Genomic DNA, 70,432 nt, shown 5'->3' with positions numbered 1-70,432 from the left:
CACAGCCTCAAGTTCACAACTTGAGCCTTGAACTACGACCTTCCATGCCGGGACTTTTCCCTGTAGTTTGATATGTCGCAGCATATGCCCAGCTAAATATAGCAGATCTGCCCTCTGTGTGGCAGATTGCTCAGCCTCTCACATGGTCAAACAAAACTCATCCTTTCATGAAGCAACATAAAGTGGCCTAAAGGTGGGAGGGAATAAAGGGATGATTCAGACAGGTTTAAGCGGGAGAGTCATGATCCTGTACGTCCATTTCAGTCTCAACTCATGACTCATAACTGTTTTCTTGTTGCTACTGAAAAACAAGCCTTTCAGACTGTTTTCATATATTGCACAGCTATCTGCAGGGTAATGATGCTTTCCCTGGTCCCCAGGGAGAGACGTATTACACATACATGCTCCACATATAGAGAAACTAAAATCTGCAGTTTGCAATTTGGTTTGCAGTTATGCAGTGTTTTTTCTTCTTCTTCTTTCAAACCTATCTCCTACTTGCAGGTGCAATTCATAGCAGTCCCTCTGATGTAACAGGCCCGCTGCCAAGTTTCAGCAGTTATTCTAATGCACTTAACAAATCACTTTTGGCAGTAATCTTGTTCTATTATCTCCCTTTACTTGAAAGAGAAATGCAGCGTGATTGTAGTGCAACCTCTTTGATGTCACACCAAAGCAAAACGCGAAAGGACGGGATGGAAAAAAAAAAGATAAAATGAGCGCGGGGATAAGGCGACTTGAAAAGCACTTTGTAAGATTATCAAGGATCAAGACAGACTTTGTGACAGGAAAATGACGACCATAATATGTGCCGAAGAAAATTTCACACATGCACAATTAATTAAAATAGTTTCCATTTATATGTTTCATGTTGCCTCAAAAAGAGATTATGACTTCCATCTTCGTGAGCGCGCTGCTTTTATTCTTCTGCACAAGAATAGTGAATCATATTATTTTTCAGCTTGCATTCACATCAATAATTCATCATGAAGCTGTACTGTTGTGTTGTTGGCCGCATTACAGCCGGTAAATTTGGAGAGCACTCCATGACTCATGCGAGGTGCGCATAAATAGGCCACTCAAACAAGTCGCTTCCATTAGCACTGCATAGACCCTTCATGTGTACATATCGCATGACACATTCCTCCTATCCGGCAGCGGTTTGATCTAGTTGGAATAAATGAAATAGGATCACTGTGGGAACGATGCTGTGCAAGCAGAGAAAGAGCGATATGCATTTAGATACCTGATATTCAAAAACGAAAAGGTCCTTTCTTCTTTTTTCATACTAAGACTAGAATTTCTACCATGCATCTGCCAGCCAGTCAGGTTGAATTCATGTCCGCTTAGTCACATATAGTTTAATGATGACTGGAATTTAATATCGTCTGACTATTTCAGAAAGTGCTGATCTGCTGGGATCAGCACAAAAGTAAAGAATCAGAAGAGCGTCTCTGAATGTACAACATGTTGAACCTCGAAGCAGATCAGCTACAGCAGCAGAAGAGCACACTGTGTGCCACTCCTGTCAGCTAAGAACAGGAAACTGAAGCTACAGTTCACACAGGCTCACCAGAACTGAATAACAGAAGACTGGAAAAATGTTTCCTAGCTTGATGAGTCTCAATTTCTGCCACAATATGTGGATGGCAGGCTCACAATTAGGGTAAAACAACATGAGACAATGGATCCATCATGGCTTGTATCAACAGTTCAGGCTGGTACTGTCATGTAATTGTGTGGGGGTTACTTTCTGGGGCACCTGAATGCCAATTACCATTGTTTAAACACCACAGCTGACCTAAATATTACTGCTTACCACATGCATCTATAGGATAGGTAAAATGGGAGATTTCCATCTGTTTTCTGGGTTACAGAGTTTTTACAAACATTATGATGGAACTGATGGCCTTTTCAATATGAAATGTCACCATGTTTATCCTATCGGACATTTGTGATATTAATTAATTCTTGTGTTATTACCAAGAAAGTGTTTTGTTGACCCTTGACAACCAAAACCAAATCAGTTCTTCCTTTTAGTGACGGTGAATGACTGTCAAATCTGATTAATTATGATTATAATTAATTATTTCTATTGTGTTCCAAAGAATGGGACTGATGGATGGGTGAAAAAATGGGTACTGTTGTTAATTTTCAAAATGTATATTGTTTCTCAGAATTAAAGACTTTTGCCTCAATTTTTAAAAAAATTCCATTAGGTCACATGCTTTGGGGTAAATGGCATAAGCTAGATAGATAACAAATAGACACAGTAGCCTATTTCAGATACATTTGGATCATGAACTTTAATATCCATTTCTCTCGCAGCTCTATTTTTGCTGTGATGCTTTCACTGTGAAACCCTCCACTGGTTTGACCAGACAGCTTAGACTGCCTGTTAGCTGTGCTCTATTTAAGGTCCAGTGGGTTTTTATAGCTATAGTTTTACCTTCTGGAAATGTTGTCGGGGACAGTGTGTGAGCATCAAACACAAGAGTAAAGTTGGGGGCCTGACCTCATCTTTACCCTGAATACAATCCATAATATCTGAAGAGTGCTACCTTGAACGCCATCGTCGTTACATTTAATGCTAACTGACTAACAATGAAATTGAATTTGTTGACGCTGAAGGTCAGCACATTTGATAAAATACATTTGCAGTCGTTTGAGAAAATGTCAGCCTGTATTTGTAGAAGTCTGCTGTGTTAATAGGGGAGCTCAAAGACACCCACGTCAACAATGATGCTGCTTATGCCGACAATGACTTTGGCCTCGTGAAGCACTCCCAAGTCCTGATCATTACAGATGCTAATGGTAGTTTAGGTGGATGGTTGTTGAGAGAGATGATTACCCTGTTATGTAAGAATTTAATAATGTAATGCGCTCAGGCTTATGAAATGGTGCTGAAAAAAATGTTTGGGTCAACATTTTTTTATACTATTGTCATTTTTTTGTTCATTTTTTATGGGCCTGCAATTTTTTTTCCAACTGAGACTAATTAAAAAAAAAATTATACTTTAAGCACAAACCAAAAACTTTTTTTCTGACGTGCTGCAATTTGTCCTGTGCATGAAAACTGTGATCACACAGAACACAAACAATGGCTGTTGACATTTACCATATGTGACGTACGTGCAGTTAGATGCTAAATTCCACCACACGGAAAACTTTTTATGGCAACCGTACAACCTAATGGTCAAGTAATAGATTTAAACTGTGTTTATTACCTGGGCAAGCAGTTAAGATGAAACAACTTTGTGGTCTTTAGCACATTAACTCCCCTGTACAAAAGTTCAGATTTCCTTGAACTGTATCCTTTGACTGAACCAGTGTTTACATTTGATCCGCTCACCACAGGCTTGTTCAAGTAAATCAACATGCAGCCATTGTTCACCTGTTATAAGGATATTGTGCACATAGCCCATTTTTAGACACAAACTCCCTCCAATTAGTCTGTCATCCTCATGTCTGTATGATCACCCACAGCAATCTAACGAGAACAAATTCATTCATTTATATATATTACTTTCACAGCTGGACGTATGAATTGCATGCAGCTATACAGGCAAGGTCACGATTAATCTTGAGAACTAAACACCATTATAAAGTAGAAAAGCACAACATTGCACCTCATTGGCAACATTTCTAGTTTAAGTTTTTATTTTCAAAATCACCATCACTACTGTAAATGTGATATTGATGAAGCAGCCAGTGTTATATGTCTCCATCGTAAAACAGAATCACAACCAAGTGTGAGTGTGAGAAGTCAAATTGCTACTCAAAGCAAAGATTTATAATGTACTATTGTACAGTACTACTGGGTAAGCATAATTTTTTTAACATTCAGGGTTAAAGTTGTGAAGGGGCATATTTGAACCTAACTAGGTGGAATTTAGTAAAACGGGCTCTAAGGGAAACCCTGCAATGTTAAAAAGGCTGATAGGTTTGTAGCTTGAACCCATCCGCTGGAACGTTGAAGGCAATATAATTACACTGCAAAGCAAGACACAAGTAGGCAAGCTTCTTCATGTTTCTCGTGCACGGGAGAGAACCGGACAGGCACCGTTCCTTCGCTTGACCCCAGTTGCTCTCGTCCGTTCTCCCGTACCACTGTTCTTTTATTGAGGTTACATGAATATGCATAAGTTCATTAACATATGACGTCTACATACACACAAAGAGTACCTTGCCTGTGTGTGTGTGTGTGTGTGTGTGTGTGTGTGTGTGTGTGTGTGTGTGTGGACTGCTGATCGAAGGGTCAAACATCCTTGGTCAGGAAGAGGGTAGCCTCCCCCTCCCCCTAGATGGTTTATCCTAGATAACACGGTGAGGAAGTCCTGCAGTTCATCTAAACAAAGAGCACTTAGACTAGAACAGACGCAACTACGTTAATCCTACCATAAAACAATAAGACACGGTATGACCTCTCATGCTCCCAAAGTGCTGTCTAATACACACAAAGTTTGCAGACTATCAAGGATCAAAACCTCTACCAATCTACAACTAATTACAAAACTCTAAGCATATATAAGTAAATATTTCTAAGCATAAATGACAATCAACAATACAAATCTAACAAAGGCCAAAGCACACACAACACTACAATCACCACAGTTAAATATAAGTGGAATCGCTGCATGTGATGACATAAATGTATGTATTAATCACAGCGCTACCTGGGAACAAACTGTGCCAGCACAACACCACCTCAACCTTTTCCTATTCCTAAACCTATATGTTTTGCGTTCATGAAACAAAATAGAACCGTTTCCATATTAAGTAATTTGAGCTCTTGAAATGTTTTAATTCTCTTAATTCTGCCTGTTTATTTCAACACTTATTCAATGACTTTTATTCAACTGCTACTTGGTCACTCAAATCTTAGCTGTTCAAATTGCCTAGAGTTCAACAAAGTCTAGATCCCAGTTATCATGAAACTTGAACGGGTGTACGATGATTTACTTACAGTAATTTAGAATCATCACTCAACCTAGCTCTACTACTGGCACTGCGTGACTTTTCTCACACTGGAAACCAGAATTTAGTACAGAACTTTAATACCTCAGGCAATCGTGTTCAAGGGCTGCCCCCCCTTTCTCTTCTTCTTTGTCCGTGTGTTCCTCCTTTTATTAAATCTCCATCCCAATGATGTGGCGCTCTGAAATAAAACTCACACTGTTAATTCATCGTTTTCACTCTGCACCACTGCTCAGACTGTTTTCTTTTCTTTTTAGTGTACAGTAAACAATTGAGTCGAGGCCTTAAGCCCCAGATATCTCGCACAGGCATCGTTTTCATAACCAAACCGCTCTGGACTCTGCTCCCCAGACCACACAAATGCCCTCTGGGCTTATTATTGTAACAGATTCTGTATTTGAATTTGTTGTGTGCAGCATTGAGCCTTTGTCAGTGAAGCATTCTTCATTGCAGCAGCTTGGAGCATTGTGTGTCACTTCTTAGTGAATTAAATCAACATTTTGATTTTGGTGCATGGGTATGTATCAGTTTTCACTCCCTCAACGAGTGCATAAGTGTTCATGTGTGTGTTTGTGTGTTGGTGTATGTTTGTGTTCATCACCTTCCTATTCTGTCGTTTAGGTAAACCAGCGGCCTGAAGCATGCCCTGGGGTCCTGCCCTCCTCTTTGGGTCTGTTTGCATCCGTTGTTGCAGCTGCCTGCATCTTCTCCTTGTAACTTGACCCTTTTGCTTCTGTAGCTCCTTCAGGGCTTGCTCCTGCTGTTGGAGCTTTGCGTCAAGTCTGACGACCTCCTGCTCCAGCAAGCTTCCGCCTGATTTCAAGTCCTGTATGTGGGACTCCAAGTCTGACTGATGAGTTCAATTAGCAGCCAGCTCCTCCGGAGCCATGCTCAATTTCTGGCAAAAACCTCAGAGTCTTTTCCTTCCACGTCAGATCGGAGTCTATTTATGTTGTCTTTACTTTGCTCCATGGCCTTCTGCAGCTCTGCTGTTCGGCTCTTCTCAGAGGTCAGCATTCTTTTGCTCACCCTCCCTTTTCCTCCGGGCTTAATGCGCGTCTCGTCACAGCTCTGTCAGCTGACGCAGTCTGGGAATTTCCCCCGTGTAGTGAAACGGGCTTTAGGTTTAGTGCTCTCCGTCTCTGCTGCATGAGATCGCTTTTTTGCAGCACTGTTGACATCCTCAAGTTGTTGTTGTGAGTCCAGCTGCTGTGGCCTTCAGGGGTCAAAGGGTCAAAGATGGTCGCGGAGAGGGCAACGATGGTAGAGGGGAGGGTAGGAGTCCAGGTCAGCTTCGGCTTTCAGAAAAAACAAAAACAAAACAAAACAGGCGAACAGGAAAATGATGTTGTGTTGGCTGTGTTGTGTTGGCTGTGTTATCCAGAGAGGGGAGAAACAACGGGGTCTCCTCTCCCCCCTTTTTTGTTTTTTCTCACCATATAATCAACTCATAACCCCTCAAGTTGACAGGACAACAAAGGTACGTGTTAAAGTTCTTAAGATCCTGTTTAGAAACCTAAAAAGGAATTTTCTACCATTCAGTAGTCCTTTGTCTTAAACAATCAACAAAACATGTCCCAATTCGACCCTTTTAACCACTAAATTTGTCGTGTCCTCACTTAATCATCAGACCAGTATCTTTTCTTTTGAAGTTAAGTTGTTGTCCTGCAACCCAGAGAGTTTATTTGTCAGTAATGTATAAACTATATCATTTAAAAACAGGTGTATGTTAAGTGTCGCTACTTTAACCTTGCATGTACGTGCACATGTATGTAAGCTGTTTCTTCATTGCATGTATGGGTGCGTCTGTTACGTCTGTATATAGAATAGAATAGAATTCAACTTTATTGTCATTGCACATGCACAGGTACAGGGCAACGAAATGCAGTGTATGGGTTAATTTAACTTTTTTCAAATGAGGCATTTCTCTAACACGCACATGTGTCTGTTCCTCACACTTCTCATACCTTTCTCTGGTTGTGTGTGGTTTTATTTGTTTCAGTCATTTACCAGGAACATCTTTTCCTTTTCTCCATGTCTTCCGCCAGAGGTTAACACTGGTGAGATTCAGGGACACAGCACCCAGAGCAGTTCTGCGAGAAAAACCTGCCTAAAACTTCATTCTCTCTTTTTCCGGGAGGGGTGGGGACAACTCTGGTGTCCAGCCGTGAATTTTTAGCCAAAGCTTGGCCTGTCTTCTGCTGCCGTACTCAGGTTTCCAGGTTAAGAAAAAACACCTGTATGAGGACACTAAACATACATTTAATATTCGTATAAACATAACTGCCTAAATTATTGAACTCTTGAGGAGGGTTGATTTAACTCTTTACTAACTTTAAACCCCACCATAACAATTTCTCACTCACAAACTTCTATGCATCCATTTAAACATGTGAAGCCAGCACAAATTCACACTCATACCCCTACAGCAAAGCTTTAACATAACCACAATCCAACTCCTCCCTTAAACGGGAGAAATCACCCTGAATCAACCAACTCTATATAAAACGTCAAACAAAGATAAACCACAAACATTTCTACACTTCTGTGTCTTCCACGCAGCACAATAGGCAGAAAAACACCGATTACTCACAGTCTATTGAATTTATACTTAACATCACAACAAAAGAAAAACCTGCTCTTTTCACAACTCTCACAGCTAAAGTCACCAACTCCAAAACCACAGAATTAAATCAATATAGTCAAAACTCTTACCCAGAGCCTCTGAAATAATAAAAAAATCACCAAACACTCGGTTACTCTTTTCACTCGCTCCTTCTCACTCCCTTCTTCCTCATTCTCCTCTATACAGCATACACGCTCGCTCCCGCGGACCCGCTCGGCCCCGCGGGCTCCCTCGGCCCCCACCTTTTTTCTCTCACAGAGACAGAGAGAGAGAGACCCTTTTCCTTTTTTTTTTTTTTCTTTTTTCTCCAGCACACATACACACACAGAATCCCAACTGAGAGAAAGAGGGAGAGAAGAGAAAAGAGTTTTTCTAGAGATGAAGTTTTTAGCCGGAGTTTCAGATCTAACAGATTTATACAACTTATTTACACACACAGGTAATTTATAATCTATTTACACACGGGCCCGCATAGACGTCCTATGCCAGAAGAGGTTACACCTAACTTTTTGACTAATTTAAAAGCACCTATAGCCCAGGCCTAGCCTTGCTGATCAATTACACGTTTCAAGTACGCCGCCTTGAAAACGGTCACATTACTAAATCCTACTTAATTTATAACCGTTTCCCGCAGCTGGAAAGGAGCTCCACCTCTGGCGCTAGTATCAAACCCACGCCTTCAGCTATACTTAAAACTCACAAGGCAGCCACGTTAAAAGGTCACGGCCGGGTCCGCGACCCTGTCGATCAAAAAATGCAGTATAAGACAATCACCCATTGATTGTCTAGCCTTTTTTGACGGGAGTCCGAATCCCCGCGGAAGGCCAACTCCGGGCTAAAACCTAACCACGCGTCCGCGATTAGGGGTCAGTGCCACCTGCTGGACGAACTACATTCCTAGGAGACCGCGTCTCCAGTCCTAAATAAATTTACTTGTTTTAAAAGCCTCACGGTGAGCTCTCAGCCCCCCCGTTTAATTACCTGACGCCCGAGACCGCGTCTCTGCTAATCGATTAAACCAAATACCCTACACTAACCAGGTGACTGCTGGCATCCAGCCACCCACATCGGTTTCCACACACCTTAAACCGTATTATTTTAACCTCATATAACCTCTTAAACCTCTTAAAATTCGCTCCCACAATGAACAGCAATAAATTTTATCAGTCAAATGTTCCCCAAACTTTAAACACAAATTACCCAAAACAAATCACTATGGACAAACACCAGAAACCCAGACTGAGTGAATATTATTTAATTAAATTTAGTTTTAACTTCCAATATAGCGCCTTTGGATAAAAATCAACAGGTGGCACTCACCTTTCTTATGTCGCCTAGCGTCACTCAGATAGGCTGCTGGCCTTCGCCCCTGTTTGTCACCCACACGATAGCTGCAAGCTCCCCTCTCCCCCAACCGGAGTTTCGGCACCAAGTTGTTACGTCTGGTTCAGTTTGGGTAAGAAGGAAAAACAGCCGAGTCCGTGTAGGTGACAAGAATAGTGATTTTATTACACACTTCTAAAAGAGAAGCATGGGAAGACAAGCGTACAGCCACAGATCTCCAAAGAGTGGACCGTTTCCCATCCTTATATAACCCATGATGACATCACACAGTTAGACCTTACTGGAAATGATAACAGTCTCCCCATAGTCCAAAGTTCTCCTTATACAAACATCAGATGATACTTTAGAGAAAAACAAGTGTGTGACATGTCATGTTGTGCAGTTCTGTGAGCCTGTGTGTCCAACTAGAGAATGTCCTGACATGACCTCCCTGTGTAAATAAGGGTGAACGTGCGTGTTTACATAACTCTCTATGTGCATGTTCTGATGTAGGCCTGCAAATGAATTAGAACAAGGTCCTGCTGGACCCTCCAGTTATGGACGGTGAATACAATGCTGTGGATACCATTTGAGACTTGATTACAATGATGATAACCTGCATACATTAATCTTTACTCAGATTACCATAGATATAAACCAAAGATTATACTGTCATCAGATTCCACAATGGTAAATGATTAATGATTGATACTTCTAATTATAACTGTGATCATAAGAATACAAAATAAAATATCTCCTGGTCACAGTGTGCTTGGCTGTCCTGTATCTCTGCTACGTCATCACACTCTACACAAAGGCAAATGCAGGCTTAGACTAGCACGACTTCACTGAATTAAAAAGTGCAGCCAGTTTGAAAACAGATTGTTTGTGTGAACTGCACGTCCTGCAGCCTTACAGTTCCATTCTGATAAGTTATGTTAATCAACTCTACGTGTGGGCGTGTTTCGGCTCGGTGCGCTGCTACAGCGGCCCCCAAGTATCTGTGCTCCAGGAAATTACAAAAATTAGCATGCAAAGGCAACCATAAAGACTGTAACTTCTATTCAGAGACAAACACGACGATGTATTGCATACATTACACATAAAAAGTGGCACACCAAAGTGATAGAAGTACATTTTAAAATACTTAAATCTTACACTGCTTGACTGCTGAAAAAAATGAGACACACCACAGACAAAGTCAAACTTTCAGTACATTCAGGAAGCGGCATACGACTGAAACATTGACTTCATGAACACCTTATTTAAGGATAACTGTGCTTTTTTGGGTATTTCGTTAAATTAAATGAAAACTTAAAATAGAACGGTAACCCCACTGAACCATGAAATACAAATGCGCATTAAACAGAGGTGGAAAAGCCACACTGCAGGTCAGCGTGAAAGACACAGAGAACGTTATACAACCTTATCTCTCCTAAACAGTTCTCAAGATTGTGCAGCACAGCGCACTGCTATCTGGACAACAGTCAGCAGAAATTGAAAGCCTTACGAACTACATGTCGTGATGTTTAAAAGCGCAACAGCAAGACTAAAATTAGATCTGTAAATTACAAGGCACAAATATTTAATCTGACAATATGCGGCATGTTGTTTGAAAGAGAAGCCAATAATAGGACAAGTGCGTATTGTCCACACACTGAAAACAACACCTTGTAGACTGAAAAGCCATAACATTTTCAACATACTGGGTCCTAATCAGGTGAATCACCAACAGTATACAGAAAAGCAAACAGAAAATAGATACGAAATCAGTTACTGCACAATGCAGATGCTTTTGTAAGCATGGTAAAATCTGACAATGACTCCACAATTCCTTTTGCAACACAGGTCCAAAGCAGCACCCTAAAGCCAGCAGTAATCACATTTGTTTGCCCTGTCATTATTCTTTTGTCCTGCAGAGGGGCCTCAAGCTAAATGCTCTAGTGTCTCTAGCTTCTGACAGTGAGCCATGAAAACAGAGGACGGATTCTTTTATATTAGTCTGACTGAAATGTGTTAACGTTAACGTGCGCTTAGTCATCCACAGCAAACTGTAACATTACGATTCTATCGACCAGAATTGGCTGTAATCAGACAAGTTTAATCAAGTAAACCCATCATACATTGCTATAAATACTTCTTAATACACCACACTGACCTCAAACGTGTCAAACTTGGAGTAACCTGAACAATAAAAGATCACGGGACAGAACAATTTGACCGAATCTGCAGCAGAAACCTGTTTTTGCAACAGAACACGATCTCCTCGTTTGGTGTCTTGTTACATGAGGGTATGCTGTGTGCGCCACAAATGCTGCATTACTGATTGTCTCACTCTGCTTATTCAGATATTTAGTAGTCTTGACTACATCTCTGTGTTAATGCAGCTCATATGATACTGTTACTTACAGGAACTTTCAACCGCAGTGATATGTTGACACTTTGATTGTAGTATTGAGATAAGCTGCAAAAGAAGAGAACATATGTTCTGACTTAAAAGTTTATTTTTTTTCCACTTGGAGTAAATCATATTAAAAAAACATAAATGGATCACTATTACACTCCACGGGGTCAGGGACACTTGTAGGATCAAAGTGGACAAGGTGCTGCTGGACACTTTGGTAAATGGCCTGCATTTGTATAGCGCTTTTCTAGTCCATAGGACCCCAAAGCGCTTTACACTACATTCAGTCATTCATCCATTCACACACACATTCACACACTGGCGATAGCAAGCTACATTGTAGCCACAGCTGCCCTGGGGCACACTGACAGAGGCGAGGCTGCCAGACACAGGCGCCACCGGGCCCTCAATTAGAAGATTAGTTATGAGCATTGTGCTCGGAGTTCCACAAACCATGTCTATGATTGAGTCTTAATTTAGCTTCTCCTTGTTTGATTCCCAGTTTCCTGCTTTTGACAGCTGAAATTATTTGTTTGGCCATACTGTGAACTGCGATGCAAGGCAGAAGTCATTGTTTTGTCTGACAGGCAGCTTTGCTTGTTCCCCGTAACAACCTTCACACCCCCTCCTCCTGTCTGCAGCAGGAGGCCTGTGTAATTACATCCAAACCATTCCCCTCTCCCTACGCTTGATATCACTGCTGACATCCACTTGCACGGCCCCTCCTCTCGCGCTCTCGCTCTCTCTCTCCCTCTCGCCCCTCTGAATCTCTGCTGTTGGAGAGCTCTCTGGCAGACAGTGCGCAGTCCTGCCTCGTCTTCAGTTGTCTGTAGTGCAGCGGAGCAGGTGGAGAAGGAAAAGAAACGGGGGAGACAGAGGGGAGAGCAGAGTATGGCAGACAGCTGGAGAAGGAACTGTTATCCATGTGAATAATGGAAGATGGCTGACTTATACGCTGGGATATTTATTCAAAGAACAGTAGAAAAACTGATGCCTCAGTGTGTCGGGTAAGTGTGCAACTACTGTGAATGTAAGACTTTGCTCCATAGCAACACATAGCGTGATAAAAACAAATGGGAAAGTCTTAACATTCTTAGTGTTTTGAAGTTAAGATTGTTATTAGAATTATGTTTTCCATAGGACTGGGGCCAGCTGGTGCTATTTAAGTACGCAGCGAGTTATGAGATCAGGGGGAGATCACCAGTTGTGACTGAGGTATCCTCCTTAATCACTAAAGAGTGAAAAAAATGGAGCTTCCTTTCCACCTGAGGATTGAAGGCTGCACCAAATCCAGATCAAATGTTCTGTGACTTTATCAGATCCACCTGTCACACTCTGCAGGCAGCCAGGTCTCCAACTGCACATGTGGGGGTATGAAATCAACTGACGCAGGGGACTCTGATTAACATGAGACTGATAAGAGGTGATAGCGAGTCTAGGTGTGACAGCGCTGTCACTTCCATGCAGATATTGGAATTAGAAGGGCTTCTCAATAGTTAGGTGAGACAAGCAGATTTAAGACTGACTGATAGAAATCATGCTAGATTCAACTGAGTCACGTGAATAACACATAGAGGGTTATATCCATGTGATTCACTGGGTTTGAAGAGGCGTTTTTTTCCTCACGGGAAGTGGCTGTACTCATGCTATTCAGCACTAACTTGAGAATGCAGAGCAAAGATCAGGACAGGCCTCAAATCCCAAGATCAGTGATGAGCAACGATTGTAGTGCCTTAAACTCTAGATGCCTCTGTGCTTTTACATGGCAATGATGATAGCAATGAGTAAAATGAAGTGACGTGTTTCATTTACAATAAAATATTCACAAATAAAATGAATTTTCATGTTTTTAGAAAGTAACAAGATTCAAAAAGCGATCTTCGGGACAACACTATTCACGCGCAACATAAGTTCACTGTTCACTGGTAAGTGCTTTTGCAGTGTAAACATATTGACATGCTAATCCTCCAAATGGGAAAATAATGGGAGTGAATTTCTGTCTGGTTAATGTGCATCTACATTAGCAACTGGTCCACCTTTATTAAAGATATTCAGTTGTCAAGAAAGATGAGCACAGCAACCATGTATGCATGTATGTGTGAGAAAGAGAGAGAGAGAGGGGGAGAGAGTAGGTTACCACAACTTTATTTTGGTGAATCAAAGTGCACAGTGTGCAGCGAGCTTGTAGCATGTGAGTTATGCAGGGAAACAGGATGCGATTAGTAGGAATGCACAGTCCATTGGTTGATTTGGATTAGTAACAATCACAAACTGATATTATTGCTTCAAAAGCAGCGCTAACTCTATTAGCTGTGGTTGTGGAGCCAGATGAAATCGAATTCTCGTGTGCAAGCAGAGCTGGTGCATGTGAAGCTACAGTGGCCTGTGATCAATTTGCATCAACCTAGCGGCGGCTGTATAAAATTTAAGCTTAACACAGTAGATATGGTGTGCATAATTGTGTACAAATGGGGCATATGCTCCCTTTCGCTGCCTGCGTAGCCACTCAGCTGGAAGGGAAGGCTTTCATATAGCTCCAAACAGATGTTCCATTCATACCAGGGGTGGCTAACCATCATGACCGATTTAATGCTATTTCGGTAATTTTGAGTTTAGACCTTGTAGATGTGTTGTTTTTAGTGTTTGCATGATTGAAAACAGTGGTGAGGTTTACCTAGCTACCTTGCCCAAGAATCCTCTGGCCAGTAATGATTTAGTGTTTACCAGTAGCATTTATGAGCTAGTGTTGAGGTTCAGCATTTGTTTTGAAAGTAAGTTCAATATACCACTACAGTACCATTGTTCTGCATGGTTAACTGAGAAAATCCTTGGTAATAGTACTTTATATATAATATATTAATACTCACAATAAAGAAGATATCTGGAATCCACCTTCTAAGTTTAGTTGACTGTTCTCGGGGAAACAAGGTGACTTATTATATGATACAGTAAAATTTACTCTGGTGATTTTTTAATCTTTTTTTTTAAGTCAACAGTCTTACTGAACACTCTTTCTCACTTCTTCCTCAAAGTAGGGGATTTCTGTCTGTTCAGGCAATACAGTGTGCTTTTCTGTTTACTAAAAATGATAATTAATTTGGTTAATAAGTGTGTAAAGAGTAGAAACAAACCATATTGTGTAGTAGTAAAAAATTAGCATGCTGGATTACAGTTTGAATGGCTTTTTTTTTTTTTTTTTTTTTTTTTTTTTTTTAAATCAAAGTCAAATCAAAATTGCCATCAGTTCAGTCATGAAGCATTTTTTGGAGTCAGTATTCTTGCAAAGGCTTTCCTCAAGTTTTCTTTCTCAAATGGCTCAAAAGGATCATTGATCATCAAGTAAAAAGTCATGAACCTGATCTTCGAATCCACATTACCTATCCTGACACAGATCACAAGATCCAGCCTTTGAGATATATGAGTTTTATTTTAAAATACACTCTCTAGGACTATATTTTACTGAAAATAATAATTCAAGTTTAGTGAAGAAATAAAAAACTGAGGTACAGATATGAGCTAATTATCTTTTTACAAAGTTTTTGTGTCATTTTAAATGAGACATCTAAGGAAATGAGCTGATGCATTATCACAATAACGGTCCACAAAATGGAAGGACACTGAGTCTGACCTGAATTCATTACACTGTGAGGAGGAGGAGTGATGTCATCGTTTTGTCTTCAGACTTTGTTTTTTTCCCTCTTTATTTAATTGTTGGTGCCTCCCATGTTAGCTTAACCTGTATTCAATTAGTTCCCTGTTTGTTTCTAATCCTGTCCCTATCACTGTTGTTTATCAGGTTGCCTGCACAGCCTGTGTTTACGCCTGCTTCCTCCTATCTGCTTCCTCTGTTCTCGTGTTCCTGTGTTCAGTTCTTCGTGTGTTTTTGAGCGTGTTCGTGGTTATTTGGGTTTACAGCAAGTCAAACTGAAATTAATCTTTTGTTTATACATCCTGCCTATGTGTCCAGTGTTTTGATCCTCATCCCTGTGTTCTTCTGTGCCTGTGTGTGCTCTCAAATGCTGACTTCTATTATAAAAGACATTAATTAGACGGAGATGGCATTAAAAAATAGTACAAATGTTACACATATATTAGTATATAGTATAAAACTGATATAAAACAATGAACAGCAAGGAGAAGGAGACTGATTGAAAAGATTGATGAGTTAACTGAGACATACTGTGCTCCACTTTCCATTTCATGCTCCACAGGTGTTCAATTATTCCTAATTGTTCTATTTGTTTCTCTCTTACAGACAGTTGCAGGCGTTTACTGGAATCATAAGCAGTGTTTTGACAATACAGACTATTGTGAAATCATCACTGGGAGAAAGTGCTGCGAGCCTCCTCTGTATGTCGGAGCACTGGTGTGTCACCCTAAAGAAGCTATCAGGAAAAACAGAACCTTGAGGAGCAAACATTCATATCTTAAGTGACACATGCAAGCCAACTTTCCTGTGCTTGTCTTCTCTAAAAATTCTGCACAATACAGTGTGCGCTTTGTGGAAGGGAACACTCCACTTTGATGTTCATATTACATATTAATTTTATCCCACAATAATTACCATAATTAACTATATGATGGAGATATATGTTAAGTTCTTCTGTGGACATCACCTCCTATAGATTCATGCTTTCTAAATAAATATGCTGCTGCTTGGTCTTACTAATGAACTAAGGACATCAAGGAGCCAACTTAAAAGCTCAAATTTAGGTTAAACGTCACTGGGAACTGCTGTCCAGTCTTAAATATGGAATCAGAAGGAAGCACAGGACTGTCCACAGCTGCACTGGTGGCCATCGCCTGCAACACCTTTGTTGCCATCCTCCTTCTCCTCCTCTGTCTAATCCTCTACCGAGCCTGCAGGGTTCCTTCTAGCCCAGAAAGGCAGCCTGTGCTGGCTCCAAGTGAAGCAGAAACCCAGCAGATGAACGAGCACAAGTACCTGTTAACCTCCTGACTGATGAAGAATGACTCAAATGTAGCAACAAGCTATGACCTCAGCGTACTCCTCCACAGGAGAGGGAAGTGAAGGAGCACTGAGCCTGACTGCAAGCAATAACGAAGCTTGTCCTCTCCTAGTGTCAAAAAATAAATAAATAAAAGAAAAAATAAAGAAATCAGCTGTCGCTCTAAAATCAGAAATGCCTCACAAAAACAGAAAGGATGAGTTGTTGTGGAGTGAGAGAACTATTTTTAAACAGCGATCACTTGTCAAATCTGGTAACTGGTTTGACAAAACACACGGGGGAGTGCCGGTGCGAATCTGTGTTTAACGCACACACAAAAAGCCTCGAGAGGAACACATGGTCACAAGGATGTCTGCAGGTTACGTACAGACTGAGAGAAAGGGGGGTTCAGTACATGAAGAATGACTAGTACTTGTTGGAGGTTTCTAAATATATATCCTCTTATTTCATATGTTGGCCTGAAAAAAAAGAGAAACAGTATGTTACTCAGAACAGGGACTTGAGCCCGTGTGGAGTCTGTGTGTGTCACTGTCACTCATAAATATCAGTGGACTGTGAGGCACAGTGCTTTTGCTATGGGTGTTGTATAAGAACTAGCGATGCTTAGTTGAAATAGCAGCCCTCATAGTGACATCTGCCTGCAGCCATGTGTGACAGGCAGCTCGCTTTGGACAGAATCACACGCTGATCACGTAAAGATCTTCAGTTTTACCAACATCCCATTGCAAATTATTAAGACTCAACCACTTCTCCACTATTACAGCTGAGATCACACGTACATCAAAAAGGAGTAAGAAAGAAAAGGTTCTCAAAATATATTCCTACTCCATGCGTGAAAATATACCTACTGCTAATATACTCCTTTTCATCATTTTCTTTTTCATATGAAACACAATATGAGTAAATGGATTAAGTTCAGAGAAAGTCAGAAAACAAAGAAGTTCATATCTTTAAACATATATTAGATATTATATAAATACATAAATATATTGAGGTTGAATGAATCACTGATTAACTGATCAACAATTAATTACCACATATTCCAGAAACTTGCTGAATATCACGTAATAATGATGCTTAAAAGTCAGTGCCCTAAGGGTGAAATCATTTTCTGGACATGCTAGCGAAGATTCAGTGAATTTATGACCTTTGTAGTAGAAGTGCTTCCACCCTTTATGCTTCCTATAACAACATAACTGTATAACTGCAGCCACATTCTCATTACTACAACACGGGCACTCTCATTTATTACACATCTGCAAACATGAGATGATCAGGCAGCGTTCTCCAACCACACTTGGAGAAATTGTAATGTAATGAATTACTCATAAGGGAGAAATTGCTGGATGTGATCACATCTAGACCCAAAGGATAAAGGAACTCTCTATGGCAGAAAGACAGAAAGAAAAAGAGCTTGGGAGACAAAGAGCAAAATGTTATTCCAGGTGAGCATTAGAGCACTGGGCGGCGCTTTACTGCAGATCATTAAGAATGAGAGGAATGAAAACAAAAAATAAAGGCAGAAACCATTCAGTAGATGGAACATTAAAAGGCTACCATCCCTGGAATGGTGCCCAGGACTATGTGTGCCAGTTGTTTGGATGTGGTCCACAAGTGCCCAGTCTAGTAGGGTAATTTATCTCCCTGTCCAATGCTGTGACTTTCCCCCTTGCTATTTAGCTTAATTAACTTGTACCATACATATGAAATGAGCTTTATACATGCCTGCAGAGGAGGTCAGACAAATCACAATGCCTGGTTAATGTGCACCAAGAACAGCAATTTCAACAACAAATATGATGTGATTATGAATAAATGATGGACATCTTAACTTAAGCTGGAAGAACACATTTTAATAAACATATACATATCGGTTTGTTGTCATGTGATGTTTACTGAATAGAGTGAACAAAATAAGTGTTTTTCATGAACGGCAATGAAACACTCTATTTGTGTTTGGCTTAGAAACCAAGGTGACCACCTTAACCTGAGTTTTGGTCTGGTTCTCTTAGCAGGCTGAGGAGCTTCTCCATTTTCGCTACCTCCACTTCTGGTCCCTTAGGCAGCTCATGACCTTTCTTGGCCTATAGACATTATACACACACACACACACACACACACACACACACACACACACACACACACACACACACACACACACACACACACACACACACACACACACACACACACACACGCGTACAGATGAGAAATTACTTGACCTTATACTTACCAAGCACTGTGGGAAACCACAAACCCAGCAGGGAGTTAAAAAGGAGGGCAAGATAATAAAAGCAGACAAAAATTGAAATGGATGCAGGGTCAAAAGTAGCAGAGATTTTATGTTAGTCTATTGAATATAGTGAAATCTGCTATGGAGACACAGAGCTACTGCCTAAAGGGCAAATTCAAAGCCATCTTCCAAAGTTATGGTGAGATGACATTAAATCCTCCTGGGTGTAGTAAAGCACAGCCTCTTAAGAGCGATATAATATGGCACAGCTTTAGTTCTATTTTGCTGCAGGAGTTAATTTCACTTCTGTGAGAGGATATTTATTAGAACTTATCAAAGCTCCTCTACAATTGTTACAGGCTTTACTCATACTTAATACGGCTTTGATTTAAGAGGCCCAACAGAATAAACCTCAAAAAGCCACAGGTAAAAATAGAATGGCATGTGGGCACATTAATGAGCAGATGCAACAGTATGTATTAACCAATGATATACGTGTATCCATCTGTTACACTGTAACTACCAATCCACATTAGATATTACTTCATCCAAATCATTATATTCAATAAAAAAGGACATTTGTTGATTAGGCCATCCCCTGCAGGTATTGACTACACCCTGTTGCAAACCTCTGTGTTGCGATGAAGTTCAAGCCTTCTAAAGTGCTGTGGTATTTTAAATAAAAAAAGAGTATGAAATGATGAAAATGGAGGACTTTGTATTAAATTTATATAAAAATTATATTTAAAAAGTGTCATTTTTCAAAAACCTATGGAAATAACTATGTAATCAATTCTGAAGCGAAGCATCTCGTGTGAACTTTTCATCTTACTAAAAGAAAACAGTCAGACGTTTGACAATTTGTTTACCAACTCAAACACTGTTAATATTAAAAGCAAAAAAATGTATGTGCTGTACTATTTAACGTATCTGTATGTAGGTGGGATGCAGTGAATATTTCTAGAACTAGTCATAACTGAACATAGTGAAAAATGACAGCTGAGCAGCTAACGCCTCAATTTAACCCTGGAAAAAATATATTTGCTGTATATTTCGGTGTGGCTATTTTGACATTTGAAATAGTCAAAGGTGTTCCTCTGAAGAAAGACCATCATATCTCAAGATAATATATCTGGGCAGTGATGAGTTTTCACAGAGCAGAGTGAAAGGCTAAACTCAAAGTGAATAAAGCTTCAAAACTGATCTCAGTCATAAAGGTTTTGTCTCAAATTGAATATATCCGGATTTATTTTTCTAAATACTTATTTTTCTGGTTATTTTCCAAAAACATAAAACGGCAGACTTGTCTGTGTATAATATGAATGTGTACTAATTTTCTCCATTTACTGTAAGGCCTTCAATTTGATGTCTTCTCATTTTTTGGCAATGCTACACAAATTATGTAGAAAACTAAATTTTAATATGGAAGTTTTATTTAAGAGGCAATAACGATAAGTCATAAAATACTTCATAATGCGACTTTTATGATCGACCCATCACTGATTTGTGGGCATGAAAGTAGGAGGCTGAGATGAGATGAACACATTCATGTTGAAAACAGCTAAACAGTGTGTTGTACTGAACATACACAGGGTCATTTGATGTTAATGGACTCACTGAGTAACACGGCAGAATCTACTGGACAGTACAACAATTGTATGTAATGCTGTCTAGTTAGTGACTGTTTATTGCTGAGATGTGCATTGCATATCGAATTTCCCAGAGGAACCCACCCGAGGGATTAATAAAGTTCTATCTTCTTATATTTTCTATTTTGGACACTAAAAGCTGCAGTTCATTCTGGAATGTCCAAACAATGACTTAGAAACTGGGGAGAAGAGAAGAGCACTAAAAGATAACAGAAGGGTTGGACTGGTTTATAGTACTAGCGCCAAGACTATGATCTACTTTATAGAAACCCTTACAATTGGTAAGTACAACACATTGGCTAGTTTGGCTAGACCACTTTTGGGTATATTTATAGTTTTGGTAGGCTAAGATATGAATTTTACAAGATATATTATTGATAATATTAACTGTGGGTGTTACTGTCTTATACTTATTTGCTTCAGTAGCTTCCAAATTGCTCTGAGCCCTGTCACTGGTGCTGAACTGAGCAATTATTCCCCAATTGTATGCTTTAGGGCTACGGTCCTAGGTCGCTAATGAGGCAGTGTTGTGAGTGTGTGTATGTGTGTACATGCCTTATTATGCTGTACTTTTATAAACCGTGTTTATGCGGGCAGGTGAAAGGGACCTGTTTGTGTTTTGGCAATACCATGTATAATGCAGCATGCATATTACACTGGTCATTAGAATTTATTCTATTTTACATGCACCATTGTGAACAATGCACAGGAAGAATAGAGAGGCTGTAGGGCTGACTTTAAATGTGTCCTGATTAAAGTGTTGTGACTCAGCGTGCCACCCGGTTTCTTTTATGTTCAGACAGAGTGATGTGATTACTCCACAGCCCATTAACCATTAGCATAAGTGGCAACAGCGTCTTCAGGGACTTATAAATTGTGAGTTGACCAAAGTAAATTTTTGATTTATTTCATAGCTACAAGTTTAAAAATACGAAAATGAAGAGCAAAAAATACTTTTTTACTCTTCATTTTCTCCGTAATGTTTTAGCACTCTATGCCCTCACCATTTTAAAATCCCAAACTCAGAGCACAGAAAAAAAATGCTGTAAGCTTTCTTTTATATTGTAGCTTTTCATACACTCATTCATTTACTAAGAACACTACACAATGAGGCTAATTGTTAACTGGGATAAATATAAAGGGAAAAAAGCAACAAAGGCAATTAGTAATGCTAATGGAGGGTGGGGGTGGGAGAGACTTGCTATTTAGTAAAATTAGCTCGGGGTCAGGACACTAGACTGAATGAATCATTTGATTTGCTTTAATTGATGTGGAACAAGTGGAAGTCGCGAATGGTGCGGTAAGCTTGTTAAGACTCTAACCTTCGGCTTCTTGCGGAGGTTGGGAGAGAGTTTGAAGCTGGTGACATAGCCTCGGTCATCACCCACTATGATGACAGGATGGATGGGATTAAACTCGACGTGGGTCAGCTTGGTCTTCTTTTTGTCCACCACCAGCTGCTGGCAGATCGCCTCGTATTTGTTGACGCTCAGGTCAAAAACATGAACCTGAAAAAGAGGAGCGATCATACCAGTGGTACAGATTTATCAATCTTTTAATAGTTGTGACCCTCTGATTAATTGACTTACATTTCAGTGGTAGACCAAAACAACAATGTTTGTATGTGCAACAAACCCACATCTCATAAACTGAGAACAACAATAGGAAGTATTCAGATATTTCAAGTAAGTAAGGCCTGCATGTGTTTCTTCTTTGTGGTGGTGCACAGTTCTCTGCAGGGAGGCAAGACTGACCATCTGGTGAAAGGAAGGGTGTTCCTAGTAATTCAGTGAGTGTGCATTGCTGTCCACATGAGCATGTGTGTTTTGTGCACTGTGTTGGCAGGTCCAACATACCAATGAGTTTACAGCCATTGTTATCCAGAAGAAACCAGATCACAGATTTCTTTCTGAGTGCATTTTAGACGATTCCACTGCAAAGCGCAGCCCACTCCTTTTATCAGAAAGATGACTGTGCGTGGATCACTTGGATTCACACTGTCTGTGTGCATCAGTTACACACAAAGTGTCATAGTCATAATTTGTAACCAATCATCATACTCCACCAGGGCATGGTGACTTTCTGCAACCTCTTGTCACTGCAGCCATTAACTACGGTGTTTTTGCTGTTCACATTTAAGCACTAATGTAACATTAGTCATGCCTGATTGCAGGGCACAGACTACATCTGTAATTCATGCAAGAACTTGAAGCAGAGAGACATTTTACTGTGATGAATTTATACTTCTAAAGTGCCAAACCTATACTGGAGAGAACAAAGCTTTATGTAATAAGGATTTTTAATAGTTTAATAGTTTAACCACTGTAATCATTTCATTGCAGACTCGGTGGTAATGAAATCAAATGTGCAAAGGACTAAAATGCCTCAGAGCAAACTTCACTTAAGTTGCATTGACAATTACATCAATTTTTTTTTTCACTTGACCTTAACATTTGGCAATCCAATCCAACATTTTTGATGGCAATCCAAAAGTTCCACAAAAGTTATGCTAAATAAAAAGATGCAGCAGTCTGTGTGCAAAAGGTTAACAGCAAATGCACGGGAAGCAAATATGGCCTTGAAGGCTAATAATGTGCAGATGAGTCTGGACTTTTTATTATTTCATGCTGACACTTTATTTCCCTGACAGTCGGCTCAGATGGAGAGGCAGGGACAGATAGAGCGAAGAGATATTTGTTTGCACCACACAAGTCTGTGTCATTCTTACACCTCAGCCCGCCAGGCAAGTCATTATCCTTATGAACCCATGCACACAAGCAAGTACGCATACATGCTCTCTCTCTCTCTCTCTCACACACACACACACACACACACACACACACACACACACACACACACACACACACACACACACACACACACACACACACACACACACACACACACACACACACACACACAGTGCCTGACATTTTATAGTGTGGAGACAACAGCAGCAGGTCAGGTTGTCATCAACAGTATATACACGTCAGGGAGGACACAACTCATGCTGAGTCACTCAAGGCTAATCAGACACTTGTCACAGAAAATTGCAAATGTACTGCAAGGAGACTGGTATCCTAGGGAAGATTATGCCGATTAACATCACGCGCTGAGAACCCAACAGTGAATGTGATTCTGCTGTCATTTTGTCATTCTTTAAAGTTTGAACTATTAGTGCCTGCATACTCAGTAATCATCAAATATGTAGAGCTGTTTATGCCAAAGCATCCCTAAAACCAGTCTAACCAGATCCATTCAATTTTGAGCTCAGCACACTGGGAAAAAATGGTAAATTACAATCTTGGCACTTCTGGTTTCTAAAGAACAAATATTATGTGAAATATATGCCAACTCATGAACTTAAAATGAGTTTTTTAAATGGTTAAAAATAGCCTTTGATCCAGTTTTAAAGGCTAAAATAACCAAGAATCACAAACGTTCTAGATATCTTCGTTCATAGAAGATATTTATAATTAAACAATTAAAGTGTTGATATATGCAGTGCTCCCACAAGTAGCAATATGTATAACTAAGATTACAAATTGTGAATTTGGTGTGAAAATGGATGGTTTCTCACGTAAATGTCTGATCAAGACTTGGGCTTGGATGTAAAATCATTTGCATAATTATGATAGTGGGCATACTACAGGGCATATTGTGACCGAATCCTGGCACTGGAGAGGACGAGACACACATGCACACACTGCCACATAAGGTGTCTCTCAAATTGCTCATCTCTCATTTCCTCCCTGTCACTCTCACTCGACTTCACACTGGCACGCTGGACAGGAAATGTGTCAGACACAACACTCTGGACTTTTATAATGTGGCGCAGGCTGTGAAGACAAACAGATGGGGACAGCTTGCAGCCATACTAAGAAAATATGTGGAGATAAGCAGCACAGCATCCAGTGAAATTACTTTTGGCTGAAATCAATAACTACTGGGAGAGCAGGAAGCGCTTTTGCTACATGAAGCTGTGTTTGAACAAACTTGATTGCCTGAGGCTAGGCCGAGGGCTTAGCCAACTGAGTCTATAACTATATTATGAGGATAATAATAAAGTGGGTGGCAGGTGGTAGCTGGTGCTGCTGTTTGTTATCTCACATGTTCAGTTTGGAAAGTGTCAAGCTTAAGACATGGGATAACTAACGTTATTGGCTTTGTCAATCTGTTTCGAACATACGTAACCTTCACATCTACCTGATGACAGCTGACAGGTTCAAATGCCATTGAATTAAAGGAAAGAAGTGCAAGTCTAAAAAGGGACTTCAGGTAAGCAGCACGTGTGGTGGCTGCAATCACAGTTTTCAGACAAGCTTTTGGTTACTGGTTGTGTTCTCATTCTCTGCAACTCTAAACTATGAATATATTATATTTCATATGTAACCACACTGTTAATCAATTAGCTTGACACAGTTGTGATATCTACATTTTTCTAGTCCTATCAATTAAGCATTCTTGATAAAGCTGAGGATAATCCACACACTGTAGTTTAGACGAGTATTTCTTGGGCCAAAACATGCAAAATCTATTAGGCTCATGCTGCGGGTTGCAAAATTTAGGAAATAATGTAGAGAGACTCTTACTGTTCCATCTGTTGTTACAGCAGCAAATACAGTGGACGAGTATGGAGACCAGGCAACATCCCCAACCGCTGCTTGTAGGTCAAAGACGAACATTGGAGTGCTGGAAAAACATCGAAACATTATATCAGAGAGGGAAATATGATTTTCAGTATACCGCATGAGACACAACATGTCTATAAAATTTAAACAAGAACACTTACTTGTTAGAGTCTACAGAGAGAAAGACTCTCAGTGTAAAGGTATGACCTGTTGCCATAAAGAACAAATTGGTTTCGTAACATAAAGCAGAACTTTATTTCTATGATCCACCTGTTTCCAGACACCGATGCCTAATCAGGGCCAGTCAGAGAAAATGTATGGACATCAAACAGAAGGTTGCTTCACACCATTTCTCCTCATTATTAACTTGTGGAACACTACCGGAAAAAAGAATATCTCATGAAATGAGATATTTCTAAGAGTTGGAACTGGGTACCTGCAGGTCTTGTTTAAATATTGAGAAGAAAGAGAGCGTGTGCATGTGTCTGTGAAAGTGAGCAAAAAGTAAGTAACACTTTTATAGGTTGTAACTTTGCTAACACGTTAAAACAATTTGCACATGCAGCATGTGGGTAACTGTTGTTTGATTTACTACGGCAGGAAGTAATATGCGTGGCTGGTGGAACTAAAAAGGATGCTCTCTCGCCATTGTTTGTAGAAGCCGTTGTAACTGATTACTTTACCTAGGTGACAGACACAATGAGTCTAAATCTGTTGTGAGTCTTCGATGCACAACATGCACATGGCTAGGTGTAGAATATGTATAAAATAAGGTGCAAATTGTTAATAAATCTGACACAGAGTCATTTATGAGATGTTTGTTTACAGCTGAATAGTACTGCACACTCCTGTAAATGAAGAGGCAGAGCTACCAGGATTCAAGGTTTTCATCCAAGTTGTTAATTACAAAAGTGCATATTTTGCAGACTTTTTATGTGATTAATAGACTTGATGCATCACATTTATATAGCGACAAGGACCTCAGTTCATTTGGGAATAGCTAATGACATCTCTGACAGTTTCACAGGATAGATGAGCCTCAGCAAAAGCAGGGCTCCCACACCTCCCACCTATGTGGTAGAGTTTACGAAAAGTTGTTTTAGCCATATCTTTTTTCTCCAGAAAACAATGTCCCTTGTATCTTTAGGGTACTTTATTGCAAATCATACTTGAAAGCCCTATCTCTAATAATGGGCTGATGATTACTATCATTATTCATTCAAGCAGCCTGTGTTGGCAAGTCGTGGGAGGCACTTTGGATTAGTCAAATAAAGTCAGGAAATGATGCTGGGCCATGATGGCTATAAGGAGGTAATAAAGACTAATATGCAATACAAAAAGCTTGTAGGACTGATAATTACCTTTTCCTTCTTCACTGAATAGACACAGATAGATATTTTTAAGCGAATTAGTAGAGTTGCTAAGGATGATGACATAAAGATTTTACTTGTACTGCTACTCTATAACTAACTGCAACATATGTTTCCTGTTAAACAAAAGAATGTCTCATATATTTTCCTTCAGCTAGAAGAAGAATGAGGATGAATGAGATTATTATCATGTCGTCTTCAGTTTCCTGCTGTTAGGCGACAGAAGTGTCACGAGGTGTGTTCTTCTGCTGCTGTAGCCCATCTGCATCAACTGCAAATAACTTGGTTGTGACGGGTGAGTGATTGTTTGAGTTACTGTTCGTTCTTCTGGCATCAACAAGGCATCACTTGATATTTTTCAAATTATTCTCCGTAAAGCCCAGTAGATCAGACACAGTGTGTAAAGTGTCTACAGTGCAAATGATGTCATATTTACAGCTGGTGCAAGTATCTTTCACAGTATTACTTTGTTTGAGTCTTACTTGATGGTATGGTCCCAGATTTTGACAGTCCAGTCTGAACTACAAGAGACGAAAACCTTTGGATGGAAGTAGTTCCACTTTACGGTATCCACCGCCATGCTGTGGGCATCGTAGGTCTCCAGAAACTGGCTTGAGTAAGTCTTAGAGCACTGAGAAAAGAAGGCAAAGTCTTAATTTGGGCCACATATACGGTATAAATAAAATGTAGTATTTTCATTGTCTGACATCACCAACTTCAGATACCAAAGTTTGAATAACAAGACTGTGCTGAAGGATTGTTGAATAGTCAGAAGACAACTACAAAACAACTTACTGCATTACTATAAAGGTATCTAATTAAAGCCAATAATTTCAATATTTTGATTTTGTTAAAATGTAAACATTTCCGTACTCAAAAGTGGTAGTTTTAAGGATTCATATACCTGATTGGTGTCTCCAATGTACTTAACATGTGAAGAGTCTGTACCTCCATGTTTGTCAAGTTTGTCGAGATATTTCAACATGTCCATGACTTGAGCTACATTTCTAAAATGAAATTATGAAAAACCTAAAATTGAATATTTCTTTGAGAATATTTTACATATCTGGGTAGAGTTTTTCACTGACAGCTAATATAAAAAGTCTTTCAAGTACAATAGCTTGTTTTAATCTAGAGTAATAATTACAATTCACTTTAGCTCAACTTTGAATTACCTTTTAGATTTTCAATGTTTGGCATTGACAGAACAGAATTTAAAAAGAGCCGAATAGCAGCAGATTTATAGACAGGACAGGTTAGACAATCTGGGATAAAACCAGCTTTATAGGGTGTTGGTAAAACTGTTGAATTTCTGAGCGCTGGTAGATTGTTTGTTGACCTGCAGCTAAGTGAAAGATTTGTAATCTGTCCTCTTCTGGGGCTCTGCACCTTTGAAGCTTGAGGAGACAGAACATATTTTATCATACAGGCCATGTTTTTTTTTTGGCAAGTCTGCAAAGAGAGGAAGGTGAGAAACATGGTGTACAGACCAAAATGTAGAGGATATAATTATGTATGTACTTATTGTTCGTGTTATAATTTGTAAAAAAAATTCAATCAAGTCAAAGTACAACACAGCCAGCTAGTACATTAAATTAATGGCTGGTTTTACTTATGGATCAGGATCAAACTCAGGATCAAATGTTAATAATTTATTATCATAAATAATTTGATTTTACAATGCTGTCTTCTGAACAACATGGGAACAAGCCTGTGTGAGTAATTACAGAGAAATGACAAATTATCCTCATACATGATCACACTGCATTCTCTTTATGGCAATGTGAGATACTTCCCACTATGTTAATTTTCATCAACTTTTGCTCTTTGCATTAATATCTAAAGTGTTTAAACAGTTCTGTGCTAATAAATGAATATCAGGGTCCAGGAAAACTGAAAAAACAGTTTCAAACTGAGAAAACATTTTACTGATGTCCTAAAACTGTGGTTCCAAGCCAAAAAATGTTCATCTCCCACCTTCAGGGTTATGGGTTTTGAAATTATCGCATTCACAAGATTTTCAAAAAAGGTGACCTCTGACCTCTCAAACTCATAATTTTTAGTAGATGCACCTATGATATCAGTTTGAAGCTCCGACATTATGTCACCTTGTTCTCAAGTTATCACATTCACAAACTTAGGTGTCCACGCCACCTGCCCGCCTGGTGGGGTGATGACAATACTCCATCAGCCTTTTACGGGCAATGGGTAGAAACCTTTGAAACCAAAGTTAAACTGAATAAAATTATAATGAGAAAGATTGCATCAGAAAACTTGTATTTATTTTCCCTACAAAAATCAACAAGAATCATTCATTTAATTTATTTAACACTATATTTTTCACCTGGATGACTGACCACCTGCAGTGGTTTATACCCCTGCCAGTGGAGCTCACCTCACATTCGGGGGGCAAATGTCCTATAGCAACCAAACCATGCAGGGGAACAGCATAGAGGACAGAGGAAAGAGGCAGTTAGCCCAAAACTACTTAAACTGTCTGAAGAGGACAGAGAGCCTCTTCTTAAGGAGAGACATTAACTGCTTAAAATTAAGTCTATGAAGTTCCCAAATCGTCACAAAACAAATTGCATGTTCAAATGTCTAGTTGTTTACTCCTGAGCACCAAGTGTACCAAGAACAAAATGAGAAACCATCCTTCAGAACAGATAGGGGCAGATGGTGTAAAGCCATGATTATCCTTAAGAGTTGTACAGACAGACAACAGCAAGATAAACTAAATTACCGCAACCTTTGGTCAGAATGATAGCAGGGTGTAGCACGTATTACAATACCTTAGAATGCCTTCATCTATGCATATAAACTTTGTTTAGCAATAAGGTTTATAATCTGATTTTCATATGAATTATAATGTATGCATTATAGACGCACACAGCTATAATGTGTACGTTTACTGATTCATACCTAATGAAAACCACTGCTATGGCTCTTTAAAATAGTTAAATGAGCTGAATAATTCTAAAGCTATTTTGTCAGTTTTAGGTTAATATCTGTGTCTGAATCTGCTTTGTGGTAAGAACTGAACAATTTTATAGTAATAGGTGTTACTTTTATGGTCAATGTAACAATACGCAATTTCCAAAGCATGGTGTTTCTAAACAATAACCATGCAAAAAGGTGATGCTTTGTAGTTAATATGTAACCCTTTTAACATAAAAACCAAGGGACTGCCATAAAAGATTAATGTTAATAAGAATATATTTATTTTTATTCGTTACAAAACATAATACACTGATTATTATTAATATGGCGGTTAGATGGAAATTTGATTTTTACCTCTTATTATCTTGAAGTAGTTTTACTGAAACATGTTATGTGGGTTGTAAAATGGAGAATTGCCCTTTTCTAGTTTTCATCGCAACCTTTTTCCAGACCGTTGTTTACTAGCTTGTGCGCCCATCAACACCTCTCCAGTAACTGTGACCAAAGTCCTTCTCTGGTGTGATTCTGGTGAGAATCTGGAAGGAAGTGTCATTTTCATTCAACAATCATTATCTTGGAGCACTGACAAGGTTGGCACGCACACAGCTCCCTAAACAATGTTTTAAGCAGGTCACATTTACCAGTGAACAAAATCTGGCCTTTTTCTTGGATTTAGCCATGTGGCTACAAAACCTGCATGAAATCCTTGATACATACCTTGTGTATTTTTCCCTCCTCTGTTCCAACTAGGAACATGTAGTCAATCTGTTTGTGGAAGTCGAATGATGTACCAGACGCTGTGAAAAAAGAACGTTAAGGACCTTATTTAGACATGTTATTACAGACACCACCCTGATATACCAGACTGAAAGAATGTTGCATTCTTTTACCATCAATACAGTAACAACTATATTTGAGTGAAGCTTTACCAATGCTGGGAGCCTGTGCACCTTCTGTGCCCTCAGAAACTGCACCATTCAGTGTCAGTCTGATGATGTCTGTGAAAACCAGCTCATTCTGCAATCATGTAAACACACAGTGATTCTTCCTTAGATTTAAACAAATACAAAAGCCAAAGCAAACTGCTTTTGTGCAGTGCACATGAGAAATTTGAACCTAATTTGAGTGCAAGCTACAGATATAATACGGCAACAAAATGTATATCTCCTCGGCTAACCTTGACGAGTGTCCAGGACACAACTCGGCCATCAGACGACACAGAATAGAAATTGTGGTTGTTGTCCATATCATCACTCTGCCAGCGGACCTAGAAAAAAAAGTACACTGTATTGGGTTGCAGTAGCATGAATGACATGAGTGAAAGTAGGCTGTTCTTAGTGCTATTTTCAGCTCTCAAAATGGCAAAATGCATAAGTGGACACAAAGTAAGCAAAGATGTGACAGAAATTAGACTGAACAGTGCACACATCCTGAATTTCTGTCACCCTATCCACCACTGTCATGCCATCCACTCGCACCTGCCAGACAGGATCTGTGTGCTTGCCAGTCTTGGCTGTACTCTTGTAAACAGGCTCCTGTCCCTCCTCCTTCAAGCTGTAGACAGCCACACAGCCATCGTAGAAGCCCACTGCCACCAGGTGGGAATGCTGTGCATGAATGTCGAGGCACATGACACCAGAACTGGTGGGGTAGATGTACTCTGGGAAGGCAGGGTTTTTCAGCGAGTAGAAGAGAAGCATGCCACATCCCTGTCTACTGAAGTTGTCTGGCCAAGAGAGGGACACAAGTGAGTGGTTTGCAAAAAAAGATAGATTATTAATTTACAGCATTTGTTTAAAAAAGAAAGAAAACACAATTTAGATAAATTTAAGTTGTCTAAGACGGTGACAGATGAGGTGCTTACTAACAGCTCTCTGCCTTTGAACTTACATGATCCCAATCCCACAGCAAAAAGGTCCTGATATTTATTATTCCTGTTAAGGACAGGTGACTCAGTATCATGCCAGCAGAGGAAACAAACAATCATTGAAATCCAGTCATCTCTCTGAGGTAACGTTCTAGAGCCAGTGAGTCAACCTACCAGCAGAGGGCAGTGACAGACAGTGTCTTGGCTTTGTCATATTGAAACTTCCACAAGGGGAGAAGGGTTCCCTCCTGCTCCCTAAACTCATCAGAGGCATCCTCAAAGTATTTAAAATCTGAAATGGTATAGAAGGAGAGAAATTAGAGGAGAAGAAAAGAGATGAGAATGTCCTTGCTTGATTATGAAATCAGGCTGTAGTTCATTGTTCTTTATCTGTTATGTACAATAACAAAACAAACCTTGTGCTATGTCATCAAATGTATTCTGACTGATCGTTCGTTCAAGGATCTTTGATGCCATGGTCCATTTGGTGACATCTTCACTCTATAACAGAAATGTGACATTACACTGGATGAAAACATTGCAAAAACATGCAATAAACAATAAACATGACTATTATGAGAACATAAAAATTATGGTGTCATTTAGTGATTTTGTTTTATGAGTAGCTCAGTGAAAACCCTTAGTAATGCATTAATATGGTGTTATATACATGGTTTGTATGGCAGCAAGATAAAGCAACTTTTGTCTGCTCCTTTATTCCCAAAGGGTTACCGTGGCAGCGGATGCCCTTCCTGAAAAAATCCCTAAGGACCTTGTGTCACCTCCCAGATTTTTTGATTGTTAAATGAATGTGTAAACCATATTAAATGTAAATGTGCTAAAATACAAATATTAGATGCATGTTGAGTTTAGGCTGTAAAGTTTTTCAGTCGTCAACTTACCTGAGTCTCCATCAGCATCACCTTTTTGCTTTTGCCATTATCTTTTTGTGAGTGCATGCCTTTCTGCTTCTCTTTGTTTTTCTCTTGTTTCTGCAGCTCCTGCACGTATGCATCATAGATCTCCCACTGCCAATAACAGAGTTATTAGCATCAAATGATAGGGGAACAAATATTCGCTGATGCTCAACAGAGAGAAAACAAATGTGGCCTAAACATATCCTTTGATCACATCAGGGAATCCAGTACCTGATTAGCAGTAGCAGAGAAGCTGCTTCGTGGAGGAGGTTCAGTCTGGCAGATTCTATCCTGCAAGGAAATTAAGAATGACTTCACTGAAACTTTTGAGTTTATGTTAATCTCTCTATCTACTCATTGAAACTGTTTTTAATGCACTTTATTATTAAAAGCAAATACTTCAACCATTGCACAAAATACTGGCTTTGCCTCTCCTACCTACCCTCATTGGATTATTGAGAGTCTGAGAGGCTCGATTACTGAAGTTAAACTGGTTAGTCACTTTTGGCTCTTTCTTGTTGATTCTGGAGACAGCACTGTCTGGTCTGTCCTCATCGGCAGCTTCCTCCACATCCCCTCCATCCACTATAGGATTAACCTGTGGAAAACCAACAAACAGATATTTGTAGTGCAAGTCAAACTTTGACTAATTTACGCTTTAAAGAGTTAAGTTTAGGAAAAGATTTATTTTATAAAAAATTTTCACCGAGGCTTCTGCTTTCTCCTCTTCAGACTCTGCTGTGGCATCAACTGTTGCAATCTCTAGACACATAAAAAAAATCTATTATATCTCTGATATCTCACTATTGGGATCTCACTTTTTGCGAAACAGGGTATTTCTCACATTTTATGTTGCAAGGCAAAAGCAACACCTTGAGGCATCAAGTGTCAACTACAACAGAGGGGAAAATATAACACTACAGGCAACAAAAACAAATTCTGAGAATAAATCATTAGTTTTTGGGTTTGTTTCTTTTTTTGACTACAGAGTGAAAGCAACCGTCATTTCTTTATATTTTGTTTTTCAATGAGCCAGACTTTCTCATAAGTTTTTAAAGTGGTTTTAAGCAATATTTTCCAAAATAGGTATGAGCTAAAAACTTGCCATATCTCAGCATAGTGTGCAGTGTGTCCTTAAAAAAATCAGAGAAAACTGGACAAGTGGAAAGTGTCAAGAAGCCATTTTAACAACACAAGGGAACTGGGGAGCAACTTATACAAGAACTGCATTAAAAATCAGTGGAAACAGGTTTTATAGAGTAATGAATCCCAGTTTTAAAGTTTTTGGTGACATCGTCAACACTATGTATGGAGGAAGTCCATTACTATACTGTACTAAATACAGTATTGTTTTTACTACAGCTACTACTACTACTGCTATATTTACTATATGTATATAATGTATTTCCATTTCCTTTTCAATAAATGTTCAATTAATGTCTTTTCCCCCTTGCAAAATATAAAGAAATACAGGGTGGTTAAAGACTTTTTGACTTATCTTATACATCATATATATAAAGTAGAGCAAAATCTATACATATTATCCTCTGTTGTAGGATGTTTCAGTAAATACCTTGAGCTAAGCCTTCCTTGACTCTAAGTTTACGAGCCTCTTCAGAGTCTTGATGCACAAGGCTGCCCTCTAAAACACAGTGAACCGCCATCTGATCCACAACATTGATAGGCTTGTAGGAACGCTCCTGAGAGAAACGAAATGTGCTTGTTTAGTCTGGTTATAAATTAAAAGAGAGAGGAGAAGCGAATGCATGGGGACTACCTGCATAGATTGTATCAAATTATTTGAGATGAAACAAATAACACTTGCGGCAAACAAGTTATTCTTATGCTAAACGTAAGAGGCTCACAGTGAAGCAATCATCAGTCTACAGTCCACATCTTAATCTGTATTTTGTATACTTTCATTGCATCTATAAACAGTGATTTTGATTTTTCCATCTGGATCTAGCTTCTTTACCTTGACGCTGTAGCGGACAATATTTTGAGGGGCGTGTGGGTTGTTTGCAGTCAGAATCCTTGTGATGTCCTCCTTCAGCTCCTATTCATTATCAACATAGAGAGATCCTTAACACAAGGACAATTAATTTAATTATAGCTAACAATTTTAATATAGGCACTGAATGATAAAGAACAGCATCAAAGTCTGCGCAAATTTCTTCAGTTCAGCCCACATGGTTGTCTTAAACCTGAGAAATTAGTATTTCCATCCTTCTCTTACAGCCTCAGTAAGCTCCATCTGATCTGGAGGCCTCACAAGGGCTTTCCCCTGAGACCACTCCTCCCATCCAGTCCCCGTCTCCACAGCCTCTTCCTCATCCTGTAACGTTGCATAGAGAAGACATTTATGAATAAAAATCACATTATGTTATGATATAGTATATTCATCACTCTTCTCTTTCCGTCACCCAAACGCCAAAACCTATCCAATAAACACACCCACCTTTTTCTTAGTGGCAGCTTTCGTTGACTTTGCTCCAGGTACCTTCTGAACGTTTGACCCCTGTGCGAAAATAACCAACAATCAGCTATACGGTGGGTTATATTACAGTAGGTCCTTAACAATTGCTACACGGGAAGCTACACCATGAATATTCTAGTTAGCTAATTCAGGCCAGCTAAACTGAGCTGACGTTTACCTTCCTTGAAAACGCTGCGTTGTTGTTAGGCACCGGCATTTTCAATTTGATTTTTAAAGCTAGTTTAGAAAGTTCGAAAGAAAAAAGGGAAAAACAAAACAAAATTAAACTAGTTAAAAGCTAAAAAAAAAAAAATAGAAAAGAAAGAAAGAACAAGGGGCTGTCTGCTCGTAGCCTGCTGCTGTATATAGGTTGTCAAGACAACCAGTTTTGGTTGGCGCAGAGCCGGAGACTGCTGGATGTGTTCAGTCCCTCAGACAACACTTGAACATTTTTATTAGTGAACTATTTTAGCAGTATTATTCTAATTTTATCAGCTAAAGGAAAAAAAAGTGGTCTGAATGCTTTTGACATAATTATACTAAATAAGGAGAGTTTATTATGGAAAGGAAACAAGTGTATTTTTATATTAAATTAAAAAAAAAATCAAACAAACACCCTTCCCCCTCCAAAATCCCCCCAAAACAAAACAAAAAACACAAAAACGCACGTATGCTTGCCTTTGCAATTCTAACTGAAAAAACGAATTTGGTTCACGGCGCAGTTCCAGTGGGGATCTCATCTCTGATTGGACGGTTTTTGCCTGAATAATTTATAGACCCGGAAGTGGGGCGGTACTGCTGTTTTGCTGTCGAGTCACCTCTGTCAGGATGGAAGAAAACGAGCAGCTATCATGCTGATTAACGAAGGATGCCGACTGCCGACCACCATAAACCTGGCATAGTTCGAGTACATTCGACGTACAGCTTAAACCCCTGCATCGTTTTCTGCGACGCTTTGGCAAAATGATGGAAGAAATCGACAGGTTCCAAGTGCCTCCAGTTAACGGAGAGACACAGCCTCTGGTAAGAGACGAAAGACAAATCCCCCCACCCAAAAAACAAAATACAAATCTCATGCAAATCAGTTTATAATGTAGGCAAAAGGGCAAGTTTTAGTGTCGCCTGTGTGGTTTTATAGTGATAGCCGTGTCATGTAATCTGCCTCTGAGCTAGCCGATAAAAATTTGGAGCTCTGGGACAAGCTGGCTCTGTGGGATGGGTGTAAATCGACCATCTATAGATGGAAAGGAAAGGAACGCGTCTGTTGGTTTCTCTGTACGATAAATATATTAGCATTACATGTAATAACTGATAGATGAACAAGCCGTTACTTTTTTTTCTCAAAGCAATTAAACTGCGCACTTTGCAGAAATCGTGATTCTTTCAAATTCACGTCAGTATGCGCTTGTTTACATCAATAGCTGACACAGCTCACTGTTTTCACATTTCGTCATTTGGTGACGTCTTATTTGGGTCGGGATGGGTGAGTCCAAATGGCGTGAATACCCATACTGCGGACTGAAGTGTGGTAATAGTTGGCTCGAGCAGGCCCAAAGTAAGAGGATAGTCCCTGCATATTTTACCCACTGACAAGTTTCGAGACCTGTCAGAAAAAATTGAAATGGATTTACTTCAGCACCAGCAACTTACGTCATTACCGTTTCCTTCTGCTTATAATGTTTCTCTCTCTCTAGATTTGAAATAAGTCGTGGTCACTATTGACAAATTGAACAACTGGCCTCATTCCCTGCGTTCAGTTTTGCGTTCATTTTTAAGTGCTTTTATATCAACAGTACATCACTGCCAGATATTACTAACACAGAAGCCTTCTTCTTCACATGTGAAACAAAGCAGCCTCAAACAGCTGCCCTTTTTTCTTTCTTTTTTCTTTTTAAGCGTTTGCCTCAGGGGGTTAGGCAAAAGCAGTGCTCCAAGTCATACTGTTCACATTATACCCGTGCTTTTCCAGCCTTACTACCCCTGAGGAAATCACACAAGAACAGGCTTCCCTCACAAAGTCTCGTTTGCTTTGTGCAGCAGCGATCACCTTGCTGTGTTAAGATCAGATCCGTCTGCACTCGTGTTTGATCCAGAGAGGTTTCCTTGTGAAGCTGAATCAGAGATGGCCCTGCTTAGGCTGTGCATACAGTGGCGTTGGTCAGCACGTGCCCTAAAAGTCTTGAAATCACATTGTGTATTCCTTTTCATCTTTCAACTGTAAAAGGCGATGTGGGTTTAAAAATATTATTTTATAGTTCAGCTCACGATCTCAGCCACTGAGCCACATATGGCCGTGCATTTTAATGCTAATAACTTCATTGTGAATGGGATGCTTGAATGCTCATGGCACCTGCCTCTTTGTCAGGACTCTGTTTCACACAAATAAATCAGATTAATACTCAAGTTTGAGCCGTTTAATTCCTTTTCTATATGATATTTTTTCTTTCAGTGGGAAAAAAAAGCAACTTCCCTGAGAACTTCCCTTTTATGCTCTTCAGCACAAGAACATCTGACAGTGATTACTGTAGGCTACATCTATTTATGGAAGATTTCCCTGCAACGCACTGAGACAGCAATATAGTCATCACTGCCTTGCATAAGGAAAGCATTCAGTTGTTTTAAAGGCCACCTGATGTATCAGTCTTAGCTGCTATTGGCTAGTGGATGGCCGTGATGCATAATCCTAGCAATCGCTTGGTGCTTATGCCGTGTCAGCAACCTTGTGGCACTTCATCATCACAGGTAGAAAAGAGGTTGCAAGCAGGACGACAGAGTGAATGAATGTGTATGCGAATGCACGATGAAGGTCAGGCCGATGGCCCATGTTTTATTGTCATACATATAAATAAATATAATGCCCCAAGTGTCATAGATCATCCTTTGATCTTTCATCAGTAGTTGTCAGCAGTCAATACAGGGTCTTTGGGGAATATCTATGCTCTTAATGCATGTTTTATAAGGTCTAGTTCAATTTAATCTCATCTCATTGCATCTCATTGCCACCTAATATCCTCCACAATGGCTTGATTATCATTTGGGTTTGGAAATGTTAAATTCAATTCTTTGGGCCAACTTTCTACCTAATACAAGGTGTTCTGGGTTGTCATATTCCAGGGCCTGTTTTAACTTGCTTATCGTGGGTACCTGCTACTTGCCGTCTGTAATTGTGCTGTCCTATTTTTTAAGAAGTGGCAGGAATTTCTGTCACAAACAGCTTAATACCGAATCCTATTCATTATTCACTGGCAGGCTCTGCTGAAAAATTTCAAAAGGATTTATTTGACAGGCGGTGTGACCGTACAACATCACAGCATCTTTCTGTAGTGGAAGGAAAGCACGAAGAAGCAAAGTAAAAATCCGGTGGGTAAGCCTGAGGTTCTAAGGGACGGGCCTGTCACAGAACAGAAGATATTTGTGCTTGTTATGGTGGGAATACCTCATCTGTGTGCTGTGATTTCACAACCTCCTTTAATGTGTGTATCGTATCCACTATTGCAGTTTTCATGATTTTTTTGTTTTTTGTTTTAATGGTTGCGCTGCTGAAAATGCACACACAAACTACTCTGTTTTACAGTTGTTTGGTTTTGGGCTGCACTTGTTTCACATTTGTCTAATATGTGAAAGATCCCTGGTTTGATCCTGGGAGGAGACACAAATCCCCTTTGGAGTTGTGTCAGGAAGGGCATCCAGTGTAAAAACTCCTCAATCAAACATGCAGAGCTACCTGCTATGGGTCACTTGTTGAAAATAGCTTTTTATCTTTCAGCTTATCTTTTTCTTGAGGTCATAATTGTAACTTGTCAGAGGACAGAGCTGCTGTTTGTCTTTCTGTAGATGCTCTATTGAAAGTGCACTGGCATGCTACATCCCAGTGAGGTTTGCCAGCTGCACTGCTCAGGAAAAGACAGCAATCCAGAGAGTCGTCAACACAGCACAGAAGATCATCGACTTTGCTCTACTGTCCTTGGAGCTCTACATGTCCAACTGGCACAGAGTGCATAATATATAAATAAAATGCAGACGTGTTTACTGTAAATGCAAAACTGTTGGCTGTATATAATTTGTAGATGAATACTGTGCTCCTTAAATGAGGCACAATAGGTTTATCTTATCTAATGTTACATAATTGCCAGCACTGTCTGCTTACTCAGCTTTTTTCACCCATAAACAGACTGATATGTAACTGCAAAGCATCTCTTTTATTATTCAGCAATTCTAAAAATATTAACCCATTACATTTTGGTGCGGTTCTGGTTTGCATTCTTTACAATTGCAAAACGCAGCATCATGTCCTCTCCGAGAGGAACAGTAATCTATTTACTGTCTCTGCTAAATGATTACAGATCAGCTCTATTTGTCTTTTAGAATTGACCTGAACTGGTATAGTACTGTAAGTGTTTTAGCCATCCACCACTACTTATTCATTTTAAATTGTCATAGCATATTCAGACAGGGAGCATACGCTATTTCAGATACACCACTGGTATGAATTTTTTAACTTAAAGTGTCAAATTTCAGCTCCAGATATTTATTTGCTTAAAGCCTTTTTTAAATATAGCACCCGTTTCTCTGGAGAGTATTCAAAGTTATCGAAAGCCAAATGCCTGGTAGCCTTCGTTCATGTGGCCCACTGAGTCCCACACAGCGCAACAAGGGGAGGCCTGTGGGATCAACATAATGTGCAGCTCTGTGAGGAGAGGAGGCCAAGTGCGGCCTACCTCCCCTCTCTCAATCTGGCGAAAGCGTGGCTTCAACAGCAACCCCCTCTGTTCTCCCACAGCCAACTCCCCATGCAATCACCACTTGCTCACACATGAAAGAGAGAGCTGCTAACATAGGCCGAACACTCAAGCCTATTGATGCTGCAATCCAAGCAGCGATAGAAGGCTGCAGGAAACTTTCCAGGGTGCTTTACCCGAGTAGGTTCTAAAGCAGGCTGATTTGCCAGCTTTGTTGGTTAGTAATAAATCAGACAATCACTCTCGTCTGAGTGAGTTGACTGGACTTTGTTCAGTCTCACATACCTCTACAGTAAAGAGTTAAATGCCAGTCATAAATAAAGAAACACAACCTAACACATCTTTCTTTTTCTCTAGGACCCCGCAGCATCTTCCACCTCAGAGGCAGAGCCTGACACTAAGGGAGAAAGTGTGGCCATGAACTACAAGCCCTCGCCGCTGCAGGTCCAAATAGGTATTGTAGTCAACACACCGCAAATCAATGCATGACATGTCTTCATGTTTATCATTTAGAAATCAATTACCTTTGCTGTGGGATACCACAGTATGCAGGTTTGCTTTGCTGTGTCATCCAAAGTCAACATGAGGCCGTAAACATCAAGCACCATGTGATATTTCTTATCTATACTGGATGTCAATGAAATTATTTTCCTTATTATTTTCAGTCTTTCTTACTGTCTAATAACTTCAGAGACCAGCTGTCTAACGGATGCTGTGTGTGTTGCCACTTCTTCTTGTTGACCTTGATGTTTTTTTCTTTTTTTGTGGCTAAACAACCAATCAAAACTTGGCTGATATGGGACAGTCCTAATAGATGCCATATTAAAATGACCTTGCACCGCACAGTAGCCTTGGTTCGCTACACTGTGGCATACTGTATTATATAGGCTGCATTTGGATAAAGCAATTTTGACATGAAAACAGGAAACTCGATTAAAAAAAAAAAAAAAAAAACAGTCAAGGAACAATGCCAGTGTTTTTAGCTTAATTGGTGCATTTACTGATGACCTCGCATCCTGTGGTTGCCCAGAGAAACAGAGGGACCTTGCCAGGAAGGGATCGGTGAAGAATGGCACCGTGGGAAGTCCTGTCAATCAACAACCCAAGAAGAATGCCAGGACAAGGTAGCGGCTTCCACTGCCTGTTTGTTTCTCTGTTATTCTGACCCGCTCAGCCACAAATGTTACACTTTGCGCTCATTAGCATTTTTTTCTATCTTCAGTTCCCCATTCAGGTCTGAAGCTCAAAGCTCCTGAAATGCAAAACATGAGGACTGTGCGTCCTCTGAAAAGGCTTTATTTGCTGCAGGGCTGCTTTGGATGCCATCAGACTCCTTAATGCTATAGCAGAATGCAATTGGGCTTTTTAGCAAAGGCAAATTTGGTGGTTTGTGAGTGGGAAGGCTGATACAAGTGTTAAAACATTGTGAGTGAAACAAGTGCAACCCGCAGTATTACTGTCGCATCTGTTTAATCCCACTCCCTGGTGGATTAGTGGAACTATAAGAAAGGCTACCCACTGATCTTAACCCACATTCTCTCAGGCAGAAAGATAATCTGGCACTGCCTGCAGTTGGAAAGCTACAGATTAGCCTCTTTTTAGGGGGAAATGAATGGAATGGATGGTGGATGGATGGCATACATATCACAAATATCAAATGCTGTTATTTGATTCTATGACTTTTACATTTGCAGGTATTGCAGGTAATGTTGTGTTAGATTTCTTCACAAATGTGAAGGACATGTGCTGATTGCTTTTTTAAGTTTACTTCTAATATAGAAGTGTGCTCTTCTCCATTCTCTTTTGAAGGCTGGTGGTGCCAAACAAAGGCTACTCCTCCTTAGACCAGAGCCCAGATGAGAAGCCTCTGGTAGCGCTGGACACAGACAGGTAGGTACCGTACATGTTGTCACGTCGACTTAATTAAAATCATTTTTTTTTACAGACCGATTTTTAGGAAGAGTGCAGATGAGCTAAAAATACAACTGCCTTGTAGAACTTGTATTTTTTGTAGGCCTTTCTCTGTCACGTCGGCATATTAATCCAAAGAGTAACTTGAGAGAGTCCCTAACAGCCGGTATCCTAAAAAGGGGCAAAGCCTCTCCCAGGGCTCCGGATTAGAGGATAGCGGGGTGAGGATTTGGACAGGCAAAAGCAGCTCAAAGAGAGCGCTCACATCCACCCTGTGCCAGCAGGACAGTATTTGACACAGATGAGTCCCACCCTTCGCACCCCCTTGTGTTGCTACATGTGGCAAACCCGCTCTTGTAAAACGAGCTCTCTGATAGCCAACAAAGCTTACATCATGTATTGCATCATATACTCTGTCTGACAAGCTTTCTCTGACTCATAGCCTCGCGGGATGCCCATTTGTTCATTGTTCACATTTTAGATTCATGTACACGTCCTTCACTCAATGTCTCCCCGTTTTACTCTCTCTATATCTCTATATCATCTTTCTCTACAAAGGCAACAGGACAAAAATAGACAAAACCTTTGTCTGAATACATTTTGAGCTTAAATATGATACAGAAATGAAAGAAAATTTAATTTACTATTTTTAATTACATATTTTTTCATTGCCACATACATGATACAGTCATTTTTCCTAAAAGTCTCTCAGCCAAATGCCTCACAGTCGTTCTGCTGTTGTTTGTCCAGCATCACTCAACACTTTAACACAACCTAATGCAGGCTATAATATTCTGTTATTTCTTATCTCCGTCATTTGATAAATTTCATGTTAGTCACGGACCACTTACCAAAGATGTTGTATCACATTCTAATTAACACTTTTAGTTCCTTTTTCTCACTACAGCCCTGATCAAACACACATTCTTAATAGTTTCTGGTCCTCTAAAGCCTCCACTGACTCTGCTAAATATAGAGTAGTTATGGAGGCGTTGGTTATGCTAATGATCAGATCTCATGAGCGCATATCTCATCGTGCATGAGTGACATTCATCAGGCTGTAATAAGCGATTTACGACAGCTTTGTCTTAACTAAGAGTGTTTAACATGAAACTACGGTAGGAAAAAATGTTTCTGTGAGGTCCAGTAGTTTGGAAATTTCACCACTTTGTGTTTCCCTTCAAAGGTTACATTCAGATTTTCTTTGAAAGATGAATATAACACCTTTAATTAATATAATCCCTTTTCAAAGAGAAGTGCTGCTCAGGTAGTGTAAACTGCATGCATTATGCTGGATAATAGCTTCTGAGTTTCTAGTGGAACTGTGGAGGTTTGCAAGTCTTAAAATTTAAATATCTTTATCTGGAGAATAAATAACCCCAATAGAGGCTGTAAATGTGATACGGGCAGTCATGAATCAGTAGACTGAGTTTTGTTTTGTTACTGCAACTGCTGCGACCGGCTTCAATTCCCACTATTTCATTATCACTACAACTTACTGTTTCATCGACGCCCCCCCACCCCATTTTTAATGTCTAACCACTGATGTCGTGTCTTGCAGTGACGATGACTTTGACATGTCCAGATACTCCTCATCAGGATATTCCTCAGCCGAGGTGAGATGTCTGAGGGACCAGGTATTTATACACATATTATATTGTTTCACAGCATCGTGTGGTGAAATCACGAAAACCGCCATGTGATCACACACTTCCTTTGTCACACCAGATGTCTGTGCGTATGTGCGTCCATTCAAGTGTACACTGGCGTCTTCGATCTTTCACTCACACTCACCTGTAATGACTTCTCCATAATTGTCATCCGGATAGATTTGTTCCTTTTCATTTCTTCCACTTAGAGTAGAATAAATATATAAATTATTTATATTTTTGGGGTTCTTGACTCAAGCCATTACATTAGTAAGTTCTCTGTACTCTGCTATATTTCTGCTTTGTGTGTCTTTTTATTAATTTAGACTACAAAGATTTATTTTCTCTCTATTGATCTATGCTATATATTTCTAGAATCAGCATAGAAAGTTGATGCCTGATACTTGTTTCTTCGGGTTTCACAGCAGATCAACCAGGACCTGAACATCCAGCTCCTGAAGGACGGTTACCGACTTGATGAGATTCCTGATGATGAGGATCTGGATCTGATCCCTCCTAAAGCAGTCAACCCCACTTGTATGTGCTGCCAGGCTGCTCCCTCCACAGCCTGTCAAATCCAGTAGCACTAACCCCACCTACACAGTCTCCTCCATGCCACCTGTACTGAGGCCAACAACTGACCAGAGTGGCAACAGAGGAAGAAAAATTAAAGGCTGGCAAAGGCACAAAGGGAAAAAAACAACAACCAAGGGTTTATAAATGCGAAAATTGAATATGTACAGTATCTGTGCATGTTCCTCCTATGGTAGGATCTGTGCATCTTACTTCTGCATTGTTGGTTCAAAAGGGACTCGACTGATGGCAGAAACATTACCTCTAAGAGAAACACACGACTTTGTTTGAACTTCCATCTCATGCTTGTGGATTTTCTGGCTTAAACAGACCGCGATGGTGCAACGCTGGTGAAGAAAAAAAACTGTAAAATGACAGGAGCTCAACCAAATACGTGTGATGGTGACAGGTTGTTATTACCGCGTCATCTGCCCATCCAAGCAGATGACTTCTTCTACTGATGTACACAAAGGACAAGAAGAGATCGGAAGCTTTGTAGTGGCCATTGTTTTTCTTTTTCTTTTCTTTCAGCCAGTCTGCTTTGTCTTCCTGTGTATATATGTGTCAAACATGATGTGTGCGATTAAGCCCAGGAACACCGTGCTAAATCATCCAGCTGCCGATAAAACACTAATGCTATAATAAAGTAGTAATCCAGATTCCTTTCTTTTTATTTATTTTTTCTTTTACATGTTTATCTTTAACACAAAGATTGTACTGGGCCGTTGTTTTATATTTAGTTTAAAAAAAAAAAGAAGCAGAAAAATGCATGTTGCCTGTTAACACTGTGCCCAGATGACCAGCCTGTGCAGATAATTTATCCGTTTTTATTGAGCCCTTAGCACATCCTTGTGCTGAGGAGACATTAATGTGCTTTCAGAAACATAGTTAATCTCATTTAGGTTCACATACTGTAATATCAGTAAATCTAGTGAAACCATATAGTGTCAGCTCAGCGAGTAAATGTGTACTTAAAGTGTGTTTGTCTGCATTAGCCTCCCTAGGTGACGGTTCACATAAACTTAGGAAAGTAGTAGAAAGAAAAGGGGTGGGAAATGGGAAATACATTGGTAGGGATGTAGTGTTGGTCACACATACAGGGTTCTGAAGCATGTTGAAGTGATCTCATAATGCTTGGATGCTGATTTTCTTTTTTTAATCTTATATTTTCCCGTCATTCTTCTTCTTTTTTTAGATAGGAACATTAACATGCCATCCCTTTTCATTTTTACGTTTTTTTTTGTAAAGTATGAAACGAGTGCATATTACTTGAGTAACAATAGAACTCATTGATGTGGGGACAGGATCTGTACGTGTAGCATATGTTGACAGTGCTTTATGCCATTCACTATTTTCAGGTTCTATAGAAACTGTTTATTTGTGGGGCGATCGTGGCTCAAAGAGTTGGCAGTTCGTCATGTAACCGGAAGGTTGCCGGTTCGAGCCCCGGCTCGGACAGTCTCGGTCGTTGTGTCCTTGGGGAAGACACTTCACCTACCGCCTGCTGGTGATGGCCAGAGGGACCGATGGCGCGATATGGCAGCCTCGCCTCTGTCAGTCTGCCCCAGGGCAGCTGTGGCTACAACTGTAGCTGCCTCCACCAGCGAGTGAATGTGAGAGTGAATGAATAGTAGAATTGTACAGCGCTTTGAGGGTCCTGAAAAGTGCTATATAAATGCAATCCATTATTATTATTTGTTGTTTAAATGTACTGAAAGAGCATTCTTTGTTTTCCTTCTTTCTTTTTAATGATTTTATTACTCTGAGATTGGCAGAACTCTGCAGACAACATTTATTTTTTGGTTGATGGTAAAAGTCACTTGAACGTGAATCGACTCCAAAAGAAATGATCATGTAAGGTCGCGCCAGCTGCTTCAGAAAAATTCAAGTAATGAGCTTTTAGAAGTGTACCACTGTTCATGATCATGAAGCATTCAGAGACACCATCTCTTTAAAATAATTTCAAAATCGATGAGCTCTACAGCTTGAATGAAACGTAGCTGATAACGTACATGTGAGTCTGTGTGCACTTTACATTCAATTGCAGTGTATAGTAACAAGAAGTACTGACGAATATTCAAGGAGTTACAAATACTGCGCATCTACGGTGCAGAGCCTCATTTTGAGTCTCTTGTTAGATGTGCGGCTGTGTTTCTGGGGGTTCTGTCAAAGCTGATAATGTGTTGATTTCTTTTATGTTTTTCTGTTATGATAATGAAAGACTACAAAAAGCACCAGTAACAATCAAGATCTAAAAGATTGATGCGATTGGAGATACAGTGTGTAATGTTTACCTCCTAAAGGACTCTTGCTTTGTGATCTTGCTTTTGCTTTTTGTTGTTTACGTTTAAGTTTGTAGTGGTGGTCATCAAGAGATGAACCTTTGCACTGTACTATATATAAGGAAGTAGTACCGTATTTATAGCATAAAACAACTAAAAGTTGATTGGATAGAGATAACTAAAAAACTATTTATCTGAATTAACAATTCAGAAAATATTGCTTATTTCCCTTTTATCCCTGATAGAACCTCAGTGTTCCTGCAGCATTTGATTTAGAAAAGTGCACACTAAAAATAGTTTACATTTTGCAAAAAGGTGCCATGTGTTTAGACAATAAAATCATGTGCAAAAAGTAGAAAAGTCCATCAACAGCACAGTAGGTAATTTAAAATGTCACCAGTGTAGCTAGTAGGTGGATGCACAGTTAGCATATATGATGAGGAAGTGATTGCGTGTGACTGTGGAGCTGTATTTTTTTTTCCACCATTAACATCATCCTAATGGATTTTCACACAAGTCATCACAATTATCTTCTACCGATTGCAATACTTGTGGCTGATGTATAAATTAAGGTGTAGCTGACTTCTTCACTGACTTGAGTTTAGGGTAATTTCTTGTAATTGATGCTATTTATTTGCAGTTGTGTGTTTTTTGTTTACTTTCACATGTGGGAAATAATTCATACACAGACTGAAGCTTTTTATTTGTTGTTATGATGATTGTGAACAGGTTCCATTTAGATTTTAATAGTGTTAAAGTTCTGTGTATAGTACAACATATCAAAAAAAAATAAAAATAAATATTAGATATCTCAACTTTGATGGTGCCGTGTGACTCTGTAATATCCAGTTATATTCTTTAACTTCTTTAGACTCTGGTAGTTTTCCCTGCAGGAGATGAAACAAACAGCTACTGGCTGGAAGAGTTTCCTTGCCTTCCCTGCAGAGACTCTGCTGGTAATGGGTGATTGCCTACTGAAGTATATGACATTACGTCCAAGGTGGGCAAGGTGGGGAGGGAGGGAACAATAGATTGATGGAGTAGTGAGTGCAGGGGGTTGGGCATTTGTGATTAGCTTTGAGTTGATCCCTCTGGAGCAGATGGTGAATGGTGGCTTACCTAGATGCCTTGAATCCCAGGAGTTAACGGTAGCATGTGTCCATGTGGAAGGAGTAACACCGAAGTTGAGGAAGGAAGAAAGAAAGCCTCATGAGAAAAGACTTCAGGAAGACAGGTAAGGAACATTTTCTGTTAGTGACTGACTTTGTGTTCGGAAATGTCACTGTGAACAGAGAAGGGCTCCTTATCGAAGGAATTCCTGGTTAAGATTCATATACTGGTTAGTAGGTGATGATGAATACCTCATTTTCATCCATCTAGAAACTTGTATGGTATTTGTAAAACCTGTGGTGAATAGGGTGATTACTGTCCCCTTATCTGTTCTGCCTTACACTGCTGGCCCTATCAAAGACTTTATTTAAACACAAAATATTATAATAGATATAATGTGCAAATGTCTTGAGTCACCCCTCATTTCTTTATATCTAACATGTGGAAACATAAATGGAAATACGGTTTAAAAGGCAAAAACAGTTTATACAATTCTAACCAGCTTGAAAGTTAATATTTGGTATGACCACCTTTATTCTTCAATACAGCCTGAATTCTCTTCTTCAGGCTTCTTCTTTGAGTTATCTTCAGGAATAGTTCTCCAGGCCTAGAAGTGCAATCAAAGCTCTTTTTGGATGTTGTTAATATTGAGGTCAAAGCTCTGGGGAAACCAATCCATGATTAATAGTGAGCCATTTTGTGTTTTTCTTTCCAGGTATGCTTTTACTGCATTGGGAGTATGTTTGGGATCATTCTCATAATGCTTTTCAAATGGTATTGCATGGTGGATCAAAATCTGATGACACTTTTCGGCACTGATAATTCCATCAGTTTTGACAAGAGCCCGAAAGCATGACAGAGCCTCCACCATTTAAGCTGTAGGCTTGTTGTACCTCTTACAGGTAGAAATCTGTACATATTAATGATGATTTGAACCAAAAATTTACAATTGCCACTGATTTTGCTCACAGTTCTTGTATAATTTGGCACACCTCAGCCTTTTCTCCCCATCCCTGGATTCTAAATTGCTTCTTGACACCCATCCTTCCACTGTTGAGGATTCAGTGAACAGTAGGCCAACTGAAGGCCAACTGATGCGTCTCTTGAGTTCTGTGTCAGGTGGATTTAGTGGATCTTGTGTGTGTGAATGTGAGAGTGAATGAATAATGGAATTGTAAAGCGCTTTGGGTGCCTTGAAAAGCGCTATATAAATCCAATCCATTATTATTATTATTATTATTATTATTATCTTATCTCTTAAGAACATGACTTCCAAATAGCGTTCATCTGCTCTAGATAGTTTTTAGGCCTTCCACTTTTCCTCCACTTGTTCAATTTGTATGTTAGTGTTAAGTGGCTTAGCTCTTAAAATAATCAGGTACAAGGACTGGTTTCAGTATAAGTAAAAACAAGCCCCTGTCTAACGATCTTCAGAAAGCATGAAGAATTATTGCTAAAGACCACTTTAAATAAAAATTCCAAGAACGTCTGGCTTCGTGGAAGCAATAAATGAAGGGTGGCTCCAGACTTTTGTACAGCACTGAAGGAAGTCTGGTCTCTTATGAAGTCTAACATTAACCATCCTCCCTAGCCTGAGATCACAACTGGATGCCACATCATGTTGCAGAGCACAGCTGCCATTGCACTGCTGCTTTGCGTGCAGTCTCTGCATGGCTCCGCTCTCCCTGCCGTGTCGTCCTATGAGTTCACTGCCTATAGGATGCAACAGTACAACCTGGGACAGCATAAGTATGGTAAGTTCAGACACACCTATATATTATAAAAAAAGAAAAATGACAAATCTGTAGCATAAAATTGCTTCTAAATTTAAAGTCTTGCTTGTTTTTTGTTTGACCTTAAATGTGCCACATGATGCATATTCAAGCTTTGGTGCTGAAAGGATATTTTGAAATCAGTATGTTCCAGGAAGAGAGTTTGTCTGTGCTAAACTCAAATTATAGTTTAACCTGGGTGCTCATGAAACCACTACAAATCTGGTAACCAATTTTAGAGCATTTTATAGGAATATAGGAAAAACTGGATAATTATATAGAACCTATTCTGAGCATAAATTATGTTTCAAATTCTAAGGAAACCATTTTCAGTGTATTTTTTTTAAAATGTGCAGATTAGCTGGAAAGCCGAGGCAAGGTCTTCCAACAGGATTTTTTTTAACCTAAAAATTACAGCTGACTGAGGGAACTAATATTTCTTGACCACTGAGAGCTTGTGGTCACTGCCACTGGAAACAGATTGGTTTGCTAAAGGCTTTTTTTCTGTGTAAAAAAACAGGAAGAGGAAGCTGCGTTTAAAGTAGAGTTTCTATGTTGCCCAAGTTGGTATTTATGTATCATTTGCCTTCTCTTGTCTCGTCCGCCGAGGCTGTCGTGGAGCCATTGTTGTTGCGGAGGCACGCTCAGCAGAAGAGCCGTCGTTAACCCGCCGCTGTGTGATAATGAAGGTGGAAGACTTCACTACAGAAAAATACTCCGAGGCCCAACGACAAAATGCAGCTGCCATCCTGATCCTGCTGCCCCAAAATATCTCCAGTATCCCTCACAATGCAGTAGAGGTATTATAATACTTAAAAGCATTCATTCTGTTATTGACACATCACTCAATTACTAAGGAAATCAGAAGAAAACAGGATTATAAGGAAGATATTAAGAATCTCTTAATCAAGATTACAATTGTTTCTCTGCCCTTTGGTTGAAGTAAAGCATTTTGTCTCTCAGTCATTTATGGTGAGTGAAAGCGAGACCTTGCTTAAGGAGACCCTCATGCCAGTGTATGTGGCACCTGAGGATGAACAGCTGCTCTGCATGTATGAGGAGGTGAAACAGGCTGCAGCCACCCGGACATCATCCATTTTTGTCAGAGGTAAGTGATACAACAACGAGATACATGCAAATGCTTAATGGTGGTTGTTTGGACTAATGCCCGGGGAAAACTAAAAAGAAAGTTATGGTATGGTATTACTAACGGTTCTGGTGCATTTCTTCTTTTGTTGACAGTCCTCCGCAGTATGGTCACGGCTACAGCTTTTCAGATTTTAGTGATCAACAATGCCCCAATTAAGGCCACCACTGACAATGCTATAATCACACTGGAGGTGCGTTTGGGACCCAATAATTCCCCATAGAGGAATAAAATTGATTAGATCATCCAATATCAGTTAAATAATTTTCAATCTGCTTGCAAATGCACTTTGGTTCTGTGATATATGCCTGGGGATGTTTATTTCAGGGAGTTCTTCTAGGAGCAGTAGAGGATGCACCCACTATAGTCATCGCAGCCCACTATGACTCTTATGGGCTTGCCCCTGTGAGTCAAATCGTAAAACACCTCTAAAATTAGGTGTAAATTTTAGCAGATAGAGTATCAGACTGTGCTCGAACCATAAATGGATATGTGCTTGTGTGCATTTTACAGTGGTTGTCTTATGGAGCAGACTCAAATGCCGGTGGTGTCACAATCCTAATTGAGTTGGCCCGTCTCTTCCAAAAACTCTACAGTAGTCCCAGAACCAGACCACAGTAAGTTCCAATTCATTGTAAGATTACAAAGCAAAGGCAAAGTTAATAAATGTCTCTACAAAGCAGATGAACACGCAGCAATTCCAATGAATTTTCCCGCTGTGCCTGTCTTTGAACAAGATAATATGCTGCTGGATAAAGATACTGTATTCTGTATGGAGGAAGTATACACTGAAAAGTAAAACAGGAAAGGAAAATTAGGGCCTCGTTACTCACTACTCAGGGACCACACCTATCTTCAAACTTAGCTTTCATTGTAACCTCAGCTGGACTGTGAAAGCTTTTGTAATTGCATGGCTCTAATGATGTTGCTTTGAGTGACTGATAGTGATCGGAAATACCCTTGAGGAAAACTAACAGCCAGTGCAGGTCAGTTATAGTTAATAAGTTAAGCTGTTGAATAATTTTGTTTTTTTTGTGTGTGTATGTGTGTGTTTTAGATTTAATTTAATGTTCTCCTTGACCGGAGGAGGAAAATACAATTTCCTTGGAACAAAGAGGTGGATTGAAGAGAATTTGGACCACGCTGGTGAGTTTTCAGCTTTGCCACTCATTGAACATGAGTGGGCTGTGTGCTGTATGTGCTAATGTGAATTAAAACACAAAATGTCAGGTTTTTAAAGCTAAATATTTTCCATCCAGAGTCCAGCCTTCTCCATGACAATGTGGCATTTGTCCTGTGCTTGGATACACTGGCCAACGGCGATGAGCTGTACATGCACGTCTCCCGCCCTCCTAAACCCGACACGCCAATGCAGTCTTTCATCCAACAACTGGAGGAGGTAACCAGCGGAGCTGTTTCTACACGTGCAAGAAAAGCAACCAGATCTCATCAGTCTTAGTCATTTGTGCAAATATCTTATTTAATTGCCCTCCAGGTGGTTTCCTCCAGATTTCCCTGGGTGAAGGTGGGGTTGGTTCATAAAAAGATCAATCTTGTGGAGTCTACTGTAGCCTGGGAGCATGAGCGCTACAGCCTACGCAGGATCCTGGGCTTCACTCTGTCTCATCTGGAAGATCCTAAATCTGAACTTCGTGGCTCTATGCTAGACACCATGCAAGTTTTGTTTATGGATATTATTATTAGTAGTATTTGAGAGCATTGAGGCCCAGGTTGTTTGTCCCTGTACACCACAATAGTGTATTTTAAGTAAAAGAATTAATGTGTGAATAAAGTCAGCTTTTCAGCTTTTACAAAAGGTTTACACCGACAGACATTTATTTATATATCCAGTCCTTCAGTTTCAGAGGCTCAAAATTAATTAGACAATACACTGACAAGCAGTCTCATAGCCAGCTGAGGACTGTTCCCTTGCATTTCATGACTAATGAAGCAGATATAATATCTCAGTTTGACTCAAAGCGTTCAATTTGTTTTATAGTGTTTCACTGTAATTTTTAATATAAGACTCAGAGCGATATCAGTGGAGGTGAGGGGAGCCATCATTAGGCTGAAAAATTCAGAACTAACTATCATAGAGAGAACGCAAGTATATTCTTAAAAAGGCGTGGGTCTGTGGTTTGGTTAGACCAAAAAAGGCAGCTAAAGTACATGATCACAGAATTATTTCCATGGTTAAGACAACTTCACAATATCTAACCAAGTCAAGAACCCTTTTGAGGAGATAGATCATGGATCAATCTACAATCTAAAGAAGCCTTTGGGATGGAAGTACAGAGGGTGAAAATCATTGGTTATAATAAAGAAAAGGGAGGCCAGATTACTCTTTGTCAGAAAACATCTGAAACATCTGAGCCTACCCAGTTGTGTGGGAAAAAAGTCTTTTGACAGATGAATGAAAGTCGAACTTGTCCCAGAATTATGGGAAGAGAGAAGTGCAGAGATGGATAGAAACAGCTCGTAATCTGAAGCATCTGTTAAACATTGTGGAGTCAATGTTATAGCATAGGCACGTGTGGGAGACGTTGGGACTGGGTCACTATTGTTTATTGATGATGTGACTGCTTATGTAAGCAGCAGGATGAATTTGGAAGTGTACAGGGCTATACTCTCTACTTAGATTCAGCCAAATGCTGCAAAACTCATTGTTCACAGTTCAGCTAGGCAGATTTTTATCATGTAAAACCCTCTGAATCAACGTTGAAAGCCTGCACTTCAAACACGTCTTGATTGTTTGATTTAAAATCCACCGCGGTGGTGTACGTAAGCAAAAATACAAAACTGTGTTTTTGTCCAACAGATTGTTGAGTCAAGTGTATTTTCACAGGGCATTAAAAGATATTTACTCATGTGACTATCACCTCTAGGTCAAAAGTGGATTTCCGGAAACTTAAGCGAAATGGCATCATCATAGCAGAAGCGCTGGCCCGCTACATGTACAATCTCTCTGACAAGGTGACTGAATGCATGAAAACACAGCATACTGAAAATATAATAAAAAATTTTCATTACGTCAGCATTGCTTTAAAATAGCCATGTTAATGTGTTATAACTGTGTGTTTATTTTTCACAAGGGTTCACCAAAGGATGTGCAAGTTTTCAAGGGCCAGCTGGTAAGTTCCCAGTTATTTTGATTGGTATGTACAGAGAAGTGCTGACCTCTGGTGTTAGTTTAGAGACATGACACAGTGTTTGAGTCTTTCAGCAGCTTATTCCTCATGATCATCTGAAGGTTAGGGATGGATCACTGAGGTTATTTATTCAAACATGTTTTAATGTCATTTCTTAAAGATTTATATCTACATGTAACTGAAAAAGTCTAAACAGAGTCTATTTTTTAAATCATAAGAACTGATGCATGCAGAGTAGAAGCTGAGTTTTGTGTGATTTCTTTTTTCCCCTCTGCAAAACCCACATCCAAATCTGTAATTCAGGACATTCAGGACAGTCGTATCTCCAGTTTGATGTCCTTCCTGACATCAGTCCCTCGGGCTACTCAGCTGCTGGATAAGGAACCCAGTCATATCTTGCTGGTCAACTCACTGGAGCACGAATTCAAGCGCTATCTGCAGCAAGTCCACAGACACACCTTCCGACAGGACAAGAGGTAAAAAAATACAGCTATCTGAGTAGAAAGAACATCTTTTCAATCCAATCGGTCATACCACGACAACAATAATAATGATCAACAACATTTCTTCCTGCAGGGATCCTGATATTACCTTCTTTGATCAAATGAGCCAACCAATAGTCATGTACAGGTAGATATTGGTATTATTATATCTGTTTTTAAATTTTAGTGTATATGTTAAATTTAATAAGCCATTAAAACTCTAATGTGCATTTTTTAATTCAGAGTGAAGCCTGCAGCCTTTGATCTGTTCCTGGGAGGCTGCATTGCTGCTTACCTGGGTATTGTTTACTACGCAATCCAGGTGTGTTAATGCACTCTTTGACGTCCATATTATATTATCTAATCATACTGTATTCCATATTTCCATGTAACTACACTGTTTACAAGGAACTGTAGACAGTGCAGCTACAGCACTGTTTATTCGTCATTCTGCGTAGTCTAAAAGCACTACCAGTTTAAAATAACCTATTCTTTCTCTTTTAACAGAATTTCGGTTTTCTCTACACAAAACTAAAAGCAGCAGTTAAAACTAAGCACCACTGAATCCACTACGACTACGACCACCGACTCCATGACAAGCGCTTTGAAGTCAGCTCTGCACATGTTGGACATTTGCCGGGTGTGCAGCAGGAAGCCTCTTTGCATGATCACATGCATCTCATATAAAGTGGGAATTTACTTTGAAATGTAAATTTTTTGTTTGTTTGTTTGTTTTTTTAAAAAAAAGATGTTTGTACCTTTCATTACACTTGAAGTCACTTAACTGTGAAAATTACTTACATTAACAGGCTCCGAGTGTGCCGTTTGAAACAAAATGAAACGAAATAAAGAAGTTGTTTCAAGCTGTATGAAAACTGTATCAAAGCTGGGAACGCACAGCCCTGGATCTGATTTGAGCTCCTGTGAAGGACACTCCTGCCAGATCATTACTATGATTCCCCATATCCTCTGCTCTGCATCTGTTCGCGTGGATTTGACTGGGCTTAACATGGCTGTCAAGCGAGGCCCCAACCGCTTCACTAGATGAACAGCCAGTTCCTGTCAGATAAGTCAGTGAGAGCGCTGGAGACACAAAGGCACCCTACAGCGCTTGGTAAATTATTAATGCTTATGTGGCAAGCTGACAGTGAACAGAGGTGACACTGGGTGGTGGTGGTTGTGGTGGTGGTGAAGATTTTTAGAAGCCCCATTTCTCTGCTGTTTCACTCCTTTTCTGCTGATCTGATAGCGCTGAGTTTATTTTAACTACGAGGCAGCCGAACGGCCAGAAGTGTTGGAGATTGGTGTTGGCTTATTTGTAAAGGCCCCTGGGAGGGAAATAGGTCATGGGCTGTGACCCCAGGTATGTGTGTCTCTGCAGGGGGCTTGCAGCTAAGGAGGATTAGTGGCCGAGTGCTCAGGTAGCACAAAGAGTTTTTCTGCTTCAGCAAGGATGCCCTTAATCTGCTTTCCTTCCAACAGAGTACATTAATCAGAATAGCTCCAGGTTAAACAAAAAGTTTTATCAGTTTGGAGGTTGACAGGGTTTCATGCAGAATTTATAACTACTGATGCAAGAGAAATGTCATGTTGTTATATAAATATAGAATAAATAATATATAAATATGACAGTGAAATAGGTGGTATTCACACTCCAGGAATAATAAACCCCCATAAATATTAGACAATATTTCCAAACAAACAAACAAACAAACACACAGACAAAGGTAATACAAAGAGGAGGTACACTGTTTTCGGGGAAGGGGTGGAGTTAGCAGGTGTCAGGGGGAGGTGAGTGATGCTGCATGCTCCATTCAGGCAGGCTGATCTGGATGTAAGCCGTGGAAAAGTAAGTAAGGCAGTCAGTGAAGATGGTTCCCCAACTATACATCACAGTGTACAATGAACAGTTCAGATCTCCAGGCACAGTGAAAAGAGCTCAACTTCGACCGACCTCTGCCCACCGTAGGAACAACCCTCAGCCCCGGGCGGTAAGACACACAGCTTTCAATACTGCCTACGTGATCTGTGTGAATGAAAGGCCGGAGTGACTGTTGGAAATTTTGGAATTTCTTTATTCTTTTTTTCAAATTTGTCTCCAAAATTAGAAGTTATACTATATCACCCTGGGTGATTCAGAAAATATGAAAAATATAGCTCATTTCAGGCAGACAGGATTATCTGAGGCAATTATACCTACTGCTCTATGCATTGTATTTTGTTTGGCTATATTAAAAAAAAGTGTCCTACTAATTGACTGGTTGGGCACATTTTTCTGTGAATCATAACAGCTGTATCCTACTATTATGCAGGAATTTCTCCGTGCTTATTTATTCATGCAAGGATGAATAGAGTTAAGAAAATTTACATGTATGTGTCCCATTTGTTCTTTGCCTCCCAAGGACTTTCTGTTTCCCAGGAGCCTTCAGTCAAACAATAGGTCAACCCATGCACTTCTTCATCCCTTGCCCCCTGTGGACTTCAGCCGCCCTCTTTTCCCCCCTGTCAGACATTTTTCATTTCACGGTCCTGTTGCAACTTGTTCTGACAGCTATCTAAATACAACCGACAAAACACAACACATGCCCCCTGTCAACCCATCAACAGTACAAGCCATGCCCTCTGCTGATAAACTGCAGAAACTACAACTGACCGAGCCTTCCCCGAGCACTGACATCCACCTCAGCACTGCTTTGAAGAGCCCACAAAGGTAAATATATTCTGTATATTCCATCAACAGACCAGAGATAAATACTCAGTGATTTAGAGTGATTCTCTTTGCAGCAGACTTGGTTATCAAAAGCATGTTCATCCACATTCAACACAGCAGCTCAGGTAGGCAAATAACCTTTGGCCTGTTCTTATGGTCTCAGGGCTGATGAACATTATTGATTTATAACCTAGTAATTCTATTAAAAAACTTTTTTTTCATCTTTCGAACAGGCAAAATACAGCTGCTCCACTTCAAACAAGAGCCCAAACTCCTGCAGCTCCTTGCAGCTTTGTACAGACAAAATACCAGAGGTGCTGTTCTAACAGCAGCCGGGATAACAGGTGATTATTTAGTCGAATGTGATATATTGAAATATATCCCCATTTTTGTTTTGGTGCATTTAATAATAGCTGCTGATAGTCCTTTTCCTCTCTTTTGGTTCCTCAGCAGTGGTTGCTACAGCTGCTTCCATGTAGTGAAGCCCTACCAAGCTGGACACTACATCATACACCCAGAGTTTGTGTCTGAAAGCCTTTATTAGGATTATTAGAGCTCTGGTTTCCAAGATGGTGACCCGAAGAGGTCCACGGAGAGCCTGAGGCTACTCTCCAGCAATTGTTAACTTTTCCTTAATTCTCTGTTAATTAACCCAGTGAGACAAGGTGTAAGAGTGAATCATGTAGAGTGTACAAGCACAGCTGTTATCTCATTGTGTAATGCAAGGAAACTTTTGCAGTTAAGTGCTCAATCGGTACCAAAGATCTTCTCATGGGATGATTTTGAAGATCAAATGAGGCTCTGAGGCCCTAAGGTGCTGTACGTGAGTTTTTGTAATTTTAATCTTCTGAGGAAAACGTGTGTCAATTAAAAGGGAATCAGTACAATGATACAGTATGATGCCGTCTTCAACTACCAGAGCAAATGCAGTGAAAGAGTGTCACTATCGATGCAAATAAAGGAAGCATTACCCTCACTTTGCTAAGGATCAACTCCTCACTTCTGTATACACTGCACTTTTTTGGTGACTTTTAGGTTCATCGGGTTCTTTGTGAAGTATTGCGTAATTTGCATGCAACACTGTCACATGCGCAGCAGAATGAGAAAACACAGAGCGCTGCTTTTCTGCTGAACTACATTTCCCAGGCGTTTATGGACGTGTGCAGGGCGGAGACCCAGCAGCACGCTTTGATTCCTTTCACGGGCTGTTTGTGTGAACAGAAGCAAACAAGTTGTACTTTGAGTCGACGGGGGGACTGCTGCTGATCGGTAGGCCAAAAAAACCCACAAAAATAAACTATAAATGTAATTTAAAATCTAACAAACCGAAGAGAAAAGGGCAACAAGTGTGAGCGAAAATTATAGTGCACATGGATTACGTGTTATTTTTCTTCTTTCTCGTACCACCTACTAAGGCGCAAAACCAACGACTGGTCTCTATACATCGACAGACACAGACATGCTTAGAAATGCGCTGTTGTTGTCTGTAGTGCACGATTTATGCAGTTAATAAGAGACAGATATATAAGCAAAAACTCCACAGCACACAACAGTCAATTTTGCACACACGCACGAGCTTAGATTTAGACTGATGGAGGGTTTCTTTCTCACACGGCTGCTCTGATTTTATCAGCACTTCACTGTTTGTTTTTCCTCCATGTGATGGTAGATAGTGAATCAGCTGAAATGGTGCATATGAGCCCTCTTGATAATACCTTAAACAAAAAAAATGCAGTGTAAAGCTTTTAGAAGAAGAACATGCTGTACTTGAAAACTTTGAGTTTGTTTGTGAGAAGCCGTTGAAACTGGAGCAGAAAGGATTGGCCACATTTTTATTTTTATTTTTTAAATTTTAGCTCCATAAAACTAAGCAAAAATCATTTGGTCTACACACACGTGCATATTTGTAAGAAATGGAAAGATGTCACTGTGGCCTCTTGCACAGTTTTCCAGGATTGTGTGGATGAAACAATTAGGTACTTCTTGGTGGAAAAAACCTATTAATGTTGACCAAAGTGTTGGTTTCAGCCTGATATGATCAATATCAAATCACAAACTGTCATAGGTTAACTTCTTAAACCCACCCTTGTAGTTTTCCATTACAATAAAGAAGAAATAACTCCTAGAAATGGTAAATGATCTTCTGACTTTCTTGGTAAATTTCCTAACTGGGTCCAGCAGCTTGATTGAATCTCAGAGCTACCAGCAGTTAGTTCTCTGTTAATTAATGATAGGCTTATGTTATCACTACTGCTGTTGGGGGAAATCTATACCAGGGCTGGTTGAACACAGAATCAGTCAATTAGATTGCTAATTAATAGCCAGCATTTGTTTATTATCGACCCCTGCTGCCAGGGCAGAGCATGAGCATCAAGTGTAGTTAGGACTAGTGAGCATGTAGCTGAGTTGGAGAGGACTGAACTCCGCTAGATCGGCTGTGCATTCTTATCAGATCTCCTCTGATTAGTTAAAGCCACAATAACTAACATCAGCCATTAATTAGTTTACCCATAAGAGTTTCTGCCTTCCCTTCGCTGGGAGGTGCACTACAAATGGATCTCAGTCTGTTTTCTTTTTGTTAGACTTGTTTACTCTGCTGTCAAACTTGCACCGAATGATGTGTGGGTTACTTGGAGTTTTGGTTTGTTGGGCTTGATAGAACACAATGTTTAGTATTCTTTACTTTCCTTCCTGACATTGGCAGAGGTTTAAGGCCCAAATCCCCTTTTCTGCTTCTGCGCCTCCTTACATACAAATGAGTATTCTTTCAATTTTGAACTCATAGGTTAGAATTACTGCTGGGAACATCTACTTATTTTTTTTATGGGTAATTGGCAGTAGATTTGTTTGGTTAAATCTCAAACACATCTTTAAAGTTTACATTCTGACAGCCTAATACCTTTAAGTGCTGTGAAATCACTTTGTTCAGCAATGCAGAGCATGTAAGACAACCCAGGAAATGTAGTGGAGGCTTTGAACTGACAGGGAAACAAGAAGGACTGAGAGCACCGATGGGGCTGGGGTTGTTTTCCTGGAGGTCCTTTGATAGTTTCATTGGTATATTCTGACTGTTTGCTACTGAAAGAAACATGAATGCACTAAAACACCTGCACATTTTTCTTATAAAGAATCAAAATAGTAATTGAAGTTTGATTTCCTCAAAATACTGTGTTAATATGAAATCTACAAATATTGCATCGTCACCAATTTTTTATTTTTTTTAAAAGACTGGTATATCGTTGTCATGGCAGGAAGAAAAACAGATGTGACAAGCTTCCAAGTGTCAAACAGAAGAGGTTTCCTGTAAAACATATTGATGATCTGTGGAAAAGCTACTTTGGGATTTGCACATTGAACAGCACAAACATGTACCAAGTGGTGCCAGGTGGAGCGGGGGGCACAATTACAGATGTTATCCCCAAGCAGAAACTCAGCAAGGACACTCGACCCTTAGTTGGAGCTGGAGTAATCGGGCTAGTGCTGGTGATTGCAGCTGTGACTGCGTGGTGTTACTACATAGCCTCTTTACGCAAAGCGGAACTGCTTAAGACTGAGCTGCTGGATCTGAATAAAGATGGCTACATCATCCGAAACCAGGGAGGGTCTATCGTTTTCAGAATGGATTTCAGGTTGGTATTTCAATTTATTTTATTTATTTTTTTGCTATTTAAGTTTCCATATACAGAAAAAATGAGACCTTTAGATATACAAATCCATTATTTTAAATATGTGCTGAACTTTTTGTCATTTAACAGAAATGTGAGATTTGTGTAAAGAGATAATGCTTATAGTTATTTTTGAATCTTGACAGGTCAGGGACCCTTGATTTAGACTCCTGCTCTAAAGAAGGTGAGATTCTGAGCTGCGTCCGCACCACAGACAGAAAACTGATTTTTTTCATTGAGACAGTACGGCCCAAGGATACTGTCCAATGCTACCGTGTGCGCTGGGAGGAAGTGGTTCCTGATATTCCCGTAGAGCATGCAATGACATACAAGTTTGCACACTGGTATGGAGGCGCAGTGTCAGCAGTTCAACACTGGCCTATTTCTATTTCTGGCCAACAGGCTCCAAAACCATTTGTTACTAGTGACATCTACTCGAATCGTGATGAGTTTGGTGGAATTTTAGAGAGTTACTGGATTTCATCTAATGCCACTGCCATCAAGATCAATAACTCTGTGCCCTTCCATTTGGGTTGGAATGACACAGAGAAGACCATGTACTTCCAAGCACGGTATAATGATAGTTCCTTTAAGCCAAACCCAGGGGAGATGCCATGTGCGGAACTTAGCTACAGAGTTTGTGTGGGATCGGATGTAACATCCATACACAAGTACATGGTCCGCAGATACTTCAACAAGCCAAACAAAGTGCCTGCCGAAGTTATGTTTCGCCATCCCAGTTGGTCAACATGGGCATTACATAAAACTGACATTGACCAAGAAAAGCTTTTGACATATGCTGCGAACATTCGCAAGTATAACTTCAATTGTAGCCAAATGGAACTGGATGATGGCTATTCCCGCCACTATGGGGACTTTGAGTTTGACCCAGTTAAGTTCCCCAATGCCTCTGCTATGTTTCATAAGCTGAAGTCAGATGATTTTATGGTGTCTCTCTGGATTCACCCTTTTGTTAATCATGATTCAGAAAACTTCCATACCTGTGTGGAGAGGGGATTGTTTGTCCGAGAACCTACAGGCCAACTGTCAGCCTTAGTGCGTTGGTGGAATGGCATTGGTGGCATCTTGGATTTCACAAACCCTGAAACCCGTGATTGGTTTGCCTCCCAGTTACGTTCACTGCGATCCAGGTATGGGGTGTCCTCTTTTAAATTTGAGGCAGGAGAGGCTAACTACTTACCATGGAAATTTAAGACTTTGGAATCCATTCGGGACCCGAGTATTTTCACAAGACGTTACACAGAAATGGCAAGCCTGTACAATGACAGAGCTGAGGCGCGCAGTGGTTACCAGTCCCAGAACATATCCTGCTTTTTCAGACCAATTGACAGAGACTCAGTTTGGGGGTATGAGTTGGGTCTCAAATCTGTTATTCCTGCAGTGCTTACCATCAGCATTCTGGGCTACCAGTTCATTTTACCAGATATGATTGGAGGGAATGCGCATGTGAACCGCACATATGGAAATCGTGGATTACCTGACCGAGAACTTTATATCCGCTGGTTGGAGCTGTCAGCCTTCATGCCCTCTATGCAGTTTTCTATTCCACCGTGGGAGTACGGCGATGATGTAGTTGAAATTGCTCGGAAATACACCGCCCTCCATGAAAGTCTTGTGGCACCAAGGGTCCTGGAGCTGGCCAGCGAGGTGCTGAGCACTGGGGACCCAATCATACGACCAGTGTGGTGGATTGCCACAGGTGATGAGACAGCCTATAAAATTGACTCCCAGTTCCTGATTGGGGATGACCTCATGGTAGCCCCAGTTTTAGAGCCTGGAAAGCAAGAGAGAGACATCTACCTCCCAGCTGGCCATTGGAGAAGCTACAAGGGGGAGAGATTTGATATCAAGGAACCATTGCACCTCACAGACTATCCTGTAGACCTGGATGAAATTGCCTATTTTCTTTGGGTGTAGCAGGAGGTAAATAACAGTCTTGATTATTTTACGCTCCGATTTGCTTGCGGGACAAGCTTCACAAGTCCTTTTATTGATGGATGGGTGGATGGATGTTATATGGACAGATTTGTGGGGGAAAAAATGTTTTTTTTTTTTTTTTTATAGAAATTAAAATTTTAACAGCACATTACTTTACAAATGTGAACATTGTCACTCAAAAACATTTAAAATCTCATCATCACTGATTTTTTTTCTCCCCAATTTGATTTAAACTAATAATTACAACATTGTCTTTAGTATTTTATGGTATAATGAATCATAGCTTAGTGTGATTTAAACTGAAATCGTATAACTTCTGGTGTCTGGCAGAATTAATCTTGTAAATGGTAAAATGTGATAGACACCGATCTTTTATGTTTGTATGCTTGCAATATTAGCCAACAATGGCCACCATAAGCTACTTGTCTTACCAGATCTAGCAAGACTAATGTGCCAAACCACTTATTATTTTACAGTAACGAAGGTATGTTTTAAAACTCATTAGTTAAGCATATTTTTGTGTGTCTGTAAGATTTTTAAAACTATCTGTGCTGCTTTAAGCCACATACTTGAGACATTTGTTAAAAAGGGGATTTACTAACTGTGAAAGAAGTTAAGCTTAATTGCCAGTGAATGCTATAAAGTTGTTATTTGAGCCTCGCAGCACTTTGAATTTCAGCTTAAGCCAAACAGACTGTGGTGGGAGGATGACTGAAGGGGTGTCGTTATTGGATACTTCTCAGGAAGTTATCTTTAATGCTTCATTCATTAGAATCAGTGCTTGAGGTTTAATCATTACAAAGTGCACAGCTCTCACTAATGCAACACCGAGTCATGTAACTACTCTTAGACAAGAACGAGACTCCTTTTTATTAAGCTTTGAATGTTGTCCTTTCTGACTCAGGTAATGGTTTTCTCAGGCCGTCTGAAGTATCTCGCAGTTCTTTTAATGATCTTGGCTAAGCTTGTATGCAGCTAAAAAGGCAGTAATACTTTCATGTCTTATGCAGTGTTTGCCACGTCCAAAATAATAAGCAGTTCTGTAGCATTTTTTTGGTATAATTTAAAAAAATGAAAATGATAGGTGTTGTAAATTTAGTGTAATTTAATAATCACTTGTAATGCTACAATGATTTTATTTGTAATCTTGGTTTGTTTGATTAATTAAACGGCAGTGATGTGCCTGTTATTAATAACTATTTGCAAAGTGATTATTCGATTTTTTTTAAAAATGCATTTATCACAGCCCTATTTTAAAAGAAATGTCAATACAGAGTAAAGAGAATAAAAGAAGAGAATATTACTATTTGCTAATTACTTCAGGCCCATATTTAATTGGAGGTGGTAGAATGACACTTCTTTAAACTAACTGGACCAAAAACATTGTTATTGTATCAGTTAATGCACATTATCTCTGCTATTCAAGGAAGAAAAAAAAAAAATTAAGCAAGATCCACACACATCACTACTTTTTTTCATTTAAAATGAATGAAGACAAGTGAAACCTGTCCTGTGTTCTTGCCAGTCAAAATTGTACTCATTTGCCTATTAGCAGGGCACAGTTTAAATGACATTTTACTCAATGCTGAACACTGCACACAGTTTTCTGGGCAATGTATGGCTTTTATTTTTATTTTATTAATATTATTTTAAGGGAAGGCCTTGGCTATTTCAGTAAGATCATGGAGAGTCCTGGTGCTAAACTGGCCTGCCTATACTGGAGACCAAGGTTTTGAGCAGCTGAAATTATGTGTCAGGGTAAAACAAAGACAAAACATTTTGCTTTTAATTTGCATCATCATTTGGTCTTCTGAGTTCAAGAACCGGGGTTGATAAAAGAAGTTGCTTAAAACTATTGCTCAACTGTTAATTAAAAACAAACAAACAATGTATACAACTCACAAGGTGCAATTTTATATAAATGTATCTTGCAGTTATATAAATATTACACAACATCTGAACTTTTCTGGAAATGGGAATGTATTGATTGTGAGGTAATATTTGTGATGTGTAAATGGGTTGAAGTGTAATGTTAATGTTGCAGAACACGATGTCTTTGCTCCTCAGGCTTTTCTATCATTTTTTTCACTATGTAGCTACAAATGTCCATTTATTTATTTTTTTCCCCCAACACCGTTATAGATCAAAGTACAGTATGTAATATCATGTATGCTATTATCAAGAGGTGCAACAGATATTGATCTTCTCGTCAAACTAGAATACGTTAAGTAACATATTCCTCTGACTGGCATATCAAAGGCTATCCAAGAACCCAACCTTGTTATTGGTTTTGTCTGTTTCATTGTTATTTGTTTTAAATTTTGACATAATTCAAAATCCTTTTAAAATTGAATAAATGGATAAATCAACTTTAATGATGTCCCTTTTTGACTTCCTGTGGATTAATTTAAATATTCTCATGGTTTCTGTTTTTGACCTATTGTGGGTTCATGCTGAACTTTTGCCATTTGAAATGTAGCTTCTATGTTGACATCCACTGAATTTTGTTTTTGCCTTTTGACATCACAGCTGTTCTACCTATTTATAGCTGTTCTCACTTAGCATCTGGGCCAAGCCAATCTCTAAGGCTATTTCAGTCTAAGACCACCTTGCCACATAACAAGACTGAAAGCTGAATCTTTGACTGAAGGTTTCTTCTTCCCCAATGTGAAAGGGCAGCATATCCAATGCCAGTTTGTATGAATGTACAGCACTGTGTAAAAGTCTTGAGCCATCCCTCATTTATTTATATTTTGCTTCCAAGGAGTCAGACTTGGTTTCAGTCCAGTCCTTGTGACTGTTTTTCACTGGAATATATTTTTGTTTGTTAAGCCACTTGATTCTTATAATTCTGACTTATAATCATTCAAGCACAATAAAAGCACATAACTCAAGGGATGCACCAGTGTTCACTACACAGACAACTTGGCACGAACCGAAAAACAAAACCTTTTTCTAAATTGTATCTTTAGGCACTTTGTTGCTACAGCTTGTTGCAGAAAAACAGAATTTGTTGAATGTATGAAAAATGCCAAAGATAACACAGGCTGACAGGCATAAAATACATTTTTTGCAACAAGAAAAAAAGAAGCAACTGGCCTAAAAAATTACAGCAGAGTGTCTAAAAATCATGTTCTTAAGAAATGGGAAAAGAATCCAGACCTTACACACAACATGAGATGCATCTGGCCTTTCAATTGATCCATCTACTTTTTTCTGAAGGCTCATCAGAAATGGTCTCCGTTTAAGGGGGGTTGTCAAGAACCCATCCTTAAGCAAGTGGAACACAGAGAAAAGGCCGAGGCATGGTAAATTACACAAAAACTGGGATGAAAACCAGGGGCAGCGAGTCTGATGCACTGATGGATCACAATATGAAATTTTCAGTTCAAATTGTCAGTATGTATGGAGTAGGTCAGAAGATGTACAGCAGTTAGTGTCTGCAGAGCAACAACAGAACAACTGCTCTGTCATGGTTTTGGACTGCAGTTCATCCAGTGGTCTCAGGATCTTGGCAAAACTGATGCAGAAAAGCACTGCCAGATTTTGATCCACCATGCAACACCATCTGGAAGGTATCTAATTGGCAGCAGCTAAAAACTTGACAATGATCCCAAACACACTGACAGTACAGTAAAAGCATACCTGGATAGATAAATTGTCCTCCCTAGAGCCCAAACATCAACATTTTGACGCAGTGTGGAATAATTTTGACATAAAACAGAACAAAAGGCAGCCGACATCCAAAGAAGAGCTTTGAATGTCCTTCGAGAAGTATGGAGAACTATTTCTGAAGACTGCTTACCAGAAAGTTTAGCTGAAAGAATTCAGGCTGTGTTGAAGAAAGGTGGTGCAAACTTGCACATTAATGCTTTAAAGAATCCAGGCTTGTCATATTTTGTGCTTGAAGACCTTTTGCATGAAAAAAAAAATCAATATTAAATTGTTAGATATGCCTGACAGTTGTTTTTAATCCCCCAACAATGCCCGTCTGACTTTTTACACACAAAATAAATAAAATCTTAAGGATACAAGCATGGAAGAAAAATAATGTGAAATTTAGGTCAGTAAGCTGACCATGCAATCAGCAAGCCAGTAACAACCTATAACCTCTTTTAAGTCTGCAATACATGAAAACTAATGTGCTGATCAGTTCAATATTGAAAGAGACACCCTTGAGGGACTTTTCCAACTTTTTGAAACCTGCTCATCATGGGGCAATAATGACAAGGTGATGAAACCATTCTGCGGGTTATTTGGAGGCTGTGTTCAGATCAATAAATCATCAGGTGGTTCATGATGTGAGGCCAGAGAGCAAGTGATATAAAAGTGTATGACTAGACACCAAGAATAAGAAAGATAAACTTACTACACTGTGAGATAGAAGCCACAATATTTATTACAATTACGGCATAAAACACGACTGCTCTTTCTGAGTTCAAACAGTCTGGCATCTCCATTCCTCATAGCTAGAGTCGATCTTTCATATGTTTTGGGAATTTATTCCATTTCACAACAGCGGGATATGCTTCAGAACTACTTCGCTTTATTTGCCAATGTCTCATCTGTCTTCAAAATTGATCTGGACTTGCAGCCTGTGCAGGGAGGACATACATTCATTGATTAGCTGTCTGTGCGCTCCCCGGATCAATATTATTTGTCAGTGTTCTTTCTACAATCATATTGTTTGGCTGTGCCTATCTTTTCATAGACTGAACAATAATTTATGTAAGATCTTTAGGAGCTTTAGGACCATCTGAGAGATTTCTGGGAGAAAGGTTGGAAAAGGATTAGAAGTGGAGATGCTTGTATGCAGAAGAAATACCAGTTTAATGAATTATCTTAAGACTTAGTTCAGTGTATGGAAACATACCTTTTAAGGTTTCCAAAAACTGTGTGTTTATATATTTTTAAAGATACTTAAATGTTGTTGTTCACTGTATTTTAATGTGTTAAAAACAAAAGGAAACAGATTTAAATAAAACAAGCTCTCTTAAGAGCTTTTAATCAAGTTTCTTCCGACAGTAAAAACGAACCTAGACGTGAAGACTGTTTAGGCCATGTGCTGCTGCGGTTGTCCAGAAGGGTGCAGTGTAGCTTCACTGATGATACCTTTTGCTGACATGTCAGTGGACCATGGTCCAGATGTTGCACCTATACACACACACACACACACACACACACACACACACACACACACACACACACACACACACACACACACAAGCGTTTGCACACATGAGCAGACGTGCGCGCACACATACAACGAGAAGGACACAAAACTGGCAGAGCCCTCCCCCTCTTCCTTCTCCACCTGTGAGCCCACCTGTGTGTCCATCTGCAGAGGAGAGACGCCAGTTGTTCTGGTTAGGAGCCAGTGTGTCTCAAGTACCTTCCCATATCCTCTATAAGACTTCAGTGTGTCTGCTCTCTGTCCTACGCAGCAAAGCGCATACTATTCATTATAGATTGCGCTCTGTGTATTAAATCAAAAACATCTCTCTCACAGAAAAACCTAATACTTATAAAATGTTAGACATTCCTTGGCTTATTACATCCAGTTGTTGAGAAAATCTGGCAAAAAGGACATTACATGAAATACAATTAAGTTGGAAAATTGTCTTTTCCCCCAGAAATGTTTGCATATATTGTTGAAATGTTATTATTCGACTTACTGTTAATTAACCACTACAAAAAAAAGTAATTAATGAATCGTATGTTTTATACATTTCTAAATAAGGTCACTCATTCACAAAAATAATTTTAAGTGAACGTACTTTGTCTGAATTATTGTCAGATCACCCATAGTAACCGAACTGTGGAGGTGACAGTGACAAATAAGCCTCACTTTTATTAAAAAAGCGTTCTGGCTCCTTGGAGCTAAATGTGGAATGAGCATTTATCGTAGATGACCACAGGGGAAATAAAACCTCATGGCCATCTCTTGTGTGAAGTGAGAATCTTTGTCCTTAACCCAAGATTTTCTCTCTGTAACTAGAATGACCTCGCATCTGGTGTTGCCACGGCTTGTCTGACAGGAATATGTCTGTCCTCGCTAGGTAACAAATGAACCCAACACCCCAGAGACTGGTCTCGCATCTGTTTATCTTTTTCACCTTTCTGTTCGATGCACTGCATCAGGCTGACACTCCTCTGCAGCCTTTGTCGATTTCAGAGCATGCCTCTGGCATTACAGGGACATAGTCAGTGCTGATAGCAAGATTTGTCAGCTTGAGGGTTGATGTGATAGTAGAGCACAGTGTGCAAGACCAATTATGTATTGAATAACTTTAATAAGTTAATATACTTCATGGCACTTCCTTTTTTTCTGCTTTCTTTGGGATTTGTGTTACGCACTGAATCAATAGCTGATAGACGAATAACCATTGATCATATAAAACAAACAACTGACAACACCTTTAGCTTCACAGTACTGATAAATAGCATTTTAGCAGTGTTCTGAAAAATACATTAAGCTCTTAATGGAATATTCCTATGTTTTAGTATACTGTAATAAATTATTGTGTAATATCTGTAAGAAAATAGTGACAGAATTGTCTAATTAAGGAGTTAGGTGAAGACAGCCGACAGGGCACCTCCTCTGTGCCTCGGTGGGGGTAAGAGGTGGAATGAATTGTCTAGCATGGCAGAACATGCGTTATTGAAGAAACACTGAGTCGCCGCTGCAGCCTTGCACAAGTTTGTTTGATTGATACTGTTTTAGCACACTTATGTCCCCTCACGCTCATGGGCTTCACCTGAGAAGAAACCAGGGGAGTGGGAAAGGTGCTTAGGTGGCTCATCTAGGTTTTGGAGGAAAATTGGTGCCATCCATCAAATAGTGCATTTAACAAATGCTAACGCAGGCCTGACCAGCAAAGGATTCATATATGAGGCAGCGAACTGGGAAACATGTGAGGTGCAGGCACTGCTGAGGGTCTATCAATCAGCCAGTCAGCTCCTTTATTTAACAAGCAAGGGCCATAGACCCCAAGGGCCACACTCCATATTCTGGCTGGTTGGGCATGCAGTCTTCTCCTGTAAAAGGAAGAAAAAAGGGGAACAGAGGGATGAAGGGAGGAAGGAAAGAGGTACATGAAGGGATTGGGGTTGGGGGGGAGAGAGAGAGGGAGAGGGTGATGGAGGTGCAGAAGGGTTTGGCCTGTGTCCCCTGGTGTGCCGGTGCGCTTCATCTTCTCAGTGCAAGGGGCTGGAACTGCTGCTTGATGGGATTTTCAGCCCTGTGGCCTCCGCTGTCCCAGCATCCATCTGGAGGGCTGCCGTGTGCACAGCAGAGAGCCAGCCACTCAGCGACACAGCCATAAAGAACAACCCGTAGGCCAGCCAATGCCACTGATCTGAGGCTCGCAGCTCTGTTCAGCGGACAGGCCAACACTCAGTGGCACACATTCCTGTCAGAGACACAGGCTGATCCCTAAGCTACTGTGTGCTCAGTGGAACCGAAGACATGCTCTGAGAGGCAGCCCACATCCAACCACCGGCTCCTTCAAAGCTTAGAAAATTAGAATTGAAGAAGGACTTCAGTATTCAGCATCCCTAATGGTGTGGAGAGGACTATCTCCCTCTCTCTCATTTTATCTTTCTCTGTCACTGAAATAGGGTATATACAGTGCGCTATGCTATTGCTATGTGCGCCTTTTGATTTTCTTTTTCTGTTTTAGTTTCTGTTCAAACAGTGGAAGTTTTAGCGGCACCTCGCAGGCTGCAAATGCATGCGTACCGGTCACGCGGATTACTGATTTGAATAAGCTTGGCAAGAGGCTGGCTACAGCAAAATTTTGTCTAAAGACAGTGCTTCCTTTGCATATGACACTGAATCCATTTCTACACAATAGTTCAGTTTAACACCACACTGCACAGCACCCAGGACAATAATATCAGCAATATATAATTGAAAATCAACACCAAATATGCAGACAATCATTACTGCCTCTCATTATTGGATCCAATTTATGTATGCCCCAGGGAACAGAGTTGCAAATATTGCTTTGGTACTGTGGAGAGCTGGGTTACTGTATACACCACACTATGTGTTGAACATGCATTCAAGATTGAATGTGATACACCTGATAGTATGGTGTGGAAAACTTTGAATTGAAAATGTTTTGTTTCTTCTCAGGGCTGCGCGGCATCATTAGCATATTCTCTCTCCTCCCTACGACTGTAAATTCACTGAATGCAGCCCTGTGGTGGATAAGGTGGGCAGACGGCAGACTGTATAAATAAACAGAGTCTGTCTGAGGGCAGCACTGTGGCCCCCACCTGCCCACCATCAATCAATATTACAGCGGCCACTGGCAGCCCAATCGCCCTTTTATAGGCCTGTGAAATGATCAAACATCTGCTCATAACCATGCTTCATATATGGATGGATCATGCATACAATATCAAATCCTAAAACAGCATGTAACAATGACAGTACAGTAGATATATCCAAAACTATGTAGAGTAAGGGGGTGTGGGGTGAACGGCCCTGAGATTGATGTCATCAATTACTGCATCACTGGGCTTTTTGAAGTCTTCCCAAATTCAGAGAATAAATAAAGTCTTGCTTTTTCTCTGCAAACACATCTCAATGTTTACCGTTTAAAAGTCAACCGTATTGATGGAAGCTCAGTGCACATGATAAAAGTTAAAGCCAGTAACTAGTTTGGCAGCTGAAGTAGACAAAGGTTGCTGGGGCCTGGTCCACGGAGACGAGGAATGAATCCAAGTGGTCCAAGGTTAATGGTGGCTTGGAACAAAATGGATTCAGTGCCAGGGGCGTGCTGACAGGTGATTTGACATGAATGAAGGTGGGCCATCAATCTCCTGTTGGCCCTGCTGACCCTCCCCCGCCCAGCCATAGCAGCTAGGGGGCGCCAGGTGTCATGGTGCCCT

At 39.9% G+C, this 70,432-nt stretch overlaps 6 protein-coding genes across 12 annotated transcripts in view; 5 read left to right on the top strand and 1 right to left on the bottom strand.

Moving 5' to 3' along the window:
- The window catches only part of LOC146669471 (transmembrane protein 233), a 7,275-nt gene extending 6,850 nt beyond the window's left edge, over nucleotides 1-425 (top strand). Inside the window, exon 3 of the mRNA XM_085406084.1 lies at nucleotides 1-425. This exon is cut by the window's left edge and continues 1,458 nt beyond it. The gene's annotated coding sequence lies outside the window, so the exon portion shown is untranslated.
- Nucleotides 426-18,245: 17,820 nt separating this feature from the next.
- dnai1.2 (dynein, axonemal, intermediate chain 1, paralog 2) lies at nucleotides 18,246-34,776 on the bottom strand. Its single transcript, XM_085406083.1, has 20 exons — nucleotides 34,562-34,776; nucleotides 34,366-34,425; nucleotides 34,144-34,242; nucleotides 33,883-33,963; nucleotides 33,481-33,607; nucleotides 32,614-32,669; nucleotides 32,350-32,505; nucleotides 32,139-32,198; nucleotides 31,893-32,018; nucleotides 31,407-31,491; nucleotides 31,165-31,282; nucleotides 31,014-31,057; nucleotides 30,602-30,849; nucleotides 30,301-30,390; nucleotides 30,053-30,140; nucleotides 29,841-29,920; nucleotides 26,666-26,814; nucleotides 24,775-24,874; nucleotides 21,505-21,690; nucleotides 18,246-18,384 (listed from the first exon to the last, which is right to left on the bottom strand). The coding sequence occupies exons 1-20, from the start codon at nucleotides 34,598-34,600 to the stop codon at nucleotides 18,283-18,285; spliced, it is 2,094 nt and encodes a 697-aa protein (XP_085262209.1). The 5' UTR covers nucleotides 34,601-34,776; the 3' UTR covers nucleotides 18,246-18,282.
- A 398-nt stretch (nucleotides 34,777-35,174) lies between these two features.
- Nucleotides 35,175-44,012, top strand: fam219aa (family with sequence similarity 219 member Aa). 2 transcript variants are annotated; one of them, XM_085406081.1, is made up of 6 exons: nucleotides 35,175-35,406; nucleotides 39,480-39,576; nucleotides 40,153-40,246; nucleotides 40,932-41,012; nucleotides 42,595-42,649; nucleotides 43,108-44,012. In XM_085406081.1, the coding sequence occupies exons 1-6, from the start codon at nucleotides 35,347-35,349 to the stop codon at nucleotides 43,264-43,266; spliced, it is 546 nt and encodes a 181-aa protein (XP_085262207.1). In that variant the 5' UTR covers nucleotides 35,175-35,346; the 3' UTR covers nucleotides 43,267-44,012. The 2 variants fall into 2 exon arrangements, with proteins under 2 accessions (XP_085262207.1, XP_085262206.1); XM_085406080.1 differs by having other exon boundaries at nucleotides 42,595-42,670.
- A 2,633-nt stretch (nucleotides 44,013-46,645) lies between these two features.
- On the top strand, nucleotides 46,646-54,042 carry LOC146669468 (BOS complex subunit ncln). Its single transcript, XM_085407891.1, has 16 exons — nucleotides 46,646-46,771; nucleotides 48,239-48,401; nucleotides 49,029-49,219; nucleotides 49,383-49,527; nucleotides 49,662-49,759; nucleotides 49,894-49,971; nucleotides 50,080-50,183; nucleotides 50,624-50,712; nucleotides 50,826-50,965; nucleotides 51,062-51,240; nucleotides 52,452-52,539; nucleotides 52,659-52,697; nucleotides 53,019-53,191; nucleotides 53,292-53,345; nucleotides 53,441-53,519; nucleotides 53,705-54,042. Exons 2-16 carry the CDS (start codon nucleotides 48,266-48,268, stop codon nucleotides 53,759-53,761), a joined length of 1,650 nt encoding a protein of 549 aa, XP_085264017.1. The 5' UTR covers nucleotides 46,646-46,771; nucleotides 48,239-48,265; the 3' UTR covers nucleotides 53,762-54,042.
- A 224-nt stretch (nucleotides 54,043-54,266) lies between these two features.
- LOC146669467 (uncharacterized) lies at nucleotides 54,267-56,862 on the top strand. Of its 5 annotated transcripts, none has more exons than XM_085407889.1 (5): nucleotides 54,267-55,188; nucleotides 55,600-55,907; nucleotides 55,985-56,032; nucleotides 56,141-56,251; nucleotides 56,358-56,862. In XM_085407889.1, the coding sequence occupies exons 1-5, from the start codon at nucleotides 55,069-55,071 to the stop codon at nucleotides 56,449-56,451; spliced, it is 681 nt and encodes a 226-aa protein (XP_085264015.1). In that variant the 5' UTR covers nucleotides 54,267-55,068; the 3' UTR covers nucleotides 56,452-56,862. The 5 variants fall into 5 exon arrangements, with proteins under 5 accessions (XP_085264015.1, XP_085264013.1, XP_085264016.1 ...); XM_085407887.1 differs by having other exon boundaries at nucleotides 56,331-56,862; XM_085407890.1 differs by having other exon boundaries at nucleotides 55,982-56,032; nucleotides 56,361-56,862.
- Nucleotides 56,863-57,060: 198 nt separating this feature from the next.
- myorg (myogenesis regulating glycosidase) lies at nucleotides 57,061-63,901 on the top strand. Of its 2 annotated transcripts, none has more exons than XM_085406078.1 (3): nucleotides 57,061-57,176; nucleotides 59,159-59,536; nucleotides 59,719-63,901. In XM_085406078.1, the coding sequence occupies exons 2-3, from the start codon at nucleotides 59,274-59,276 to the stop codon at nucleotides 61,508-61,510; spliced, it is 2,055 nt and encodes a 684-aa protein (XP_085262204.1). In that variant the 5' UTR covers nucleotides 57,061-57,176; nucleotides 59,159-59,273; the 3' UTR covers nucleotides 61,511-63,901. The 2 variants fall into 2 exon arrangements, with proteins under 2 accessions (XP_085262204.1, XP_085262205.1); XM_085406079.1 differs by having other exon boundaries at nucleotides 57,099-57,176; nucleotides 59,135-59,536.
- The last annotated feature ends 6,531 nt before the right edge of the window (nucleotides 63,902-70,432 follow it).

This window comes from Rhamphochromis longiceps, linkage group LG5, assembly GCF_057381845.1.
Source record: "Rhamphochromis longiceps isolate RC_006_pf linkage group LG5, R_longiceps_female_GT1.1, whole genome shotgun sequence".
Lineage (NCBI taxonomy): Eukaryota > Metazoa > Chordata > Actinopteri > Cichliformes > Cichlidae > Rhamphochromis > Rhamphochromis longiceps.
This window is presented reverse-complemented; position numbering and strand designations above follow the sequence as displayed.

Coding starts and splice junctions, on each gene's coding strand:
- LOC146669467 (XM_085407884.1), top strand. CDS start 55,069: ATGGTTCCCCAACTATACATCACAGTGTACAATGAACAGTTCAGATCT. Junction 55,908..55,981: donor GCTTTGAAGAGCCCACAAAG/GTAAATATATTC, acceptor TTCTCTTTGCAG/CAGACTTGGTTATCAAAAGC. Junction 56,252..56,330: donor AACAGCAGCCGGGATAACAG/GTGATTATTTAG, acceptor AGCTGCTGATAG/TCCTTTTCCTCTCTTTTGGT.
- dnai1.2 (XM_085406083.1), bottom strand. CDS start 34,600: ATGCCGGTGCCTAACAACAACGCAGCGTTTTCAAGGAAG. Junction 31,283..31,406: donor ATTTGATGACATAGCACAAG/GTTTGTTTTGTT, acceptor ATACCATTTCAG/ATTTTAAATACTTTGAGGAT. Junction 30,391..30,601: donor ACACAGATCCTGTCTGGCAG/GTGCGAGTGGAT, acceptor TTTTTTTTCTAG/GTCCGCTGGCAGAGTGATGA.
- LOC146669468 (XM_085407891.1), top strand. CDS start 48,266: ATGTTGCAGAGCACAGCTGCCATTGCACTGCTGCTTTGCGTGCAGTCT. Junction 49,220..49,382: donor TCCCTCACAATGCAGTAGAG/GTATTATAATAC, acceptor TTTGTCTCTCAG/TCATTTATGGTGAGTGAAAG. Junction 53,192..53,291: donor ACCTTCCGACAGGACAAGAG/GTAAAAAAATAC, acceptor TTCTTCCTGCAG/GGATCCTGATATTACCTTCT.
- myorg (XM_085406078.1), top strand. CDS start 59,274: ATGTACCAAGTGGTGCCAGGTGGAGCGGGGGGCACAATTACAGATGTT. Junction 59,537..59,718: donor GTTTTCAGAATGGATTTCAG/GTTGGTATTTCA, acceptor GAATCTTGACAG/GTCAGGGACCCTTGATTTAG.
- fam219aa (XM_085406080.1), top strand. CDS start 35,347: ATGATGGAAGAAATCGACAGGTTCCAAGTGCCTCCAGTTAACGGAGAG. Junction 40,247..40,931: donor AAGAAGAATGCCAGGACAAG/GTAGCGGCTTCC, acceptor TCTCTTTTGAAG/GCTGGTGGTGCCAAACAAAG. Junction 41,013..42,594: donor GTAGCGCTGGACACAGACAG/GTAGGTACCGTA, acceptor CGTGTCTTGCAG/TGACGATGACTTTGACATGT.